This window comes from Podarcis raffonei, chromosome 1 (genome assembly GCF_027172205.1).
Source record: "Podarcis raffonei isolate rPodRaf1 chromosome 1, rPodRaf1.pri, whole genome shotgun sequence".
In the NCBI taxonomy this organism is placed as follows: Eukaryota; Metazoa; Chordata; class Lepidosauria; order Squamata; family Lacertidae; genus Podarcis; species Podarcis raffonei.
In genome coordinates this window covers 82349909-82420991 of record NC_070602.1, presented here as the reverse complement: position 1 = coordinate 82420991, position 71083 = coordinate 82349909, and the positions used below count along the sequence as shown (strand labels likewise).

The window sequence follows — 71083 nt, the reverse complement described above, 5'->3', positions numbered from 1 at the left end:
GCACAGAAGATCACAAAGAGGGCAATTTCCACCTGAGGAAGGTCTGTAAGCCCTGTGAGTAGGAAGATGTTCACCGTGTTGTTTCCTGTTTGCATCACGGTGACGCTGTGGAGAAGGGAAAAACACAGAAGTCAGCATTGCTTGTTCTTTTAGAATCCCAAGAACTAAAATACTGAAAAAGGCCCATATTCCTCTCTGATGTTGTATCAAAGTGTTGGAGAAGGCGGAGAGATGGGACTATTCCTCAGAAATAGCTTTTGTTCTGATAGATGTGCCCACACGGTGAAAAACATCCTGTATGATTGTACAACATTAACACATCAATATCATTTCCTAAATATACTGGACATACATTGATGGTGAACAGTGTTTGAATGGGCTTTGGTTATAAGCAAGATAAGCTGCAATGAAATATAATAACAGATTGCTGCCTACTAGGTTTTTGTAGGAATGTTAGACATTGCAGAGTCATGTGTTATTATACAACCAAAATACAAGTACTGTATATGCAAAGTCTCAAAGAGGAAGAAACAACCAAGAAGCCAGTTGACTGCAGACTTCAACCATGTACATAGAGCCCTCATAACCAAAGTGTGCCATTTCAATGCAGATGTACATAGTTCCTCACAGACCATCAAAATGAAAAGGGGTTTTGACCAGTAAGAAGACTGAATACTATTGCTTAGAGCAGCCTTTCCAAACCTGAGGCCCTCCAGATATTCTTCAACTATCGTCATTTCCAGCCTACGTGTTCAGTGATCAGGGATGGTGGGAGTTGCAATCTAAAATTCTGATGGGCACCACCTTGAGCTAGGCAGCCCTAAATCTTTCCTGTTTTGAGAATTAATTGCTGATGCTATGCTGTATCTGCAGAGATTTCACCAGTGAATAAGTCTTTCAAGTTCCCTACCGTTCTCCTTTTTCCTTATTTGCCAAAATGAAGAGAGAGAAAACTTGTTAAGATCTGCGGTTGGAATGATGTGTGTGTGTTTGTGTCTAAAGCATATTCAGGCAATAGCAGCATAAAGCAGCAGTCAGATAGTTGCACTAATAACCACAATTCTTTTTTCACATAAACTGAGAAAATGCTCCTGAACTTACTCTCTTTCTTGAAACTTCATTGTGCCTTCAATAGCTCAAAGCATTCTGTTTCTTTCAAGGCGATTTCTCACCTGAATGCAAGTGAACCTGAATCCTTGTGAAACCAATAGCAAAATCCATCTAGTGGTTTGAAGGAAGCCAGATATACGCTTCGTGGCTCTAGGGCTTTTTTCTTTTTTTTTACCATAATGACAAACAATTATGTTAACTTGGCTTTCATTATGACTAGTAGGGAAATCTTGATGCTCCCTGAAGTACCTCAGATCCCAAGCACATGCTTACAAGAAATTATGAAACATTTGTCTAATATTTACCCAGTGAAGTCAATGGAGGCCAAATTGCAGTTGCCCCCATACCCAGAAAGAACATTTGAGAAACATAACTTTTTGTATATCAAGTTACATTTAATGAAGCATCAGGATCTTTATTCAATGCACTTAACTTTCATAGTGCAGGCAGGCAGAGTCTGAGTAAGGAAGGTATGGCTGTTTCCTTCCTTTTGCCCAGAACAGGATCACTCTAGTGGTGGCATGTAGGTATGTGTGGATAATTGTTCAAAAAGTACATATCTTAAGGGTGTGCATGTGTATTACTTGGAGGAAAATGTGTGAGGACTATAAAGATGGAAATATATCCTCTCTCTCACTCACACACAAGCATTTCAGTTGCCACTCACTGAAATCGCCCACCCTCTGCCATCCAAAATATTTACACTCTCTCTAGACCCCATCTCTGGGGTTGCCTTCACAGTTTAATGTTAAAGTACCACTTGCTATACTTATGACTAAAGCTCCATTTCTGGCAAAGTGCTGTTCTCATTTCCGTTGCTCTCTGTGTACCTTACGAGGACACTCCGCTAGCGAGACCAAATGAACAGATGTTAGTATTGCTGTGTCCCTGAGTATTGTGAACAGCATGCTAGTTTGGGGCTAGCTCTCCCAGGCAGACAGCAGTCTGTCCTCTGGAAGGATAGAGCAAGGGTCACCATGGGAAACCCTGACCTTGGCATAATTAAAGTTCTCATAGTCGTTCATGTTCTGGATGAGCTTATTCCTGGAACATGGAGAAGTAATCTACAAGTGTGTATTGAGACACTTGCCCCAAGAAAATCTTGCAGCTTTGACTGTTGCTATACCATGATGTAGCAATATTCCAAAGGCATTGTTGAAGAAGAGGAGGATTTGCTGGCATGCTGGTAGAGCAGCAGCTACATGTACTTAACTGTAAGTGTTGGAGTAAACGAACAGCAGAGCAGTTTTATATGCATGTTATGAGACAAAATGTTGTGGACCATCCTTTTACGTGTAGTGCTTTCTCCTGTGATCTGGAGAAGGTCTAACTTGTATGGAAGGTATCATCCTAGACTGAGAAGCAGCTTTTCTTCCCAGGATTTTTCGGAAGGCACTCCTGACTTCCTGATTCCTCAGGCTGTAGATCAAGGGGTTCAGCATGGGAGTCACCACTACATAGAAGACAGAAGCCATTTTGTCAAGGTGGTGATTTTGCCTAGAACTGGGACGTGCATACATGAAGCTAGCACTGCCAAAAAAGATGGTGATGACCATGAGGTGAGATGTGCAGGTGGAAAAGGCTTTCCGTTGGCTCTTAGTGGACTTTATCTTTAAAATAGTGACCAGGATGTAGGTGTAAGAGGTGAGAACAATTGTAATGGTTATTGTTATATTGAACCCAACAAAGATAAAGAGCAAGATTTCATTGAGACTGATGTCTGAGCAGGCCAGCTCCAGTAGGGGAGGAATTTCACAGTAAAAATTATTAATGATGTTTGGTCCACAAAATGATAGTCTTGATGCAGCAACAGTGTGCACCAAAGCATTTACTGTCCCCGCCACATAGGAAAGAGCAACTAGCTCAATGCACTTTCTTTGGGACATGGTGATTAAGTAGAGCAATGGGTTGCAGATAGCCACATAGCGATCATAGGCCATAACTGCCAGCAGGTAACACTCAGTGGTGGCAAATACACCATAAAAGAAAAGCTGAGTAAAACAATCAGCAAAATAAATTACTTTCTTCTCCTTTAAGAGATTGCTTAGGAACTTTGGGGTGACGGATGAGGAGTAACAGATGTCCAAGAAAGATAGGTTGCCAAGTAAGAAGTACATGGGGGTTTGCAGTTGTGGGCTGGACCTGATTAAGAGAATCATGCCCAGATTCCCCACCAGGGTGGTGGCATAGACAGCACAGAAGATCACAAAGAGGGCAATTTCCACCTGAGGAAGGTCTGTTAGCCCTGTGAGTAGGAAGCTGTTCACCAATGTGATGTTTACCGTTTGCATCATGATGACGCTGTGGAGGTGGGAAGAACACAGAAGTCAATATTTCTCTTTTTAACATTTCAAGATAGGTATATTGGATAAACATTAGCAACCAGTTTTACTTCTCTTTTCCAAAACTGAAATATTTTTATCCAGATAATGCTTGGGGCTCCTTCTAACTTTCTGTCAAAGGAAATTAAAGAAGCAGATTTCTTCAGATTTAGCTGAAGTGATAGCATAATGCTCTGTCTGCAGTAAGAAACTTTCAGGCTGCTTCAGCATCACTTATAACATTATGATACCTAGATAAAAATATTTTGATAAAGTATGAGAATCACATAGTTTACAGTGAATAACCCAGAGTTATGAATTGTAGACTTGACTGGGGTTCTAGACAAAGGACTAACCATGGAGTCATGCCAAGGCAATCAATTGTCTAGGACACATTGGGCATCAGATCTCAGCTCACACTGGCTCATGAATAAGCTTCTCTAATTTACTGCTTAAGAGTCATGGACAGAGGTGAAAGAACTATGATCACTACCATGTAGGTCACGAAGCCTCAGAATAGACAGGTGATTTGCTCTGAACCTGAATACACATCTAATAAGGGCAAAATTAGCTGTGTTGTGGAATTGTCTTTTCCCAGGACAGTTTCAGGACTTCTTTTTTAGCAATATCCTTTAGTCCAGAAATATTTCATGATTCATTCTTTGTCAAGGAATGTAGTACTTACATTTAAAATATGATTGCTGATCTGCTTACCCTTGCAATTCTGATGGACAGAAGCTCCAGCAGTAGTCCTGCTTAAACTCATGACCATTGTGGTTTTTAAGGCAGTTTGTGCTACAGAACATAATGTGTGCATGCCAACCAAAAGCAAGAGACAGACTTTTAACAGATGAGCAAGTGTTGTTCTTTGCTAGAATTCAAGCCCAGCTGTGCTCATCGCTAGCACTCAGCCTGTGTTAGTATATATCTTTCTGACGGTAAGAGGTGTTTTACAATGGAATGGACTATCTCAGAAAGTGGTGGATTCTGCTTCATTTGAGGTTTTTAAACAGAGGTTGAATGGGATTGTTTTAGCTGTGATTCCTGCATTGCAGAAGGTTGGAATAGATGACCATTGGGGTTCCTTCAATTCAATAATATGGAAGTCAAAATAGCCTGGGGTTTGTAAAGTTCTATATATATATAAAAAATCCTGGTCTGAACAGAATGAAGTCCCTCAATACTTCAGCCATTTAAACTCATCCTGAGTTGGACACCCCACATTTACTCTCATTTCACTAATTTTAATAATGCTGTATACCTTACTCTTTTGTATCTAATTAAAATACCTTTTCAGCAAAGAACACCCTCCCAAAAAAAAGGTTTAATTCCTAAAACTGAAATCTTGAGACCATTTTTTCTGAGGTTCCACTGACGTAAATAAGACTTACTTCCAAGTAAACATGGTTTATTTTCTACCTGGTGATCTTTTGCATTTCCATATCAGTTTGCCATCTTACCTAACACTGCCTAAGTAGATAATTTGTTTCCTTTCATCTCAATATTCTAGCTGCATCTTCGTGTAGATGAGTGGTTTTTCAGTTGTATTCCACAGAATCCTGGCATTTCTCAGTTAACAACAAGCAATGACATACAAGCTTCTTTCCAAGGCGGCTTTTCCACCATTACACACCTTCCCAGTGAGCTCCAGCCAGGTATCCTTGGGTACATTTCAAAGCTGCATTTTCAGTTAATTTGGAAAAGCAGTACAGCCCAACTCACCTGGTCCCTGAATGAATTTTGTGTGGATTCCTCTGCAATGTTTCCTTGGTACAAATGCACACGTGGGGTCAGCAACAAAGTGTTGCAGTCTGCAGTATTCCTGATCAGCATTCCATCACCCAGTTTCCTTCCCCACCTCACCCACCCGGTTTTTTGTCTCCCCCTCCTAACAGTCAGTCAGCATTCCATGTCCACCATGCATGCCTATGTCATAGAGTTGTTTGGGAGGGCTCTGTCCCCTTTAGTTAAGGATGTTTGCTAAATATTATTTGTCCTTCAGAAAACTTTGGGGTTTCCTCAAGTCTGCCAGTACCTCCCTCATGTTTCATGTGGTTCTGTTTTGGATACCAAAAGATCCACACTCTGGGAATGAGCTCTCTATAGGATGACGATTCATCATCAGACAAGCAGTGCAGGAAATTTCAAAACTACTGTGTAGGTCCTATATCTTCCCCTTAACAGCTATTTATATAAACTGGTTTTGTGAAGTATCATTCGTGCTATTTCTGCAGACTTTTGTTCAGTACTTCTCTAAATATCCAATCAGTTCATTTTAGTTCATTTTTTTTAAAAAAATGCTTCTCTCACAGCTGCTTCTGGAGGGATATTGATAACAAAAGCATATTCCAGCAAGCAAAAACACAGAGCTGCTTAAAAATTAGACTGCTAGTAACTGCACTGTCTAAGCGATGCAAGCATTTTGTCATTCTGTTTCTTTCCAGTTTAATGCTGATTGCTTGATGGGTTTCTCTGTGTGGGGCACACAGCAAAATGCTTCTGCCAAAGTAAGGAATTAAAATCCCCCCCAAAACCCCCTCAAAATAATATAGAAGCTTCCTATAATCACAGAAAAATGATGTTGTTTCTTTTGCTCTCTTTGGAACTAAAAAGGAGAAAACGATCCCATCGAGGAAAGTCTTGGCTTTGGGACCTTATCCCTAAAGGACTTCAGACCCATATGAACATTGATTCCTACCAATTACATGGTGAAGACAAATGCGAGCCAAATTACAACTATCTGAAAGATTTGTCGCTGGGGAATGTGAAGCACAACTGGGATGATTTTGTGACACTCCCCAAATCTTTATTTATTTATTTTGGGCTGTATACAACTAACCTGTCCCATCAGTGCAACGATTTCTGCTCATGCAGCTGGACTTCCCTCGCTCTTCTTCCTGTCTCTTATATGCCATTTGCCCTCCCCCAACATGCTCTAGAGGGTTGGGGGAACCCCCAAAACAATTTGGGAGGGCACGGGGGGAGAAGAGGGGGGATAAAGTTTCATTGCACAATCAGAAATCCTTGCACTAATAGAATGTTCATTTAGAATGTTGGACTCCACCCGTTACGTTGATCCTATACCTTCAACACAATCATGCTTCCCACCTGTTTGACACTGTCAGGGCAGCTAATGAAAATGTAATAAAAACAATGTATGGTAAGATAATATTGCACTCTACACAGGGCTTTTTTTTCAGCCATTAATCACTGGAACTCAGTTCTGGCACCTCTCAGGGGGGCGCCATTGCCATTATAAGAGAACAAGCTTTTTTTATATAGAAAAATAGCACTGCACGAAGCCAAGGACTCTTGACAGTTCACATTTTAAACTATGGAAGATGGGAGGGGCATGTGTTGGTCCAGCACCAGGCTGCTGCTGTTGCAGCTCGGTGGATAAAAGCGGGGTACCGTACATGAAGTGTGATTGGTGTGGAAGGGGAGGTTGTTTGCTGAAGCACAGCTTGCAGAAATGATAGCAGAGATTTATCTAAAGCCAGCAATTACCCTCATCTGTCCCAACACTTGAAAATCGTCTTTGTGTAAGCATTATCCTGGACAGTTTCCAATCTGCCCTAGGACTGAATGAGGCATGATTTTTATCATATAGTTTGGTGCTGCATCACTGTTTATTGTTCAACAAATAATGAGCAGGAGTGGGCCCAGTATCCCTGAAGGAGCATTTCCACCCCCATCGTTCAGCCCAGACACTGAGGTCCAGCTCCAAGGGCCTTCTGGCAGTTCCCTCACTGTGAGAAGTGAGGTTACAGGGAACCAGGCAGAGGGCCTTCTCAGTAGTGGCACCTGCCCTGTGGAATGCCCTCCCATCAGTCGGCGGTTTGAATCCGCGCAATGGGGTGAGCACCCATTGCTCTGTCCCAGCTCCTGCAAACCTAGCAGTTCGAAAGCATGCCAGTGCAAGTAGATAAATAGGTACCACTGCAGCAGGAAGGTAAACAGTGTTTCTGTGCACTCTGGCTTCCATCACAGTGTCCCATTGTGCCAGAAGTGGTTTAGTCATGCTGGCCATATGACCTGGAAAGCTGTCTGTGGGCAAATGCTGGCTCCCTCAGCCTGAAAGCAAGATGAGAGCCACAACCCTATAGTCGCCTTTGACTGGGCTTAACCGTCCAGGGGTCCTTTACCTTTACTTATGCTTTTTTTAAAAAAAAATGTAGAAATTAGATGGAAAACAGAAAGAGATTCATCCATCCCGAGTCTATATTTATGTGGTACATTCTCTCTTAATGGTGGAATGTTCTCAAATTCCTATGTATAAGTAGCATCACAATGCATTAGGAACACACACACTGGTTTTGCAAGTGATCACTTATCTAAATAGTTTTTAGTACCTAACAGCACATTGAGGGCAGCAGTTCAATATAATATCACCAGTACAGTAGCAGTACCTCTAAAACAGGCAGGCAAACCTGTGACCCTCCAGATAGAACAGGACTACATCTCCCATCATCCCTAATCATGGCAATGCTGGCTGGGGCTGATGAGAGTTGTGGTCCAACAACAACCGAAGGACGAAAGGTTTACTACCTCTTTTCTAAATTAGGTACTTGAATTGGCTACTTGCTGTTAAATATCCTTTATTCACTGCTTTGTATTGATTAATTTTAATTGCTATGTATCTTATAAATTGCTAGGAAATGTGTTCACTTCTTTAAAAACAGTCTTAATGAAACTTTTTATACACTTGGTTAGGTTTTTTTGTATCATTTGGTATAGTACTGCCACACAGTGGTTGCTGGTTATATTATTGTTGGCATGCTGGAATGTTTATCATATTTGTTATTAACTGATAGTTTTTTTTATGATGACTTAAAAAATAAAGTGTTCCTAGTACTTAAACTGAGCTATTTGTTAGCTTGCTGTTATGCTTTGAAATGATTTTGTATTTGCTTTGCATTGTAGTGATGTAATGATTTGCATTTTTGTTGTTCTGTTGTGAACCCCCCTGGGCAGATTTATATGAAGCAGCGGCATACAAATTTAAATAATAAATGCCCATCCAAGATAGGTTAGAACAATAAAATTTTCAAAATACCAACAAAAAAAACCATCAACCACCCCTCCCCACAAGAGAACAGCCAATAAAAATTTTCAGTCAGTCGATTAAAATACCTTGTAGAACAATAACAAGCCACAATCCAGAGCATTAAACATCAATCATAAATATGTCATGCCATGGTCTTCTGAAAGGCTTGAAGCATGGGAGCCTGTCCACTGACAGGGAGTTTGAAAGTCATGAGGCCACCACAGAAAAGGCCCTTTTCCTTGTAGATCAGCCTCACTGATCTAGATAGTGGGCACACAAGGAAGGTCTCTGTTGTAGATCTCAGCATGCATGCACGCTGATATGGGTGCAGGAAGACCATGAAATAGCTTGGGCACAAACCATTTTAAAATGTGAAGATAAAAACCAGCACTTTGAATTGGGCTTGGAATTAAAGCATCAACCAGTACAGTCATGGTGTTAACAGAATCTAAGGACCTCAGTCCCCTCAGAGGTCTGGCAGCTGCAGTCTGAACTAGCTGAAGTTTCCAAAATCAAACCTGGACATTTAATTTGTTTTGTTTTCATCTCCACATAAGCAGACTAATCATTGACTTGCACTCCGACAGTTTTGCCCCTGTGTGCTTCTAAGACCAGAAAATCCCCAGGGAACAGGTCCCCACGCTGCAAATTCTCAATATAAAGACTCCTGTCTGTGGGATGCAATGCCATATGTAGGAAGCAGCTTGCTTTGCATGCAGAGATTTCAGAAATTTATGACTGGGTAGAGGTAGAAAGGCATGGAGCGAAGGGAGAATTTCTTTCCATAGAAGAGACAAAGATGCTACGCCCAGAACCAGAACCCAAAATCAGTGCAGGAATAAGCAAAACACTCAGCCCATAAGTGAAGATCTCAGAACCAGACAAGAACACAACCTGGTAAGTTTAAATATCTCTGATACTGGCTCTAGAATAACAACATAATGTAGTTTGAAAATATTTCTTTAGCAAGACCAAAGAAAACAGCAATTTGCCCTTACACAATCGGCCAGGTGATGGAGGCAGAAATCTGAGGAAAGTTAGAGCACCAATTCTAGACAGATTAGTGAGTGACTCCGTTTTGTTATGTCTAAGTATCTTCTTAGAAAGCAAAGTTGTAGATTTTGGGTAGAACATTGCACTAACTTGATTTTCTGATCAGTGCAAGCCCTTCTGCTTGTCCAAAGGAATCTTCTCCCCCTTTCCCCCCATACACTGTTCTGAGTGTTCTCTCAACCCTGCAAGGCAAATTAGAGGACACCCATGTGGGAAGGATAAGGGGACTAGTTTCTATTAGTACATCAGCCTATTACAGTGGTACCTCGGGTTACAGACGCTTCAGGTTACAGACTCCGCTAACCCAGAAGCAGTACCTTGGGTTAAGAACTTTACTTCAGGATGAGAACAGAAATCGTGTGACGGCAGCACGGAGGCAGCAGAAGGCCTCATTAGCTAAAGTGGTACCTCAGGTTAAGAACAGTTTCAGGTTAAGAACGGACCTCCAGAACGAATTAAGTTCTTAACCCGAGGTACCACTGTATCTCATTCAGCAGTTAAAATGGACTCCAGGGTTGAATTTCCTCACTGGCACACTGCAAAGTCATATGCATGGATTTGTTTCATTTGCTCAGACTGGAAACTGTATGGTATAACAGGGAGAATTGAGTTCCCAGATGTAGAGGAGGATTTGTTCCCTTAAGAGCAGAAGTTTGTTTCCTAGGTTCTGAGTAACAGATTCTTACAAAGGGAATGTAAGAACTGAAGGGGAGGAAAGAAGTTGTAAAACAGGGTTGAGGAACTGGATCTGGCCAACAAATTTTGGTGTCAGTGTTTTTATTATATATAGATATCATTGCAAACTGCTTTGAATTAAATAATATAGCAGCATATAATTTTTGTTTAATAAATAAATAAAACAAGCCAGAACTGAATCTCCCCCACCCGCATGAGCCACATTCGACCCACATGCTTTGAAAGTAAGCCTTGCTGGTGCAAACATGCCCTGTGCAGTACTTTGAAGCCCCCATGATCAGATGATAACCAGGACTCCAAAGCTCAGCACAGAGCCCTGTGTGGTGCTTTGAAGCCCCGACGACCAGGTGGTTGTTGGGGTTTCAAAGCACCGCACTCAGCTCTAGGCAAGGGCTGAGCTTTGTGCAGATGCCTGCAAACCCCATTTTTTGTCCAGCCACTTCTTTGCTAGCTCCACGCTCAGTTTCACATATGACATCAGATAAAGAGCAGGTGAGCATGGGTTGGCAAAAATTACCTTGCAAACCAAATGGTGTAAACATGTTAAATTTGCATACTGATACTGAATATTATTGCCTTAGCAATGTTTTAAAAGATTAAAGGTAGCATCCAACTTTAATCAGAGAGCAGATGACCTATGGAAATCTATGGCTTAGCTGGATAAAATCCTGCAGATTTAAATGCCTGATCAAGCTAGAATTGAGTCCTTTGGTCTTTTACACTTAGGAAGTGTATCTTTATGATCCTGATACTTCTTAGTGCTTTATGATTGTGTGTGTTAAGGTATATTTTGCTCTTGCTAGTTCTAGTTAGTTGTGTTATTTTTTGTACTGTAGTTTTATTCTGTTTTCTTTTAGAGTTTCTTGTTGGTCATTGTTAACTTTTATTGTTAACCATCCAGAGGACATTGCTAAGTGGCTGGTATGCAAATGATGTAAAATAAATAAATGAATGCACACACAAGCTTAGCATTTTGTTTCCTGCCTAGGGAAATGACAGGCACCTGCCAACATTTATGCATCACTTATCCAATGTTCATCTAAACTGATGTAAAATGCTCAAGAAATACATTATATACACATTACTTTTTATTTTTCAATAAAAAATATATACATTTTTTAAATCCCTAAATTTGCATATCCATTTCCCACATTTTCCATCATACGGGATGATTAGGAGGATGACAGGTATGGTCTGTTGCAGCAATAGTTAAGTTAGTGTTAGTTTTCAACCAAGTTTAAGACATCACCATTGTTTCTCTCCACTGTTTTACAGCTTTTGTGTTCTGTTATGATGGCCCAATGGAATCAAACCACCGTTTCAGAATTCATTCTTGCGGGATTCACAAACAACCCAGTGCTCCGCATTTCCCTCTTTGCAGTGTTTCTGACCATCTACGCGATCACTCTTCTGGGAAATCTTGGGATGATAGCACTGATTCACCTTGACCGCCACCTTCAAACACCCATGTACTTCTTCCTCAGCAACCTGTCCTTCTCAGATCTCTGTTACTCCACTGTCATTGTCCCCAAAACGCTGGCAGATTTCTTGGCTGAGAAGAAAGCCATTTCGTTCACTGGCTGTGCTGCCCAGTTTTATTTCTATGCTGTCTTTGCCACTGTAGAGTGTCTCTTGCTAGCAGCCATGGCCTATGACCGTTATGTAGCAATCTGCAACCCATTGCTTTACCCAGTTGTCATGTCTAGGAAGGTCTGCATTTGGCTTGTATTGGCTTCATACCTGGCGGGGTGTGCCAACGGCATGATACACACAAACACCACCTTCCGTCTTCCCTTCTGCGGCTCTAATGTCATTAACCACTTCTTTTGTGATGTACCCTTAATACTGAAGCTTGCTTGCTCCAACACAATGCTCAACCACATCCTGCTATTCGTGATCTCTTCCCTGATAGGTCTCTGTTCATTCCTCACCATCCTCATCTCTTACATCTACATCCTCATCACCATCCGTCGGATCAGCTCATCTGAGGGACGCAAGAAAACCTTATCTACCTGTGGCTCCCATATGATGGCTGTCACCTTGTTCTATACCACCATCCTTTTCATCTACCTGAAGCCCACCTCAAGTGACGCTGATGCCCAAGACCAAGTTGCTGCTGTCTTTTATACAGTGGTGATACCCATGGTGAACCCTTTGATCTACAGCCTGAGGAATAAGGAGGTGAAGGCAGCTCTGAAAAGGATCGTGAGGAAGAAAGGTATTTCCGCTGAGGCATAAATTATGCACTTTGGGTGCTTCCAGGTGGGTGATAATTGTGAGATCGGTGCTCCTCTTACATGCAAGTCTTTGGCAGGGCTAGCATGACATCATTGTCATCTAAACAGCACGTGCTAAGATCCTCCAGTTGAGAACTTCTGTTGGTTCCCCATATCCCTGAGGTCTGGTTGGTCACCACTAGGGATAGAGATTTTAGTGTGGCAGGCCCTGACCCATGGTATTACTTGCCTGCAGAGATTCAACGGAGATCCTCCCTCCCTTCATTCAGATGTCTCTTGAAGTCTTCCTTGTTGGGCCTGCCCTTTGCAACATTAATTTCCTTTATAATCTGATCAGTATTTATTGATGTTTTAAATAATGCTTTTAAATGGATATCTTTGTTAACCTTGCTTTTACATGTTGTATTCCACCTTGTTATGTTGTTTTATGAATGTGTGGCCTATAAATTCATGAATTAAATAAATAAACTCACTGCCTCACCTCTTCATAGATGATGAAGTGCCTACTTCTCTTGAGCTCTGTGATGTTCTTGAGGGATCTGCAGAAGGGCCTATGGGGTGTTATAGGGATGCTAGGCTAGGTTAGCTTCCTCTTGTGGGAAGAAAAGTGCAGGATACAGTAGTTAGCACCCTGTGGCATCAGATTATGAAGAGATTCTTACCCAATCCTGCCACTTGTAGCTTTCCAGTATGAGATGTACTTGCCTAGACTTTTCACCTGGTTCATCTGTGTGGGATCATTTCCTGCTTGCATGGTTTCCAGTCAGCCCTTGTAATACTACCCCGACCATCAGCACAGTTTCCACCTGTCACATGCAGCACCCTGGTTTGCAAGAAGAATCAGCTCAAAAACAGCCAGCAAGGTCAGGTTATCAGTTCCCTTAGGGAGTCACCATGGCTTCAAACAAATAAATGACACTTGCTTCTCTTGGGTGGATGTGCAACCCCAAACCAAGGGAGAGGACTTGTGCTTTCAGAAAGTCATCCAACAATATATCACAATATCCTCTTTGTCCCACAATATATCACAACAGCATGGTAGCACATTGTAAGGAATAAGCACACTTCAGGGGAATTTGTAAAGTCATGCTTGTGAGCAAGCAAGTTCCCTCCTAGAACCCCTTCTGTTCACATAGTGAGACCTCAAAATATACTCAAGCATTTTCAATGGGAAGTTAGCAACATAACATCTTACTGCATCTTTACACAACATAAAACTCTAACCAGTTTTCTCAGTTGGCATCTCCATGCAGCACAGACCAGGAGAAGGTGAGACACCTCTATTGTCAAACCAAAATGCAAGGGTATAGATAGAAGAAGGAGAGGGCTTAATCCACATAACAAGGCACAGAAGCATAATCCTGACTTTGTGTCTTGATTGTCTTCTGGAAAGGTATAAATCTTTGCCCCGTCTCTATTTCCTGTTGATCTTCAACACTTTCCTTTTGCATACCTTTAGGATTTCTTTATTCTTTGGATTAGAGTGTGTGAATGTATTGATGACTGTAATTCAGTGTTTAAAAGCTATGTACTGTCTGTCTTTTTCTTGCATTAAATCGATCTTTTGAGAGTTTCTTATTGTGGAAAATTATTTATTGGGAATAAAGGTGAAGGGTATACACACATTTAAACAAATGCACCTCTGTCTGTGTGCTGAAGGTTTTGTTCCTCTCATAGAAGTGTATGCTGGAGGTCACATGAGCAGTAACATGCATGTGGATTCAGACATAAACATGCAAAACCACTGTAGTCATTGATCCCAAAGAATTACAGCTTTCCTCCTTTGCGCTTGCTTAGGTGGACTGGAATTATGAGCCATAATCAGTTTAAGGTCAAATTCAAGGTTGTGAGCCAGGATGGGGTCAACTAAAGAAAGCAAACAGCAGGAGCGATCACCTAGTTCTAACTATAAGGCTTTGAAGAAGGCAGTTAAATTAGCTATGTTTTGTTTTAGATCTAGTAAGTTAATAAAGATGTGAACCTTATTTCCATTTTTAAGTCAGGTGGGGGGGGACCCATAGATTCAGTTATGTAGAAGAAAGAATGAATCAGAGGTAGTGTTGTGACCTCTTATTGTTGCTGGTTTGCAGCTCCCATTACCCCTGACCATTGGCCAGGCCAGCCTGGCAGAATATGGCAAGAGGTGGAGCTAAGATAACTCAATTGATGACATGTATTTTGTTACTCTCTTCAATTAAATTTATTAGGTAAAAGGAAGAGTGGAAGGTTTTTAGGAATATAAACAAAGCCCAGGAGGTTTTGAGGTGTTAAAACACTGATTTTCAAGGTTCCTCATCTAGGGCTTGCAATTAGATAAGAGATAAACCAGAATTTATAGCAGGAAGGTAGCATGTTACATGTGGTTAATAGGTTAATCAGGATGAGGAAATGAGTCTGTTATAATGTTATGGGGCTAAAATCTGGTTTAAACATTCAAGAAGTGGTGATTTAAGATTAGAACAAGCTTTGGGGCGATTGATTTACGTGGCACTGAAAGAATTTGAAAGGCATTGAGAGCTTCATGAAAAACTGTTGGCTAGAAACCAGGATGCCTAAGGAAAAAGGCAGTTTAGGAAGCTGGCTTGTGTTCCTAAATCAGGGGTGGGGAACATTTTTCAGCTCAACAACTACATTTCCCTGTGGGCAACCTTCTGGGGTCCATCTTCCAATGGTGGGCAGGGCTTAAAGGAAAAGTCGACAGGATGACCTTTATATAGTGAGCTGTATTATCCAGCCATGCAAAAGTCAGAGATTTCTACACCACCGTGCATATCTCTCTATACATTATCCAGGCAAGCAAGAGGCATTATCATACTTCAAGGATGCATTGCACCAAGACAAAAGCATTTGAGAAGAGCACATGTAGAACAGGGTAAAGCCCAGGGGAGAAAAGGTGCATCCTGGAAAGAGTCTCAGGAGCCAGACTGAAAGAATTAGAGGTCTACCTTTGGTCTCTGGGCTAAAGGCTCCAGTCTGCTGCCCCAAACCATAGCAGAGTAGTTTAACAATCTATCCTTCTTCCCATGGAACTTTGATCATAGCTCTGAGAGAGGAATAGGGGGTCTCCTAAGAACTCTAAGCATCCTTAACAAACTGCAGTTCCCAGGATTTTTTGAGGAAGCCATGACTTGTTAAAGTGGTATGGTACTGCTTTAAATGTATAGCACAATGAGGTCTAGGAGGAAACTTCACTAATGTTTAGAGCAGATTGGCAGTTACAGTGACCTCCTTTGAACATTAACAGATGCCAGTCACCTGACAACGCAGCCATCTGGGTCCACAGGGTAAAGGGGATGAGGGATCCAACCTGCTGACTCGATCTAGTTCCCCATCCATGGTTTATATGAAACCCCCAATTCTGCTAAAGTTTGTCACAACTTGGTCCCATCGCAATGGGTTTTGAGATCCTTGTGACTAACTTGGTCTAGTAGTTTCAAGGAACTGCTTGTGAACAACTTTAAATTTCATGTTCCTGTTCTTTCATACCACCTCATCAGTAGAACTCAAGATTGCATCCATATTCTACACAACGGGAATGTAGGCAGCTGACCAGAATATTTCTCCAAATGGTCCAAGACTATCTGTTTTAGCAGGCAGGGTCTCTCCAGGGTATCACGCAGGTGAGAGATGGGGAGAGTCAATGTAATTGTGAGAGGGGTTAACAAACCAATTGCCCGAGAAATTTCCATGATTGGGCTGATTTTGTTGAGGGCACTTTTGAATATGAACATTTTAATGTTTGCTGAGTTTGGGGATTGATTGCTTTATCTACACATTGCTGTTGAAATGCACTATGTTTTGAAAGTAATTGCTATTGAAATTGCTGGTATTTTTTTTAAAAAAAATATTTTAAATTAATTTTCCATTTAAACATATGTAATCACATCATTGTAATCCATTTTCCTTCTTTGGCTCTTTAGAGCCTGTCGACTTCCTTCCCTCCCACCTCTTGGCTTTCAAAAGTAACCTTTATATCACAGCACTTTATATATTTTCCAATTCTAACATAACTCATTACAAAATACCTCAAAGTTTAAATAAATGCAGAAAGGGGGGGGGCTCACTACAAGTCTTCAGGCAACCCTACTAGTGTTGTTAATTGCTTACAATGGTCTTTCAAATATTCTATAAATTTACTCCAGTCTTTTTGGAATACTTGATCATGCTGGTTTCGGATTTTTCCCATCAGCTTCATCAGTTCCGCAAAGTCCATCATTTTCATCTGCCACTCTTCTTTCGTTGGTACTTGTTGTTTACATTTGGGGGCTAAAAGGATTCTTGCTGCTGTTGTTGCATACATGAACAGTCTTTAATCTTTTTCTGGTATCTCTTTGCCTACTATACCCAGTAAAAAGACTTCTGGTTTTTTAACAAAAGTGTTTTTAAACATTTTTCTTTAACTCATTATATATGGGAAATGAAATTGCTGATATGTTGTGATGAACATATTGATGTTTACATTATGTGTAACATATTGTGGTTTCTGTTTTGTGCCTTTATTGTGGAAAAGTTGGCATATACATTAAATTTTAATCTAACTTAAGTTTCTTCCCATATTTTCTTTGATAATCAAATACAGATGCAGAGGATTCAGAGGGCAGTGGAAGACAACTTTGGGGGGTGGGACTTGCCTAACCCTTTCACCTCTGACAGTTTTTGTGGTTCGAGGACCCGACCCCCGCAACGTGAAATGAATACGCAAGGACACGTGATATAAGGTTAATGGGCAAGAAAAGGCCACAACTTTATTGATTACAGCAGTGAAAAGGTATTGGCTTAGGCATTGGATGTCTAAAACAAGGGGGTTTATTCACCAGTAGGTGGAGCCTGTTGATGCTAATCCAACTATTTTTTTTTATTTATTTTTTATAAATTTTTATTAAGATTTTACAAAACAAAGAATTCATCATTTCAAAATGTATCCTTTCCATACATAAAGTTCACATGAAAAACAAGTACAACAGAAAAACAAAATTATATAGCAAAAAAAGAAAAAAAGAAAAAAGAAAAATAGAGAAAAAACCCTTATTCTTGAAATTATGAAGTTCCATACCCCTCTGTCTTGACCTCCTCACATCCCCCTTTTTTGTGTTCCTCTTTATTCTAATCCAATTCAGCAAATTCAAACCTTATTAGACCATACTTAATTTTACATTCTTCTAATTATTATGTCCCGATTTTCCATTTATTTTAATCCATATCTCATCTTATATACTATGACATAATAATGTTCTGTTCATAACCCCTTATCCTTTTTAACATTCTTCTTTTAATTTACCTTTAACCAAATCACACAAACCCTGTCACCTTCACTTCCCACAACGTATTAACACTCCAAGATTTTACAATATTTCTGCAAATAGTCCTTAAACTTTTTCCAGTCCTGTTCAATCAAATCTTCTCCCTGATCACGGATTCTGCCAGTCATTTCAGCCATCTCCATGTAGTCGATCACTTGCGTCTGCCATTCCTCCACGGTGGGTAAATCTTGTGTCTTCCAGTACTTGGCGAGAAGTATTCTTGCTGCTGTTGTTGCATACATAAAAAATGTTCTATCTTTCTTTGGCACCCATTGGCCAACTATGCCCAAGAGAAAGGCCTCTGGTTTCTTAGGAATGGTACTTTTAAATACCTTCTTGAGTTCATTATATATCATTTCCCAGTAAGCCTTAACCCTTGGGCATGTCCACCAAAGGTGAAAGAATGTTCCCTCAGCTTCTTTGCATTTCCAACACTTGTTGTCAGGATGCTAATCCAACTATAGGCTCTCCCCTGATGTCACCGAGGGTCATGCCATGGCCTCCCGCCAAGCAGGCATCGGACAGAGTACACGACCGCCAGATTCCTTTAACGGAATACCCAAAAATTGAAGGCATAGGCGATGGCCACACCTAGCCCTTCGACACACCACAACACATTATTCCAATGCCTAACCGCCACCCGAGCCGAAAAGGCTCGCCGCCAATACCCTCATGGCTGTAACCAATCCCAAATGCTATTGATGACACTATCTAACCAAATGTTGTTCCCCAGATCTGATAGATGCACCCCGTCATTCCGGTATAAGGCTTGGTCGCCGATCCAGATATGGTCATGATAAATGACTTGGCCATTCATGAAGCGCACCCAATGGGCCACTGCCCGATTTACGAGTTTCCTGGTTTTTTCAATGGCCATAAAGCTCTGCACACCGCGCCAAAAAATTCTCTTCAGGAAGGAGGACCAGAACACCGTCGTTCTGGGACATAAGGCAGCAAATGCATCCAAGTCTCTTTTTATGTTCCACAACAAGTCCACACTCCTTCTGTTAGCAAGGTCATTCTCCCCTAATTGAATGACAAGGATGTCGGGAGGGCCGAACGTGGCTACTTTCTCCCACAGCAATGGCATAAGCTCTTCCCAACGCATGCCTCTTCTCGAAAACCAGGAAACTCGAACTCCAGGTGGTAAACCAAGATTAGGCGCGAGGCCGCAGCTGACCACCCGTACGCGGGCCCAATGGACTATACTGTGGCCGCAAATCCACACACTTCTCCTGAGCACAGCTGAGAATGAAAGGACAGAAAAAAACAGGTAAGTAGGGGTAATATGTCTTGCTTGTGGGCTTTCCATAGCCCTCTGGTTGGCCACTGTGAGAACAGGATGCTGGACTGAGTAGACCTTTGGTCTGATCCAGCACAGACGTCTTACATTCTTATTATATCAGTGGGCTTAAGTGTACTATGCTCTCTACTGGACTGTAGTCTAGATCTGCTTTTTACACTATTTGTGCTGGCACTGTGTGCTTAGAATGTATTGTTTTTGCTTTGTAAGGACATTTGCAGTGGAATTGACTTCTCCTACAGAGAGCCATTAAGATAATTGCAATTCCCACCTGATATCTGATCCTTCCGGAGGACAAAATCCCCAGTTTCAAACTCTCAGAATAGGAAGTCCCTTCTGAACAGCAGTTTCAGAAATACTAAGTTGCACACAAGAAGCAGTCCTGCGATACATAAGAATTTGTAGGCATCATAATGATATTCAGCCATCTTTTCATCTCATCACTGAAAGCTGCTCCTGTGGTAGTGAGTGGAGTAAATAGTGGAGCTTCAACTTGATGCACAGGACAAACCAGAGGCAAGAATTGCAAGAGGAAAAAGTGTTTGAAGGTCATAAGAGGATGGGTAGGTTAAAAAGTATTTCTAGATTTTAGTTTTCAAATTAGGCTTTGGCCAGATTGCACTTCCTAAACTACAGGCTTGCAATGTGTCCACATACATCCATTGCCTGTTCCAGAGATCCTTTCATTCTTCGCCCTGACCTGCCAAGTCAGATGAGAAGAAAAGGGAAAGATCTTTTCACCCTTCTGGCCTCTCCTTCCTCTCTGCTCTTCCCATTCGGCTAAGATGCCCCAGTCAACCAGATTATAAACACAGGAGGGTAATTCTCTATGAGGATACAAATGCAAACTTCTTTCTCTGTCAAGATTCCCTCTCTAGGAACCCAGCAACTATCTATCAGACCATTTTTACACTCTCCCCAAAGAGTCATTGAAACAAAGCATTTTTAAAATATTTTTTTAGTAGCAGCCACTGATACTGAAAGCATGATTCGTGATGCTGAACCCTTGTCTACAACTAACTCAAACAAAAAGAAGTCCAGGGCTAATTTTGAATTAACCAAGCAAATGGTTTATGTGTGAAAATGTTTTCTTCATAAACAGGCATAAGAAAGAGATCATTTGAAGAAGGGCAATGGAATTTTCTCCAACATATTAGTCATCCTCCAGCAGGGCTAATAGCAACTTCATTGGGAGGGGTGGGAAGCTTGTCAAAGACTACAATGTGGGAAGAAAGGGGTAACTCCACACACTGTGGTCTTCACCTTCCTCTCCTCCTCCCTTAGCTCTGCAACTGCAATTTTGCCTTTAAAAATAATGCCTGAAACATAGTGATACCTTTAGTATCACATCTAGTTGGGCCCTTAAACAAAAGACTGTGCTGTTGTTCAAATATCAGGGAGGACATCACACTGCATATACCTATTAAGCAGTTCAAAATGCACATAGATGTCCTAGAATGGAAAGCAGAATGATTCTGTTGCATGTACTAGAAAGGTACTTTGAGGTGAAACTAACCCCTCATTTTAACATTTCAACATTTCCCCCAAAACTGCTGCCGGTGCCACTTTCTTTCTTTTTACACAACCACAAATACTTCTCTTAAAACCACCCTCCAAATGCAGCTCTAAAATCATGCAGCTTGCATTGTTTGCAACAGGGATGCGCACAACTTGTGGCCCTCCAAATCTCCAGTCACCATAATCACCTCACCACTCGGCACACTGGCTGGGGCTGATAGTCCAAGGAGCAATAGGTTTTCCTCCTCCAGTTTATAATAATAATAATAATAATAATAATAATAATAATAATAATAATAATAGAAAAGGGGAGTCCTGATAATACAATGGGAAGAGGGGAGAGATCCACATAATACAATGTTGTTGTTTTCCACCACAGTGCAGGAGGAAGTGGCTGTGGAAAATCATACCACAATACATGAATTCATTTTTTCGGGATTCACAGACTCTTCAAAACTTCAGTTCCCTCTTTTCACTTTTTTCCTAGCAGTATACCTTATCACCCTGCTTGGCAACCTTGGGATGATCATTTTAATCAGGATTAGCTTGCAACTCCACACCCCCATGTACTTCTTCCTTAGCAACTTATCCTTTGTAGACCTCTGCTACTCGACTGTCGTCACTCCCAAGATGCTGATGGATTTGGTCATGAAAAGAAAAGCTATCTCATTGACTGGCTGTGCTCTACAGATGTGGTTTTTTGGACTCTTTTTAGCCACCGAGTGTTTCCTCTTGGCAGCAATGGCATACGACCGATATATGGCCATTTCCAATCCACTTCTTTATACAGTAATCATGTCACGCAGAGTTTGCACCCAGCTGATCATCGCCCCCTACCTTTTAGGAGTACTGAATGCCACAACACACACAACCTTAACTTTTCAACTCACCTTCTGTCACACCAATACGATCAACCATTTCTTCTGTGACATCCCTGCAGTCATATCCCTCTCCTGTTCAGATACCAGACTCAACAAGGGGGTGCTTTTCGGTCTATCGTGTACCTTTGGCATTGTGAGTACGTCAATTATCATTGTCTCCTATATCTATATCCTCACGGCCATCCTGAGAATTCGCTCCAACAAGGGCAGGCGCAAAGCTTTCTCCACCTGCTCAACCCATCTCACGGTAGTGTCTATCTTTTATGGGACACTCTTCTTTATATATGTGCGTCCCAGCTCTATGTCTTCAGCTGATGAGGACAAGATGGTCTATATGTTCTACACAGTTATGATCCCCATGCTGAACCCTCTGATCTACAGCTTCAGAAACAAAGAAGTGAAAGATGCAGTGAGGCGACTGGCCAGAGGGAAAAATCTTCCTATGCAATAAAAAGGCATGCATTGAGTTGGCTTTTTTTCCTTGATGGATAATAAATCTCAAGTAACTAAAAGAATGGGTCCTTTCTGGATTTCACAGAGAATATTGTTTCCACACAGCACAATGTTTTAAGATTTTATCTTAAATAGACTCATTGCAGCACTATGTTTTGTTATCTCGGCGATCTTTTAGAAGAGAAGATGCTAAAGTCTAGCATCTTCAGGAATACAGTGGTACCTTGGGTTAAGTACTTAATTTGTTCCGGAGGTCCGTTCTTAACCTGAAACTGTTCTTAACCTAAAACACCACTTTAGCTAATGGGGCCTCCTGCTGCTGCCGCGCCGCCAGAGCACAATTTCTGTTCTTATCCTGAAGCAACGTTCTTAACCTGAAGCACTATTTGTGGGTTAGCGGAGTCTGTAACCTGAAGCGTATGTAACCTGAAGCATATGTAACCCTAGGTACCACTGTACTTGCTTTTTGTTCCTTAATTTATTTGGATAAAGATTATGATCACAGCTCAGTGTAAGAGCATGGTCCCATCTCAATCCCTGGCATTTCTAGGTAAGCCTGGGGATGTCCGTTCTGGAAACCCAGAGAGCTACTGTGAGCAAGACAGAGTGATAATCTGAGGTGATATAAGGCAGCTGCCTTTGTTCCTATGATTCTATATCTAATGTGCTTAAGTTACAGAATATTTGGATGAACTTTACTCCCTGGCACTGATGTATCTTTCAATTTTGCATTGCTAAATTTCACATCATCACAGATTTCAGTAAAGTATACATGCAAGAGTAGGACTGCAACCTTAATTAACAAGATGTGTTTTTGTGTGTGCATTTTATTGATATGTTTTAAGGTTGAATATTGGTATGGATAGTAAGAATAGAAATGCATCAAGTACAAGGAATAATTTTTTAAAATCTAAATTTATTTATTTATATATTTTATTTATGATTTTCAGTTTTGTACATTTCAATAATTTTACAGTCATTTTAACATTTCAGAATTTGACTTCCTTCCCCCTCTTTCTGCAGTTTGTCAAATTTATTTTTAATATTTTCTGGATATCCAAATTAACTTCATTTGCTCATTTGCTACTTTAAATATATACTCTTATAAAACTGCAGGTTATTACAATAATCCTGCCAGTGTTCTTATCTGTTTACAGTTTGTTTGTAAATATTCAAAAACCATTTCCTTTTTTTTAATAAAAAGTTTGTTATCTTGATTTCTTCTTTTCCCGGCAAGTTTTGCCATTTCTGCATATTCCATAAATTTTTGTATCCATTCTTCTTTTGCTGGGACTTCTTCTTCTTTCCATTTCTATTTCCATAGGAAAGATGGTAAAAAAATCTTAATTTAAGATTCTTTTAAAAACATATGTATAGCTGTAGTCTCTAACTGCTGCTTAAAATGCAATTCATTTTCCCCACTGCGTTGCTATTAGCCCAAGGAACACCCCAATGGCTCCCACAGGGACATTCTTCTGGGGCATATAAGGGATTTTTGTTAGACACACAATGGGAAGGAAATGGTTAAAACTCCCTACATGCTATAGTCAGAGGCCCCAGTTCCTGCTGTTAATTATGATGGACTTCCTAAAAGCATAACACATCTGGTTTAGAGCTTAGTACATTCTGCTCCAATAACTGCAGGAAGCCAACTTGACTGGCAGGAACTGAGGCAGAATACATGACTGGGGGAAACGGCTGTCTCAATTATGGATCTTTGCAGGCCCAGCATCAATATGCAGTATCCTCAGGCAGGGACCCAGCAGAGCCCTGAACACCAGGTAGCCAGGTCTGAGCCAACATTTAAATTTCCCACAGTACCACTGAACTACCATTGCTCCAGGGCATTGTGGGAAATTTAAATGGTGAGTCAGATCCACTTTCCTGATCCTCATCATCGCATTGGTACCAGACACTAGTCCATTGTGGCCAACAGGTTAGCCTTCTAGGAGACACCAGCAGAGGAAGAAGACAACCAGAGGGCATTCTGCCAAGGAAGGATCCAAACCTTGAGCCAGCCTTGTGCCTCTGTCATGAAAGCCAAGGATCTGGCTGGTGGGTGTTTGCCCATCTTTGCCTTCCAGCAATGCTCCCTATAGATTTATCCACAACTTTTGATCTTAGATCACCAGGTAATTGTCTGTGAAACAGGTGAAGTGAGTGAAGAGTTCCTGAAAAAGAGTAGAATCATTTCTCAGCTCACTTCACCCCATAATTAATTAGTATCAGAGCCTGAACCAAGTTGGGGCCTCATTAAGGAATGGTCTTCAAAAACCTTTCCACTGAGAGGTAAACTATACATTGTACAGCAGAGCTTTCCAAACTGTGTGTTGTGACACATTAGCATGTCGGCCGCAGTTTGTGGGTGTGTCACACGAATGCTCCCCGCTCTCCTCCTGGGGCTGGAAAGGGGTTAGTTGAACCTCCAGCTTGCTAGTAAAACTGAATTACTGTGCCCAGAAATGATGCATGTCTAATGGTGTCACCAACATGAAAAGTTTAGAGAGCTCTATTGCACACTCAATGCATTTGGCAACTAGCTGCAATAGTCATTTTTTGTAAACAAAAGCTGTTTGGGCAGGGGGGACATTTTTTTAGCAGAGAAGCTGTGGCTGAAGACACTTGAAAGCACTGAGCAGGACACTTTCAAGCAGTGGCGAAGCTTCATGCTCTGGGACCGGGGGGCGGAGAGCGGGGGGGCAGTGCAGGGCGTGGTGCCCAGTGTGGGCGGGGAGGTAGCCGCAATGGCACCCCACCGGGATCACGCTGCCAGGGATGGTGCGCTCCCCCCGCACTCCTCTTCCTCCGCCTGTGCTTTCAAGCAGCAGTGCCCAGCCAAAGTGGTAGACTGTGGGGTCTCAAATTTCAGCAGTGCCTGCAATGCCCAGAATATCTGAGGCAGATATATTCATGCCAGACTGATGCCTCATCTGAGGCAAATCAGTAACCCTAGTGGAAGCATACATTATTTCACTTGATTGTTATGTACCTTACTTTTGCTGAATTATATATGCATGAATGCTGAATTATACATATCTACTATATTTGTTCTTGCCATTTGTTTTATTATTACTATTTCTACCTGGGGCCACTGTGGTGACTGATTCCAGGCAGAAATGCAAGAACAGCTAATTGCAATTGCCAGTTTTCAAATCCTTCAGATACCATATTACAAATTCCCAGAACGAGGCATCCCTTTTGGGCAAATCATTGGTTATATTCTCCTGTAGATACTGCTTCAGTGATACAAGCAGGAGCAAGGTGCAAGATTTCAGCTGAAGAAGTAAAAGATGGATGAGGGATTAAAACTGCTGCAAAGCCATCAGCACGTGGGTAGGCACTCTTAGTAATTTCTGGTTTATACTGTACAGTGGTACCTTGGGTTAAGTACTTAATTCGTTCTGGAGGTCCATTCTTAACCTGAAACTGTTCTTAACCTGAAGCACTACTTTAGCTAATGGGGCCTCCGGCTGCTGCCGCGCCGCCGGAGAACAATTTTTGTTCTCATCCTGAAGCAAAGATCTTAACCTGAGGTACTAATTCTGGGTTAGCGGAGTCTGTAACCTGAAGCGTATGTAACCTGAAGTGTATGTAACCTGAGGTACCACTGTACATTGCATTATGTCAGAAGGAGGGAATCCATATATCACTGAGGGTCATCATCAGGTGGAGGTCAGAAGTTATTTTACGTATTTCTTGCATGCAACTAAGCAGCTGGCAATAATAAGAAAATATTATTTCTTGACTTCATAAAAGATAAAGGATTATAAAAATGCAAGCTTTGCCTAGTCATTGAGACTGAGTGCTGAATCAGAATCCAGAAGATGCCCTCAAAGGTAAAATTTCACCAATAACAATAGAAGGCATGAGAGCCAGTGGTACTCAAAGATTCAGAGTTTTCTGTGATATATAGTTCAATGTATGCTCTGTCATTTCAGAAATCGCTTGTCTTTTCTTCTCTACATTCTCTACAGAACTAAAAGGCATGTCAAGGGAAAATCACAGCACCATATATGAGTTTATATTTTTGGGCTTCACTGACTCACCAGAGCTGAAAATCTTGCTTTTCCTATTCTTCCTTGTAGTCTACCTCATCACCATTGTGGGGAATCTTGGGATGATCCTATTAATCAGGATCGATTCTCGACTTCACACCCCCATGTACTTCTTCCTCAGCCAACTGTCCTTCGTGGACCTCTGCTATTCTTCTGTTGTCACCCCTAAGATGTTGGTGGATTTTGTCGTGAAAAGCAAAAGCATTTCCTTGCCTGGATGTGCAGCACAGATGGCTATGTTTTGTCTCTTTGTGGCCACTGAAGCTTTCATCTTGGCAGCCATGGCTTACGATCGGTACATAGCTATTTCCAAGCCTCTTCTTTATACAGTCATCATGTCCAAGAAAATTTGTGCCCAGCTGATGGTTGGACCCTATCTTGCAGGACTACTAAATGCTACAACACACACCAGCTTAACTTTCCAGTTAACTTTCTGCAAGTCCACAATCAACCATTTCTTCTGTGACATCCCTGCAGTCATATCGCTCTCCTGCTCTGACACAAGTTTCAACATGATGGTGCTTTTGGGTCTCTCCTTCACCCTTGGAACTCTCAGTGGCTTTATTGTCATCATCTCTTACATCTACATCCTTGCAGCCACCTTGAGGATCCGCTCCAGTGATGGGAGGCACAAGGCTTTCTCTACCTGCTTTTCCCACCTCACCGCTGTCTCTCTTTTCTTTGGGAGCCTCTTCTTCATCTATGTCCGGCCCAGCTCTGGCTCCTCAGAAGATGAAGACAAAGCAGTCTCCATGTTCTACACTGTGCTGATCCCCATGTTAAACCCCTTGATCTACAGCCTAAGAAACAAAGATGTGAAAGACGCAGTCAAGAGGGTGATTAGAATGAAACATTTCTCCTGATATGCAATTTTATTATTTTATTATTTTGAAGAAAAGTTGATGTTTCCATCCATTCGCGTTTGGGGAATTCATGAAAGGAAGTGCTTTGGAGAGAACTGAAAAATGCCTTTGCAGAGCATATAACTATCGCAGCCCAGGGTGTGGAATAGTGATTTTCTCTCCCATTTATATAAGTGGGAGGGATAGAAACAATGGGACAAAAAATAAGATGACTACATCTCCCATGCACCTCTGCTCTGGAATGAGCAAGGTGAAGATTCTTCTACTATAAGGTATCTTACCACCACCAGCAGCTGAGAACTACTCAACCAGGTGGTAATTCTGTGCACACTCTCCTGGGCTCAGGAAGTCTTACTTCAGAGTAGACATGTACAGGACTGCCGTGTTAAATGTTTAAAAAGCTAATATCTAAATAGCTAACAGTTCTAAAAATGAATTTTGCAGCAGATAAATAAATATTGCAATATAAGATGGGGGACATAGATTAATGGATCCTGGTCTAAGTAGCAGAGAAATATGCTAAATTCAATGTGATTTGGTCAATCTTCCTTGAATGGAAATTTTTGCTCTGCACTAGCATTAAGGGGGCAGGGACTACACACTAAATATAGCAAAAGCCTGGTGGCCACCTTCCTTGGTAAAAACAGCACTGGGACTAAATTTGAGGCAAAGAAGTAGCAAGGCTTCCTAGCTGCTCCTCCATGCCAAACCCTCCTTAAGGACCAAACATGACATGAATTTTGTCACATGATTATTTCCCTGGTGTGGTTGGTTTTTCTTTAACAAAAAGCTAGGGTGGGGGAGAGAACAAAGAGCATTCGTGGTGCAGAGGGGAGATTCTCATGGGGACCATGATGGGGTAAAGGCTTAAAGCTCCCTACCAATCCTCTACTGTGATTCTGATCTTGCTTGCCCTCTGTCCAGTGATAGCTATTTGTTAAAAGAATATCAACCACACTGGAGCAAATGTCTAGATCAGGGTTTCCAGTTGTTTTTGGACTACAGTTCCCATCATCCCTGGCCACTGGTCCTGATAGCTAGGGGTGATGGGATTTGTAGTCCAAAAACATCTGGCGGTCCAAGGTTGGGAAACCCTGGTCTGAATTCACCCTGAACCTCTTTTCTTCAAACATTTCAAATGCATGCTTGGCTTCCAAATATACATTTAACCCTGCTATAGGAAAGGAGTCACGGGGGCAGGTTAAAGCATGCAAGTTGTCAGTGGGGAAAGAGTTAAGCTGATAGAGGCACATCAGCACCAGCGGCTCGCTGCTCTTCAGCTGATGAGTAATCCTGTTGTGCTGATTTTGCAGTCAGTTTGCGCTCTCCTTTTCAGATACCAGAGGGTGCTTCTTGGTCTGTCTTGTACTGTACCTTCAACACTGTCATTGTCACCTATAATTCTATCCTCATGGCTGTCCTGAGAATATGCTGCAACAAGAACAAGCACAAAGCTTTCTCTCTCAGCTCAATCCATCTCAGAGTTGTATCTTTCTTTTACGGGACTCTCTTCTTTATATGTGTGTGTCCCAGCGGCAGGTCTTCAGTTGATGAGGACAAGATGGTCTCCATGTTCTACACAGTTATGATTCCCAAGTTAAACACTTTGATCTGCAGCTTCAGAAACAAAGAATTGACAGGTGCAGTGAGGCGACTGAGCAGGTTGGGGGTGAATTTTATTATAGAATAAAAAGGCATATATTGTGCTAGATTCTTTTCTCTGGTAAGTCACTAATCTCAAGTAACTAAAAGAATGGCTCTTTTGGGATTTTGTAGAAAATATTGATCTGATCCATGGAAAACCCGATTCCAGTTTGTTCTGATTCAGCAATAAACTGTGGGTCTTCCCAGGGAAAGCAGTGAGACAAGGAAAAAAATACCCACTCATACATGGACTAGTGCCTGGAAAGAGTGGTGAGATAGATGATAGATAGATAGATGATAGATAGATAGATGATAGATAGATAGATAGATAGATAGATAGATAGATAGGTGATAGATAGATAGATGATAGATAGATGATAGATAGATAGATGATAGATAGATAGATAGATAGATAGATAGATAGATAGATAGATAGATAGATGATAGATAGATAGATGATAGATAGATAGATAGATAGATGATAGATAGATAGATGATAGATAGATGATAGATAGATAGAGATAGATAGATGATAGATAGATGATAGATAGATAGATAGATAGAGTGCTTTTTTCTTTAAAATGTTTAGGGGTACTCTCATTTTGACTCAAGAAAATCACCATTTTATAGTTCGAATCGGGGGAAATAAATACAGGAAATGGACAAAAGTACAAAGATTCACAAAATGTTTAGGGGTATGCGTCCCCCTGCATCCCCCCAGAAAAAAAGCACTGGGTAGACTAGATAGATAGATAGATAGGTGATAGATAGATAGCTAGATAGATAGATGATAGATAGATAGATAGATAGATAGATAGATAGATAGATAGATAGATGATAGATAGATAGATGATACATGATAGATAGATAGATGATAGATAGATAGATAGATAGATAGATAGATGATAGATAGATAGATAGATAGATAGATAGATAGATAGATAGATAGATGATAGATAGATAGATGATACATGATAGATGATAGATAGATAGATAGATAGATAGATAGATGATAGATAGATAGATGATAGATTAGATAGATAGATAGATAGATAGATAGATAGATAGATAGATGATAGATAGATAGATAGATAGATAGATGATAAATGATAAATGATAGAGAGATAGAGAGATGAGAGAGATAGAGAGATGAGAGAGAGAGAGAGAGAGAGAGAGAGAGAGAGAGAGATGATAGATAGATGGTAGACAGATAGATGATAGTCTGCATGCTCAGTTCAGAGGAAAAATATGGCAGGTAGAGATGATGGTGCTGAGCCAAAGTACTGCCCATGACAACTAACTTTCTTTCTTTTTTCTTTTTTCTTTTTTTCTTTCTTCGTTCTTTCTTTCTTTCATATGCCACCCTTATCTTCCAAGGATCTCAAGGTGGTATACAGTAGTTCTCCTCCTTAGATGCAGACACAATTTCATCACAATAAAATCTTCAAGCAGTGATGTCCAGCCAGTCACTCTCCACATATTCTTTCCAAGGGAAAGGCCATAGGGGAGTGACCAGAGAGGAGGGGGCTGGCACTGGGGACCATCATTTTTGGCTTGGCAGTCAACAAGCAAAGAGCAGAGACATCACCGACAGCACCAGACTATGCATGCCTACCTATAAGTAGGGTAAGTCCCATCCCCCCGCCCCGAGTTTAATGGGACTTACTTCCAGTTATGTTAATACGATTGCTGCTTGAAGCGTTCTTTCTACTTCTTCCCCAAAGCACTGTGGTTGGAAGTAAAAAAGAGAGCTCTGATAATGTCATTTCCTGATTGGAATCTGCAGCTGTTAGTCACAAAATTGTACCTTGCACTGCTCCACTTGGGGAAGGTTAAGAAATGTGTCAATAATACTAATATTAAAAACCACCAAGAAATCCTCCAACTCTCTGAAAATAATAATAATAACAACAACAACAACAACAACAACAACAACAACAACAACAACAACAACAACAACAACAACAACAACAACGGCATTTATATCCCACCTTTTCTCCAAGGAGTTCTCCCCTCATTTAATCCCCACAATAACTTTGTGTGACCAGGCCGTGACAGCCCCAGCCCCCAGGGATCATTAGAAAGGAATAAAGACCCTGACAACGTGTTATGGAATTAAAATTAGGCCACAACTTTATTAAACTTCCGAATGTAGGAAGACCTTGGCTTAGGCCTTGGGCGTGCATCCCTCCCAGCCCCTCAGCCGAGGTAACTGGGGCACATCAGGGTAAATGGGATGTGGGGGTGCACGCAGGGTAGTTCACGGACAACTTTTCAGTGTATGGCCAGTGACACTCATTATATAACCCCTTTTAAGAGGGGACCCTGGAATCGCCACTGCAGGGGGGTGAGTCATCACTTCACGCCTCCCTCCCCCCATTATAGGGAAGAAAAGACTAAAGGATTCCACCCAAGGCCATAAACTGCCAAAGTTGTGATGAATTGCTACAGGGGAGACAAAACCTGCCAACGTATTCCCGGTCCTTCAGCAACAACCAGTCAAAGACCATAGCAGCGCCCGCTAAACAGGAAGAAAAGGTTAACCTGCAAAGAGGAAAACATTAAACTAATGGAGGGTAGGGTGGGTGAATCTCCTGAGTCGACTGCATGGCTACTGTCGGCTCCACCCCCTATATATAGTGGGACTGGCCCCACCTCCCAGCAATGAAACTTGACTACTTAGGCTGGGCGTGAACCTCCAAATAATAACACTGAGAGGCAGGCCAGCCCCTGTTTGCCCTGGGAACTGTAGCACCGCACGCGATCCCACAAAGGGTACCCACAATGTAAAGTGTGAGTGCTCATTGTGACATAGATCAGGCTGAGTCGCCCAGTGAGCTTCGTGACTGAGTGGCAATTTGAACCCTGGTCTCCAGCTCCTAGTCTGACACTCTGACCACTACATCGCAGGCAGGCAGACAGAGATATTCATCCCAGATTCATGCCTAATCTGAGAAATCTGCAGCCCTAGTTTGAAAAACATATTATTGCATTTGATTGTTACACACATCACTTTTGTTGAATTATGTGTATATTTGTAACCTATGTGTATTTGTAACCTATTAGTTAACCTAATACATGGTTGACTATATTTCTTATTGGCAATGTTTTTTCCTCTTGACTTTCCTACCTATGGACACTGGTGTGATTGATTCCAGAGAAAATTGCTCCATTGTAGAACAGCTAATTGCAATTGCCACTAGAGCTTTCAAATTCCTCAGAGAGTCCATATCACAAATTCCCAGAATGAGGTATCCCTTTATGGCAGACCGTCGGTTATATCATCCCTGTAGATGCTACTTCTGTGATAGAAGCAGGAGCACCCTGCAGAATTTCAGCTGAAGAAGCATACGTTTGGGGAAAGGGTCTCAGAATAGATGATGGGTGAAGGAATTAAACTGCAGCAAAGCCATCAGGACAATGGTAGGCTCTCTTAATAATTTCTGATTTATACTGTACATAGCATTATGTCAGGAGGAGGCAATTTGTAGGATCATCATCAGGTGGAGGTCAGAAGTTATTTTGCATACTTCCTGCATGCCACTAAGTAGCCAACATAGCTCAGAAAATATGATTTATTGGCTTCATAACAGATAAAGGATGACAAAAATGCAAACTTTGCCTAGTCATTGATTCTGAATTATGAATCAGTATCCAGAAGATCCCCCTAAAGTTACCGTACTTTTCCATGTACAAGACGAGGTTTTTTATGATTAAATTATGTTTATAAATTTGGTTCGTCTTATACATGGCTAGTGCATTGGGTGGACGGGGGATTGGTTCCTGCCTCGAGCCGGAGCTAGTAAGTGGCGATTGGGTGGGTGATTGGTGGCTGCGATGAGGTCTGGCATCGATTGGCTGTCACTGCAACAATTGACTGGTCAATTGGCTGCTGCTGGCAGTGATGAGACAGTTGATTGTTGTTTTCGGCAATGCATAACTCAGATGGGTGAGCAATTTTCAATCTCCACCCCCCCCCCCATAAAACCCTCTACCACTTTGGGCATCCCCCCCCCCAAAAAATCTCAACAGCTGTGGTCAATCCTCTCCCAAAAAAGCTCAACATCTCTTGGCAATCTCCCCCCATTTTCTTCATTTGGAGTCCCCAAAAATAGGGGGTGTCTTATACACAAGGGCATGTTATACACGGGAAAATACAGTACAATTTTGCATATAGCCCAGAGGCTGCTCTGCAGTGAGTCTGACTGAGGTGGGCACTTCTGTGGCAGATTTGAGAAGGGAGAGAGATCGGGATCCTAGCTCACCTCCTCCCTCTCATCCTGACTAGCTACCTGACATAGGAAGCACACATTAATCAGGCAGAGCCTGGAAGGGGCACTGGCTGAGGGAAGGAAAGTGCTGAAGGTTGGTGGTATGAGGAGTCAGCAGTGGAAAGAAGAGAGTGACTTCATTTTTATTTTAAATATTATCATTCCCACTGATGTTTGTTTCAAGACTGAAGGCTACGCTTGGGGGTTGGGTCATGGGTTTTTGAACCCCCACAAACAAATGAGTCCTTTGAACACTTTCCCATGAGTAAGTTCCACTGAACATATAGTAACTTCACCTGAGTAAAAATCCACACTATTACACTAGTACCATTAAATTGCAATAATTGGGGGCTCTTGCTCAGATTAGAATCATATCACTTTCTTTTGTAAAGTAATATTTTTATTAGTTTTCAATTACAGTCCAGTAATGGCCTAATTATAACAATGCCAATTTATAATACAATTATTAATACCAATAATTCAAATACTGAATTGTATAATTTAGATACAGTGCCCCCACGTGTGCTAGATTTGATTATTTGATTATTTTCTTTATTTCTGCGTTCCAAAATATTATTAATTTCAATTACATTCTGGTCATAATAATAATCTCTCATACAACAACTGCAATATTAATAGCTTCTATTTCTTGTTGTTGTTGTTTAGACGTTTAGTCGTGTCCGACTCTTTGTGACCCCATGGACCAGAGCACGCCAGGCACTCCTGTCTTCCACTGCCTCCCGCAGTTTGGTCCAGTTTGGTCAAACTCATGCTGGTAGCTTCGAGAACACTGTACAACCATCTCGTCCTCTGTCGTCCCCTTCTCCTTGTGCCCTCCATCTTTCCCAACATCAGGGTCTTTTCCAGGGAGTCTTCTCATCTCATGATGTGGCCAAAGTATTGGAGCCTCAGCTTCACGATCTGTCCTTCCATTCCACTCAGGGCTGATTTCCTTCAGAATAGATAGGTTTGATCTTCTTGCAGTCCATGGGACTCTCAAGAGTCTCCTCCAGCACCATAATTCAAAGGCATCAATTCTTCAGCGATCAGCCTTCTTTATGGTCCAGCTCTCACTTCCATACATCACTACTGGGAAAACCATAGCTTTTACTATACAGACCTTTGCTGGCAAGGTGATGTCTCTGCTTTTTAAGATGCTGTCTAGGTTTGTCAATACTTTTCTCCCAAGAAGCAGGCGTCTTTTAATTTCGTGACTGCTGTCACCATCTGCAGTGATCATAGAGCCCAAGAAAGTAAAATCTCTCACTGCCTCCATTTCTTCCCCTTCTATTTGCCAGGAGGTGATGGGCCCAGTGGCCATGATCTTCGTTTTTTTGATGTTGAACTTCAGACCATATTTTGTACTCTCCTCTTTCACCCTCATTAAAAGGTTCTTTAGTTCCTCCTCACTTTCTGCCATCAAGGTTGTGTCAACTGCATACCTGAGGATGTTGATATTTCTTCCAGCAATCTTATTCCAGTTTGGGATTCATCCAGCCCAGCCTTTCACATGATGAATTCCGCATATAAGTTAAATAAGCAGGGAGAGAATATACAGCCTTGTTGTACTCCTTTTCCAATTTTGAACCAATCAGTTGTTCCATATCCAGTTCTAACTGTAGCTTCTTGTCCCACATAGAGATTTCTCAGGAGACAGATGAGGTGATCAGGCACTCCCATTTCTTTAAGAAGTTGCCATAGTTTGCTGTGGTCAACACAGTCAAAGGCTTTTGCATAATCAATGAAGCAGAAGTAGATGTCTTTCTGGAATTCTCTAACTTTCTCCATGATCCCACGCATGTTTGCAATTTGGCCTCTGGTTCCTCTGCCCCTTCGAAATCCAGCTTGCACTTCTGGGAGTTCTCAGTCCACATACTGCTTAAGCCTGCCTTGTAGAATTTTAAGCATAACCTTGCTAGCATGTGAAATGAGTGCAATTGTGTGGTAGTTGGAGCATTCTTTGGCACTGTCCTTCTTTGGAATTGGGATGTAGACTGATCTTCTCCAATCCTCTGGCCACTGCTGAGTTTTCCAAATTTGCAGGCATATTGAGTGTAGCACCTTAACAGCATCATCTTTTAAAATGTTAAATAGTTCAGCTGGAATATCATCACTTCCACTGGTCTTGTTATTAGCAGTGCTTTCTAAGGCCCATTTGACTTCACTCTCCAGGATGTCTGGCTCAAGGTCAGCAACCACACTACCTGGGGTGTATGAGACATCCATATCTTTCTGGTATAATTCCTGTGTATTCTTGCCACCTCTTCTTGATGTCTTCTGCTTCTGTTAGGTCCTTACCACTTTTGTCCTTCATTATGGTAATCTTTGTATGAAATGTTCCTTTCATATCTCCAGTTTTCTTGAACAGATCTCTGGTTTTTCCCATTCTATTGTTTTCCTCTATTTCTTTGCATTGCTCGTTTAAGAAGGCCTTCTTGTCTCTCCTTGCTATTTTTTGGAAATCTGCATTTAATTATTTGTGCTGACACATTAAATGATTTATAAAACTAAAAGTGAGGAACTCAAACTATATGCTTGTTCTTCCTGTGTGTGGCAATTATTCTGTCCATGGTGTTTCTTCCTGTCTGCCATGCCTTGGGCAGAACTGATATCCTATTGCTGTTCCAGAAATTTCTCCATCCCGTGCTCTGTTGTTTTTCAACAACAGCTGCAAAAGTCACTCTGTCTGAGCAAATATTACCTGTTGTCACCATTTTTCCTCTCAGCCTGGGTAGAAGAGCAGTCTGTCGAACTGCAGATGACTCAATACAGAGCCCTATCAGTTCCTTGGCAGTTCACACTCCTTTCTTCCTTCCTTCCAGTTGAAGATATGTGAGCAATTATCCTTTCAATTAAATAAAATTCCAAGTCTTCTAAGTGTTATTCAGTTCACTTTGTAAATAATAAAGGATGGGGAAGCGTCAACTCTCAGTTTCCATAGTAAACCTTTTGCAAAATAGAGATTCCCTCCCTTTTTCCTTTTTTTACACACACAGTTCTGTTTGATGTTATATTCCATATTTAAATTCCAATTTCTTCCATCCTTGCTTCTACAAATATAATTTGAACTAACATTCAAAAGAACTAAACAAATGCATTTTTTAAAATGCTTAAGAGGGTGTGTCTAAGAGGGTGGTAGTTATCATCTGCTTAGTGTTCAGTGTCCTAGTCCTAGTTCAATGACTGGCAGAGCATTTTCTAGTTTGCCTCAGGCAACAAAATGTCTTGGGTCAGCACAGGCATACCATAGGAGGCATGATAGCCAGCAGGATACAAGGATTCAGTTTTCTGTGATCCAAACAAGTTTTACAGAAATCGCTTGTGTTTTCTTCTCTACATTCTCTACAGAACTAAAAGGCATGTCAAGGGAAAATCACAGCACCATATATGAGTTCATACTTTTGGGCTTCACTGACTCACCAGAGCTGAAAATCTTGCTTTTCCTATTCTTCCTTGTAGTCTACCTCATCACCATTGTGGGGAATCTTGGGATGATCCTATTAATCAGGATCGATTCTCGACTTCACACCCCCATGTACTTCTTCCTCAGCCAACTGTCCTTCGTGGACCTCTGCTATTCTTCTGTTGTCACCCCTAAGATGTTGATGGATTTTGTCGTGAAAAGCAAAAGCATTTCCTTGCCTGGATGTGCAGCACAGATGGCTATGTTTTGTCTCTTTGTGGCCACTGAGTGTTTCATCTTGGCAGCCATGGCTTACGATCGGTACGTAGCTATTTCCAAGCCTCTTCTCTATACAGTCATTATGTCCAAGAAAATTTGTGCCCAGCTGATGGTTGGACCCTATCTTGCAGGGCTACTAAATGCTACAACACACACCAGCTTAACTTTCCAGTTAACTTTCTGCAAGTCCACAATCAACCATTTCTTCTGTGACATCCCTGCAGTCATATCGCTCTCCTGCTCTGACACAAGCTTCAACTTGATGGTGCTTTTTGGTCTCTCCTTCATGTTTGGAACAGTCAGTGGCTTTATTGTCATCATCTCTTACATCTACATCCTTGCAGCCACCTTGAGGATCCGCTCCAGTGAAGGGAGGCACAAGGCTTTCTCTACCTGCTTTTCCCACTTCACCGCTGTCTCTCTTTTCTTTGGGAGCCTCTTCTTCATCTATGTCCGGCCCAGCTCTGGCTCCTCAGAAGATGAAGACAAGACAGTCTCCATGTTCTACACTGTGCTGATCCCCATGTTAAACCCCTTGATCTACAGCCTAAGAAACAAAGATGTGAAAGACGCAGTCAAGAGGGTGCTTAGATTGAAACATTTCTCCTGATATGCAGTTATTCATTTTTTTGCATAAAAAGTTGCTATTTCTATTCATTTTTGTTTGGGGAATTCATGAAAGGAAATGTGTTGGTGAAGACTGTTGAAAAAGCCCCCAAACAGCAAGGAACTCTCCGAGTCCTGGAGGCAGAATAGTGGTTTTCTTTCCTATTTATGTTTGTGGGAAGGATTTAAAAATATATATATCATAGGGAAAGAAAAGGACAGGAAAACAGCTCCCATACACCTTCTGCCCTGGAAGGAGCGAAGTGAAGATTCTTCTACCATCTTATCACCACCACCTGAGGACTGCTCAACCAGGTGGTAATTCTGTGCACTCTCATCTGGGCTCGAGAAGTATTACTTCAGAGTAGACATGTACATAACTGCACTGTTAAATGTTGAAACAACTAATATTTAAATGGCTAACAGTTCAAGAAAGGAATTTCACAGCAAATAAATAAATATTACTATATAAGGAGAGGGGCGTAGATTAATGGATGCTGGTCTAAGAAGCAGAGAAATATATTCAGATCAATGTCATCTGGTTCATTGAATTAAATTCAATGATCTTCATTGAATTAAATTTCAAACTCTGCACTAGCATTAAGCAGGGGACTGCACACTAAATATATGTATGTGTAGCAAAAAAAATCTATGGATGCTTTTCCCTTGGGCAAAAATTTGGACCAGCAGCGACCAGGGCTCCTCTGCTCCAAATTCTCCTTAAGCACCAAGCTTGACATGACATTTGTCCCATGATTTCCCTGATAACACAAGGTTGGAGCAGGGGAAAGAAGAAATAGCAAGTGTGGGTAGATTCTCATTGGGACTATGATGGGGCAGAGACTTAAAGCCCCCTACAAACCTCTCACCTTGATTTTGATCCTGCTTGCCTTCCACCCACTGATGACTATTTGTTAAGGAAAATCAACCATCGAGTTTTGCACTGACCCTCTTTTCTTCTCAAACATTTCAAATGTATGTTTGGCTTCCAAATATACATTTGGAACACTGCAAGAGCAAAAGGGTCTTAGGGGTCAGGCTAACGCCTATAAACTTTGGAAAGGGAAACGTTAAGCATAAGCAGCAGCAGCTTTTGTTTCCAGCCTATGCATGTGTGAGATGTGTAGTTAAGCCTTAAGACCTTAAAGGGGAAACCTGGTATGTAATAAATACGTGTTTGCATTGTAGAAGGTATTTCGGGGTGGGGGGTGGATGCTTGTTGTTTTGCACTTTGGCATTTGTAAAGAAAAGAAGATTTTTTAAAAAAAGTTTATTAAATATATATATATATAACTGTGTAATGTCTGTGTTTTTATTTCTTGTCTGTAAATTGATTTTATGTATATCTATATCTATCTATCTATATGGATAAAAGGGCAGAGTTTGCAATGAACGGCTAAGAAAAGGAAAAAATTAAATGTAATTAATTTACATGGTTAATGTAAAAATTAAAGTTACTTAAGGAACAGTTGGCAGAAGGTCATCATGGCTAGCTAGACATATGGGATAGGTGAGGTTTCTAGCATGAAAATCTCAGAGGCTGAAGATGTGAATACATGCTGGGAAAGAATATCTAAAATGGCTTTGAGAATACTTGAAGAAATGCTGGAAGTTGGCTTGGAGCAAGATTATGAGCCTATGTTGCTCTCTGTCCTTCTGCTTTCCATTCACCCTTCCCAAAAATATGAATAAACAAATGCTCGCAAAGTCACCATAATACTCATGGCCCGGTAAAGGCTGTTCTGGATTATCTATCAAATGCTGAAAAGGAAGTCAATGTTTTGTATCAATGATGTATGAACTTTATCGCTCCAAACACCTTGTTATCCACTTCCAGAAAACATTACCATTTGTGCTACTACAGCAAAACAATTCATTGCAGCATTACACCCCGCACGAATGTCTTGCTTGCTATTCCCTCCACCTCAGGGGCTGGTGCCCATTGGATCTGGTAGGGCAGAAGGCAAGAAGGTTAAGAGTAGGTGCAGCCAGAGCCAATGACAGGTGAAACCAATTAATTCTACTTTTGTCCCCATGTTCCTCCCTGCTTAGTTTTACAAGGGCAAAATTAAGGGCTCTGTTTGCCTCTCTGTTTGCCTCACCACTTTCCCCCAGGGAAAACCCATGGTTTAGCACTGAAATGGAACAAATGACAATTGAGTTCTCCACAGATTGTTGTTGGTTCCGATTTAGTGCTGAAGAGCAGGCTTTCCAGAGGAAAGCACTGGGACGAAGGCAAAGCCACTCAGACTCATGGGACAAGCAGAAAACTACTTCGACCTGTGCTTTCTGAATTCAGGATACTGATGCCACCTTGAGCATCTTGGAGAAAAAGTGGGATATAAATGGAATAAATAATGTCAAATGCAAGTGTTAAACAGCTTCAGATTCTATGAGGCTACATTTATTCTGAATTCAGAATGCTAATGGCATTCTAAGCAATATTCTTGTTTTTCAAGGTTAGCAGATGGAAAAAGACAGGCTTTACTGTGGCCAAAGCATCTTTCATTTTTCAGTGCAATTAATGTTCATACCCAATGGAACAAAAAATAATTGCAGCTTTACCACCTGACAGTAGAAATGGGTCCTCAAAGCCCCAGACTGAAGAACACAGAAGGATATAAAGATCTTTGCCTTTGTAAACAACCCTGGAGAGACCAAGAAAACATCATCTGGAAGATGTGCATTGAGATCCTATACAAGACTTCCCAAAGTAAGTCCCATTACGTTCAAATGGGACTTTCTCTCCAGTGAGCACAGGTTCTCAGACCAAAGCAACTCAGCAATTGCTACAAGTTAAATTACTACCATCATTTCAATGTTACCACTGATGTAAGATTGAATCAGCAAAAGAAGTTGCCAAAAAATTTCAGTGCCACATTCCTAAGGAGGCCAGGACAATTATGGGAAGTGTATGGGAAGTGTTTTAAGTAAAAGAGATAAGAAAGTTAATGACTCATAGGGAAGGCTTGTGGGGATAGTTGGTTTTTGCTTCAGATTGCACAATGTGGGTTGTCTGGACACATTTTTCTCCCTCCCCACACCTCAAATAGGATTTTTTTTAAAAATCCTTCTCGTTCCATCAGTGCCCCTGCTTTTCATTACTTGCAACATTTTCCTAGCCATTGGCTTCTTTAAAAGGTAGAAAGTGCATTAGGCAGAACAAGAATCTTGTAAAAAGGAAAGCAGAGAACATTATAGGTATCATTATAGGTATCGTGCATATTTTCAGAAATCATCTTTTTTTCTTAAAATAGCTTCCTAAATATGCAACAGCTGAAATAGAAAACTAGTATTTCTTTATTTTGTCTGTTCTGACCAGCAGCAGCTCTCTGTGTTCCACCAGCACAGAGACACCTTCCATGTCATTTGCAGCCTGATTCTCTTTTTCACTGAGACTCCAGGAACTGAATCAGGGACTTTCTTTATGCAGAGCATGAGCTGTGGCAAATCCCCTCCTCACAACCTATTGCATTCACAGCCTGTATTTCATCTACATTCCCTGCACTATAGTGGAACTTAGCTTCTACTTTTCTACGCAGACATTGTGAATGGCCAGTGTAAACCACACCATGGTGCATGAATTTATCTTTCTGGGCTTTGCTGGCTCTCCAGAGCTGCATATCCTCCTCTTCATATTCTTCCTAGTGGTCTACCTCATCACCCTCGTGGGAAATCTTGGGATGATCCTCTTAATCAGGACTGACTCCCGGCTTCACACCCCCATGTACTTCTTTCTCAGCAACTTGTCCTTTGTGGACCTCTGCTATTCTTCAGTTGTCACCCCTAAGATGTTGATGGATTTTGTTGCAGGGAGCAAAATGATTTCCTTGCCCGGGTGTGCAGCACAGATGTGGTTCTTTGGCTTCTTTTTGGGTGTCGAATGTTACCTTTTGGCTTCAATGGCCTATGATCGGTATGTGGCCATTTCTAACCCACTGTTGTATAAGGTCATCATGTCTAGGAAAGTTTGTCTCCAGCTGCTGGCTGGCCCCTATTGTGTGGGGCTACTAAATGGCATTACACACACAGCCTTAACTTTCCAGTTAACCTTCTGTCAGTTCAAGATCAATCACTTCTTCTGTGACATCCCTGCAGTGATATCGCTCTCCTGCTCAGACACACATATCAACAAGTTAGTGCTCTTTGCCATGTCCTGCACACTGGGCACTCTCAGCAGTTCTCTTGTCGTCATCTCCTACATCTACATCCTCGCTGCCATCCTGAGGATCCGCTCTGCAGAGGGCCGGCGTAAGACTTTCTCTACCTGCTTCTCCCACCTCACCACCGTTTCCATCTTTTTCGGGACCCTCTTCTTTATCTATGTGGTACAGCCCAGCAACAGCTTCTCAGAAGATCAGGACAAGATGGTCTCCATGTTCTACACAGTTGTGATTCCAATGTTGAATCCCTTGATCTACAGTGTAAAGAACAAAGAAGTGAAAGATGCTGTAAAGAGAGTAATCAGGAGAAAGGGGTTCCTATGAAAATAGTGGGCCTGTCCTAGGACTCCTTCTTAAGCCTGAGGTGGTTAGACTTCAGGTTTGTGTGATGTAATTGGGATTGTTGTTGGCATGGAAGGGAAGATCTCCCAGGGTGGGAGGTTGGGAGAAGGAAGGGAAGTTCCCACGTGAGAGCTGGGAGGGTTCACCTTTCTCTGTGTTGGTCAAGTTAGGATTTACCTGTGAAAGAGGAGTTTTGTGTGCTTTTCTTTCTTTCTTTTCTTTTTTCTGTTTTTGTTTTCATTTAGATTAGTTTTTTATTGTAATGTATTAATAAAATCTTATAAACTTTTTTTAAAGAAGGAAGGAAAGAAAGAAAGAAAGAAAGAAAGGGCCTTTTCTGTGGTGACTCCCCGTTTGTGCAATGCTCTCCACAGGGAGGCTCGCCTAGTGCCTTCATTACATATCTTTAGGCTCCAGGCAAAAACCATTCTCTTTATTCTGGCCTTGGGATGATTAACATTCTATGTCCTTTAAGGTTGCCATGTGTCTTCTTTTTCCAGGACATGTCCTCTTTTTCAGGGGTAAATTTTCTGTCCAGGTGGATTTTTAAAATTTGCCCAAATTTCTCTGGCTATACTTTCTAGATGAGACATAGACATAGCTGATGGTTGAAGACTTGCTTTCCTCTTCTCCTCTCCTGCCCCCCTCAGCAATATGCACAGCTTCTATAGCCTACATATAGTGGGGGTATTTAAAATGAGAGTCGTCATAGCGTCCTCTTTTTCGCTTTTTAAAATATGGCAACTCTAAGATTGAACTTTGGATGAAGGGCAGTATACAAATTTAATAAATAAATAAAAATAAGTGGCACACACAAACATCAACTCGAGTTGGCAAACATACTCGGGTTTTCAACATTTCCTCTGATTCAGCTTTAAAGAGCGGGTTTTTGTGGGGGAAACTCCAGAGCAAAAAGGGGGGGCACTTGCACCATCCCTGGAAAGAGTGGAGGAAAGGTACTGTAAGTTTGGATAAGCCTATAGTGGAACAAACATGTCAGGGACATGCCCAGCAGAGAGGAATCTCCAGAATTGGCTGCACCTGAGTCTCCACCTCCAGGGGAGGAGGAATTGGCTGCACCTGAATCACCAAGAAGTAGGAGCAAGCAATTAGAGCAAAGGTGGGCCAGCAGGAGGCCGGGGAGGACGTGGCGTATATCTGGCCTTGGTTGGGGTCAGAAGCCAGTCGAGTCAACTGACTCTGATGGCGAAGGATGAGTTTTAGAAGCCTGGACTGCTGTAAGCCTGTTATTGAGAAATAAACCTCAGCTACTTAAACTGCCAGCGTTCCGTGTCTTGTGTGGGAGACACGCTAAACCTGACAAGACACAGAACTCCTCCAGGCAACCTATTTACTGAGTATTCATCCTAATTTGTTTGCACAAAGTTCATGTGGAAGTACCGGTAATATTGTATGGGATCTCTCTAAGCATTCATTCTGATTTGTTTGTGGAAAGGTTATATAACAATGAATTTTCATCCTGACTTGTTTGCAGGGTGTTCATATGTTTTACAATTAATCATTCAATTCAAACTTTTCAATGCAGTTCCCTGTCCTCTTTCGAACCAGAAAAGGTCTTTCTTTCTTTCTAACTTCTTTTAAAAAATTTGACGTGCTAGGAAACGGAGCACTTTAAACCACTTTAGTTGTGTAAACTTTAATTTCCTGGTATGCATTTTAATCCCTCCCTCAAAAATACTGATGATCTGGAGGCACCCATACACTTAGAATTAAAGAAGGCAAAAGGATACCTCTGAGTATATGTTCAGCCCAGGAATTTAATAGGATTGAGCTCCTAGCTTTCTCACATTAAAAATTGCTCCTAGTTTCTCACCAAGTTTTCTTCAGCAATCAGAGAGTTGCAGTTATTGTTCAACAGTTAGAAGTCAGAAACGCATGCCAATCTGCAGCAAGAGAGCCTAATCAATTTTATGCTCAGCCTGTCTTAAGCAACCCGTTTTATGCAAGTAAAGGTATGCTTGTATAATATAATTAACATTGTTTCTGTAGGGTGGACAATATGACTGATTTACTAGCATAACTGCTATTTTGTGCCTTTTTTCATTGCAAGAAAGAAGGGGGGGTTTAGGTATGTCAGTAAATATTTCCACAAAGCAGACCATGTGGTCAGTTTTATGATATGACACCCGAAATGTTTTGCAGAAGAGGAGTTTTGCATGGTTCTTCCTAATTAATTATGATGTTCTGGGTTTTCCTGTTTTTTAAAAAATGCTTTCCTATATTGTATTCGTCTGTGCTGTTGTATTCAGAATTACCTGGACTGGTAGGAGAAACACTTAAAGATATGGCCTCATTAATCTTTTTGAAGATATGCACATAAAACAAGAAAGCTTTCCCAATCCTACACTTATAGCTAGGAAAAGACTGGAGTGTGCAAAGAAATATATTTGATGTGATATTATATATATATATATATAATATGGTCCTGTGCCCCCCCCCAAAAAAAAGTTACAGAACCTGGATGTGAATCAGGAATATTTTCCCATGAAAAAGCATGCATTCCACAACTGAGCTATCATTCTTCCAATGGATTGTATTAGGAAGGGGTCTCTCTCTCTCTCTCTCTCTCTCTCTCTCTCTCTCTCTCTCTCTGTGTGTGTGTGTGTGTGTGTGTTTCCTGAGTTTTAGAGGGCTGAACAGCTGCTGGTGGATCTATTTATTTTTCATTCAGTTCTTGTGGTTTCCAATTAAACAAATGAAGGCGAGGAAGAAAAGTGAGAAAGGAGGAGTATTTTTAGTACACTTGCCAACAAAAATATCTGCCCTGGCAATTTTTAAATCACCTTATTTGGGATAGAACAGAACAAATGGAATGTGAATGAAGTCAACATTTAGCGTGAAGCAGATCAGCACCACTTGCTTGCAGTTTTCAGTTTCTTTCCCAGATTGTGAACAGCCCCATGACCTTGAAGGGCCAAATGATAAGGATATGGATAAGCTGCTACTTTTGCACATGAATTGTTCCTGAATGTATTCCAAAGAGTTTATCAAGTCTGCCCTTAAGGCCTCCCATAAGGTGGGCTCACATACTACATTCAATGAGTGCATAGTGCGCCACTCTGCATAAATAGCTGGACTTATAAAGTTATTCACATGTAACACTCAACAAGTGCACGGACAGTGTACACAATATTAATCCATGCAGATCAAAAAGTGTACAGCCCTTCAGTGAGCACACTTCATCAGAAAAGGGCTTTTAGAATTATTATGCTAATAATTCATGGAGGAGAGAGCTATCCATGGTTACTAGCCACAATGGCTATGATCCGCCTCCGGAGTGGGAGGCAGAAATGCTACTGAATGCCAGTTGCTGAAAACCACAAAAGCGAGGAGTGGTTTCCCATAGGCATCTGAGTGGACACTGTGAGAACAGGATGCTGGACTAGGTGGGTCATTGGCCTGAACCAGGAAACCGCCTCTTATGTTCTTAATGTTAGAAAGAGCCCAATTATTTGTCTCAATAAGAAGCCATTGTTTCTTCTCTAGGTGACTGGGTTTTTCAAGATCCAAAAGGAGAAACAGAGCATTCCAGCGCTTTGGGAGTATATTTTAGGCAAATGTCTTACAAAGAATGGGTGGGAAATCGGCACTGTCTCTCCATATCTGCATCCTCAAGAGCAAGATTTTGTGCCAGCATCCAGAGAACAGCGGTGACAACTTCAGACACCAGCAGCACTCAAAATGCACATGACAGAGACAACAGGCCCTGTTGTGACTGATAGACATAATGAACCCCTGCCTCTGGTTCAATAAATACACTACGGGATTTAAGCTTGTCTGCCCTAAATCTGTCGAATTTCTGTTTGCAGAGAAGTCCAGCAGGTGGCAATAGTGCACCACCACATTTTCTGCTCACAGAAACCCATTGGCAGGCAGTACTTTCAGCCTTGTAACTCATGTGACCCCAAGACTGCTGTCAGCCCTGTTAACTTATTTATCGGAGGGCAGCTGATATGAGCTGCTCTAGGCCTGGAGGCTGACAAATGGGTGTGTGCAAGTTCATGCACATCTCTGGGTGAATTCAAGATTAAACTAAACAACTTGGCACAAAGGTTTTCCAGGGAGCCCTTTGAAGAATCTGACCAATATGCTGTCATTCTTTTATCTCCCCCCATGTTTATATCCATCCTGACATCTGTTCTTCAGCCAGGACCAATCAGTGCTGCCCACCAGCTTTTATGGCAACATTTCACTCATCACCATCCATTAAGAAGTGGGCTATCGTGGGTGAAGGCGGTCAGGCAACTGGAAGAGAAGATGCTGAAGCTTTCTTTGACTGTGACACACAGCAAAGCTTCCTCCAGCTGCCACGCTGCCCCAAAATATCACACAGGGAACAGAGCTTGGTGAGATCTGCTTTTATTATTAACACCACCACCATTTAGGGGGTGCAAGCAATACTTTGATCCACACCTATACAATGTTTGCTTCCAGAATTTTTCATGGGGGTTCACATTTTCATTTTTTCAAAATCTGCAAGGAAACTAAACTTTTTGATTCAATTCTTTCCCAGAGAGTGCTTCTTGTTTTTAATCCAGCCATTTTAGTGGTTGAACACTAGAATTGTTTATATTGTTCAGAATTATCAATTATGTTCCCATCTTTTAAATAATGTGAACATCTCTTGAGTCTTCTTGTCATGGAAGTGATTCAGGCCACCCTCTTCAGGCTCATTTGGTGGGTCATTTTATTGAATAATTCATTTCATTTGCTTCATGTGTCAGCCTGTCCATGACACCAACTAAAGAAATGCTGATACAAATGCTGTCTCCCTGAGCCTGTGATATTTGTTGATGTTAACCCCTAGCTAAAAATGTCACCCAAAGAGCTCCAGAATAAAGAACACATTTGTGATATTATCTATGGCTAATTACACACTATACCTTTAGAGCACATTCAGAGCACATTTTCCCCCTGAAATAATTCTGGGTACTGTCGTTTACCCCTCACAGAGTTATAATTCCCAGCAACCCTTAACCAATGACAGTGCCAAGAATTATTTGAGGTGGAAATGTGTTTCAAACATGATTTATAGTGTATACACAGCCATAAGAAAATGCCTGTTTTGTGTGGCAGAACATTAACAGTTCTTAATTAAAATATGTCATCTTTGTATTAGATTTAAGTTGCTTCATGCAACTTACATCTCACGAATAAATAAGGAGCAGGTAGTAGGCCTACCTCGGGCTCTTTAGAGAATGACATTTAGTTTTTTTTGTTTTTTTAAAAACATATAAACATGTATAATTTCATAAATTTTTTCATGTACCCAATTTCAGCGACTTCCCCATGCCCCCCTTTCCTGCATCCCTGTTTTGAACTTTTTTTTCAGCAACCCCTGGTCCAGATTACTTATTAATTCCTTTCTTTAACCTCTTTCTTTCCTCTTATCCAATCATTTATCGCTGCAAATCTATTATGCTTTACCCATGACATTTTAACACTCAATAATTTTACAAGAATTTTTAAGATAAAGTTTAAATTTCTTCCAATCTTCTTCCGCCGTCTCTTTCCCTTGGTCACGGATTCTGCTCGTCATCTCTGCTAGTCCCATATACTCGATCACCTTCGTCTGCCACTCTTCCAGTGTGGGTAGTTCTTGTGTCTTCCAATACTTTGCTAGTAGAACCCTTGCTGCTGTTGTAGCATACATAAAAAACATCCTATCTTTCTTTGACACCAATTGGCCTACCATGCCCAGAGAATGACATTTAGGCAATGACTTGAGTGCAGCAGCTTCCTGCACACATCCTCAATCCACGTCAGATAGTCAGCACTGTCAGTAGCAGCTGGCAGTGGGCTCGTCCACACCTATTTGTGTCATGCCTCAAAAGTACAGGTCTGAGCCATTTTCTGCTTGACCCACGCTTTTTAGCCAAGGGTCCAAGTGGTTTTTTCCCCTTGCCCTGCTCTTTTCTAAGGGAAAACCCACTCTTTAGCAAAAGATCAGAACAAAACGGCAATTTGGGGAAACCCTGAATTGCTGTTTGCTCTGACTGAGCTCTAAAGAGCAGTTTTCCCTGGGGGGAAGCAGTAGGACAAGAGAAAGTATGGATAAGACAAGTGTCATTGCTGTAGCTTACTTAAATGGTGCTGCTCCACAGTTTAAAGCTCCATGTCAGAATGCTCTCCCCCTGCCCTGCCGCTGTCCCCAGGAAAACCCACTCTTTAGAGCAATCAAAAGAAACAGCAATTTGAGTTCTCTGCAGAACTGAAGAGTGGGTTTTCACTGGGGAAGCGCCAGTCAGGGGGAAGAGGGTTCTGACACTGAGCTTTAAACTGTGGGCCTGTGCCTGGAAATAGGGCACAAAAGGAAGCCTTGATGAGCTCTCCTCCAGCCCCAACGTAGCCACCACCCAGCCACATCCCAGTGCTGCCCAGGTGAGCTGCAGAGAAACTAACGTCAGCCAGGGGAGTGGCTCTGCCCCACCACACCTGCCACTACTGTTTTTGTGGTGCCACCATTGCTCCCTCAGCCAGACCATTTATTGCCCTCAAGTGTTTGACACAAAGTGAAATGCATAAGTTCTCCTCATTACCTTCATCTCCTTAAAAAGATAAGAAGAGCCCTGCTGGATGAGAAGCAAAAGCCCCCGATTGTGATTTCCAGCAACTGGGATTTACAGGCATGTTGCCTGTTCACCCACATGCCTTCTCCTGGCTCTCTCCAGAGCCCTCCCCTGCAAAGATCTCAGTTGCCATGTGTGGGTCCCACACATACACCCTCAGCACCTTGTTCTCTCAAAAGCAGCAGCCGTAGCAGTCAGTGAGTCAGACTAGGAGGGGACTGTTTGCTTGACCAATTACTTTGTATGCCTGCACTCCCTTGTCTGCTGTAAAGTACAGTAATCATGACACATCACAAATATATCCTGTGACAAGCTGTTCACCCAACATCAATACAAAGCCCGATACATGACAAGCAAAGAAATGGATAGTAACCAGAGCCATTTGCAGTCTAAATTTCCAACAAAAGTAAAAAGGTATATTTGTTTACACTGTTCCAGAACAGCAGTCGTGTTATTCTGTTGTGGCAAAAACAGAGTCTTGTGGCACCTATAAAGCTAGCACATTTATCATGACAGAAAGTTTCAGGGACCTCAGTCCATTTCATCAGACACACAAGATAATAATAATAATAATAATAATAATAATAATAATAATAATAATAATAATTTATCATTTATTTAAAAAACACATCTGGCTGGGTTTCCAGTTAACAAAGGGAGCTCATCCCATGGATATAAACTGACTTTTTCTTACTTGGGCTCAACTAATATTTGTTTTTAAAGCGGGTCACCCTTCCTCACTGACATATTTGGGTACTTTGTTATTGGGAATCCATTTTCAAGTACAAAATGTCTGCTAGGGAGCAGCCCTCTGGTACCCATGCAATCTGCCAGCATATATTTCCGCCCAGAGTCAACACAGCGATGGAAATCCTCCCGGAGGCATAGCGTCAATATCCAAACTGATAGGCTCAACAAACTAACATAAATCCACATACATAAAAGGCAGCCTTTCTGCCAAAAATACAGAAATAACTATCATATACAGATCCAGCCAAGATCCATCTGTCAAACCAACTCAGAGATGACAGTCAGCCCAGCACAAACACACCAACAGATGCAACTGACGACTACACAATGAAGATGCATAAATGACAGCACTATTACCATGCAAACACACAGAGAAGTGTATGCCTATGTAACAACTCAGCCCTCTAGCACTAGCCATCACCCCTTATAATCACAACACAGCAGTCTTTTTCAGCTACTTTAAACTGTATAGAATCAACTAGGGAACCTGAAAACACACACCCTGCCCTTGCCCTTGCCTCCTGCATACCAGTTGTTCCTTGTGCACAAAGGATTGTTGGTTCAAGTTGGGGAAGAGATCTGATACCATCATGCTGACTGAGGGCCACATTCTCTTCTAGGCAACCCTGCAGGGGCCACATCCCTGCAGTGGGCTGGGTCAGAGGCACTGGCACCAGGTATAGGGAGTGCTGGGGGCTCCAGCCCCCTCAATATTTTGAATCAGGGGGGCCAGGCCCCCCAATATTGAGGGGCATCATCCCCCACCACCACTGGGTGTCCTACCAGAGCCCCAACCCAAGAGCCAGGAGGGGCTGGGACATCTTCATAGAATGGGAGAGTTGGCAGGGACCCAGTAATACAGGAATCTCATCAAAAGCATTCATGACATATTGCCATCCAATCTCTGCTTAAAACATCCAAGGAAGGAGAGTCCTTTAACCTCTAGCCTTTGTCATCTAAAGTATGTGTGAGTTTTAAGAGCCACTCTGTTGCTGCGACTGTGATTTGTTTTAATCGTTTTTTAATACGGTGGGAGACTTTGTGAATATGTGGTGTGCATCTTGCTTAAAAGCCTTCAAATGCGGTGTTAACTTGATGTGTGAGACTTCAGCCGTCTTCCAACTCCACAATCCTATGATTCTATGAAACTCTGGACAGATTCACAAAGTCCCCCATCGTACTGGGGGGATTAATGTTCTCACTCTGCATTTCTCCAACTAGAAATGTATTCACACATGTGCGATGTGGTGTGGATTTTGCTTAAAAGCTGCATGAATTCCATGTTAAATTGATATGTAAGATTTCAGATATCTCTGATGTTATATCTAAGTAACTTAGTTGAGAGTTCTCAGGTACCACGCATGTGAGAGAACTTTCTATGGGAATCCTAAGACGTCCTGGCTTGTTTGGCTATTTTTGTTTGTCATCATCTGTCTTGGAGCAAGATGTAAAAAGGATGCTAGAAAAATCTGATTTCTTCATACACTTAACATAGGAGTAAGTGCCATCTAATACAGAAGGACTTAACATCCATAGGATTATGTTGCACGGTTGCTCTCTTGCTGCAGAACATTGCTCAGTTCTGCTATTGCAGTTTACATAGGCATCTGGCCAGGAACAGAATGCCAGGCTGTCCCAGCAGGGCTCTATGTACATGATTATGATTAATAGAAAACAATGTATTGATTGATTATATCCCACCTTTTATCCAAGAAGATCAAGGGGACACGTTTTCTTCATAGCAATTTTGCTGAGAGGCAGTGCCTGGACCAAGGTCACACAGTGCGCCACTTCTTGGCCAAGTGTACATGGGATAGAATTGCTTCCACAATGCTCTTACAGAGAAGATAATCTAAATGAAGTGACATTTGTTTAGAGGCACGCCATAATAGCCACGATAACAACAAATTGCTCACATTGTGATGTTCCTTTATTATATCACAGGTTTGCTAGAGCAGCCCTGCTTACGTGTCCACTGCTCTTTGCCAGGGAGGAGGATGGGGAGAAAACCAGAGCAAGTTGGCCTTGCTCACGCAACGTCTGGGACTGCCAAGCAACCCCTCCAAGTCCAGAGTCCACCAACTACTACTGGTCCCACCACACTGGCCAATATTATCCTTTGCAAAGTTGCAGAGGTGTCTTGCAGGGGAGAAGCAGGGCGGGCTTAAGACGCACCCTGCCTACCACTCTTCCTCCTGAAAGCCCTCTTCCTCCTGGTTGCGTATCTTCTGTGCCAGGTGGAGGAAAGCAGCTGGGAAAGCAGTAAATACAGAAGGGGTAGAGCATCACCATAAACACACTGCTTCTCCCCTGAGCAACAAAAGATCCCTCACATTGCCATTTTCAGTTGAGAAATAGCAACCAGGGTTCAGAGGCCGGTGCTTGCTATCTATCACAGACATTTACCCTATGGGGTAAATAATATGGCCTGATTCTATCAGGTTTCTCTCCTCCTCTGTTGTGTGAAAGCTGGATCCAAGGTTGCCTTACCTCATTCTACCTCAGTCTCCGCTGTCTCCTCTTCCCCCAATTGTGTCATTCTTGATCTTTCCAATTCATTTCCTGTTCGCCCCAGAAGTTTCTGCTTAAATAGACCCTAGGGCTTCCTCGGCTTTTCGCTGATGCCAGCAGTCTCATTTTCTCCAGGCTGTCACAAAACTGCTGGTCCATGAAGGATAATGACAGGTACATCTTAGAGAAAGAAAAGCGGGGGGTGGGGGGTGAACAAATATAGAGAAGACGGGAAGCTATAATGGTAGGGCAGAGGAAACAATGCTAACATCGTATTTTAAAAGTGTGATAATACAGTTGCAATTCTAGCAAATGAAAGGACAGTATATTATTAGTTATTTAATTTTTTCTTGTATTTTTACTGCCAGGTAAGGCCCAGGACAGAAGCACTTGCAAGTTTTTCGACCTCAGGCGTCAAAATAACTTGGCTGGCCTTGGATTCTGTGTATCTTTTTTTTAAAAAAAAAGTATGATATATCATGTTATGAGTTTGGGGGGAGGGGATGTAGGAATTCAGGGGTTAGAAGGAGACCCTTCTAACCCCTGAATTCTTCTAATCCCTGGATACAGGAAGTGATAAAATATAAGCCAGGCTAGCTTCCTGGTGAGGCGATCACCTGGGTGATGGGCCATTAAGAGGAACAAAGGAAAGGGGATCTGCGTGAGATGGCAAATAGGTGGAGAGGCCCCCCAACTCGTGAATCGTTAGAAGGAAAAAGCTAGAGTTTAGAGTTTGGAGTGAGCAGCAAACTGGGAACCAAGAGAGATTGCTCTGATTTCTGTTCGAGTCCAGGGCCCTGTTTGGGTGTTAATGCTGTGAACCCATCCATCATAGGCTCAGGATACACAGTAGATATGTGTGAACAAACCATATATCCTAAAGACACCACAGTCTTCACTATGCCTCATTCCAAGGGAAACACGAACCCTGAGTATCTCATACCACTCAGAGATTGGGGTGACATGCAGCAATATTTTTATTCTTTTCAACAAAACAAAACAGATCATTGTTGTCACAAAACAATGGTACAGAGGTACACGTTCATTATCTTAGTCCTGATCTATTGCCGAAGTTGGCATAGCAGGTCACACACTATTTGAAAAGAGCTCTCTCTTTTAAGTTGTGTGTATTTCTCTCTCTCTCTCTCTCTCTCTCTCTCTCTCTCTCTCTCTCTCTCTCTCTCACACACACACACACACACACACACACACACACACATACACATACACACACACGTGGCTATCAGAGCTGGAACTTGCATAGGTTCCATTTGCTGTTGTGTCTCATTTGCTGTTGTGCAGAAAAATATATTGAAGAGGCCTTGCAGGAGGATGTAGGCCATCTAGTCTCTAGACTCAGGGCTGAGAGCCTATTTTTGGAGATTTGTGCAGTGCTAAGTTAAACCCTGGCTGTAGCTTTACAGGCTACAAATCTCACTGGTGGCCAAACAACTGGCAAATACCATCAAGAACACTCTATTATATCCTTCCCTCGACCTGGTGCCCTACAGATATTTTAGACTTCAACAGGAGTGGAGGAATCTGGTTGTGGACTACAACTCCCATCATCCCTGACCGTTGGCTAGGCCTGACAGGAACAGGAGCCCCACAGCATCTGAAGGGCTACAGGTTCCCCATCAATGGACTGCAAATTCCATCAACTCCAGGCAGCAAAGCCAATGTTTAGGGAATGAAATATACTCAGAGTTGCAAAGTGATTTCATGCTCTTTATTCAGCTCATAGTGGTGAGGAGGAATGAATGAATGTCCCCTCAAAGTATCTGCTTTATATACATTATTTACACAATGGGCTGCACATGATTGGCTAATTCTGGAATTCTACTGTAAGCCAATCAGGTTGTGGATTCACTTCTATCTGGAGCATGATTGGGTGGTTCCTGCCAACCAATCATACTGCTGCATTGTTCTAGGACCAATCAGACTGCTGCATTCTGAATCCTATTGTTCTAGGACCAATCAGACTGCTGCCTTTTGGATCCTATTGTTCTAGGACCAATCAGACTGCTGCGGTTTGGATCCTATTCAACTCAGTACATAACAGGGAAGATGGGAATTGTAGTCTAATGACATCTGGAGGGCACCAGGTTGGGAAAGACTGCTCTCTGACATTTGGCAGGCTTTGTTCTCCTGAGTCATACCTGGTGAGGTTTCTAAAGTAGCACAGGCAGAAATGCTGTGCTTCTGAGGAAGGAAATGAGGCAATATTTACCCACCGCTGTGCCTTTGTGAAGTTTAGCTGGCAAAGGATAGATCTGCATTTGTGAAGTCCGTTTCAGGTGGGAGGTCCCTTTGGAGCCTATTGGGATCTTGAAATAAAACCAATTAATATCTACCCAAGGGAGAGCTCCATGCAGAAAAGGAAAAGAGCAACCTCTCTCCTGGGGTTTTTACACCATCTGTCTTCCCACCAGATGCCAGCAAGAGGCAATGGGGAAAACAGACATGAAACGTCCCCCTAATAGGTGCCAAACCCCCACAGGGAAAGGAGGGAAAATAACTCCACACACACATGTGGAGAGTGTTAAATAACTAATGAAAAGCTCTGTGAAGTGGCCACAGGCCACAAAGGGAAAGCCAATATGGCTTCTGGGCAGGATGCCTGGTGCCTCAAGGTTATTGGCAAAGAGAAGAGTTGGTCTCCAACTTAAAAGCCATCATCTGTAGGAAGAGGCAAGGAATTGCCTTCTGACCTTAGATTTATGCCCCCCTTTCTGTAGACACTCAGCTCAGTCCCCCACCCACTCCAAAGAATTATGGGAACTGTAGTTTCCTATGGGTGCTTGGAATTATAGCTCTGTGAGAGTTCCCAAGATCCTTTGAGGGGGGAATGTTCTTTAAATGTACAGTGTGTTCACAGTCTAAGAATCCGAGTCAGCAATGAGAAGCTGCTTCCCTGGCATATCTTGTTTATTCCCAGTCTTTTCCCCCGCTCTCAATTTCCGTGTCTCTGTGTGTCCCTGTTTGCCTCCTCGTTTTCTGCCCCTGTCTGTCTCCTAGATCTCCAGCCGCCCCCGTCTGCCTGATTCTGCTTTCCCACTCCCTCCAGGATACGTGCCCCCCCCCCATCTCTGGGATTTCGTGGGTGCGCTTTTTATTCCATCCTCTGTTGTTTCATCCTTCTTCTTCTTCTTCTCTCCCCCCACCCCCATCAGCTCAGTGGGGTCTGCAGCCAGCTCTCCTGTTGCTCAGAGATGAGGAGGCAGTTGCTAAGAGACAGTGAAACGTCAGTACCTGGCCCTCAAGGGGGAAAAAGAGGGGGGTGTCGGGAGACGGAGAAGGAGGGAAGAGGAGGTGGGGAAAGACCTGGCTGAAATCAGAGAGAGAGAGAGAGGGAGCGCAACAGTAGCTGCAATTCAATGAGAAGACTGTCAGAATCTCTGTCTTTTAGAGGTGCAGATGAAAGGAAGGATGAAAGGAAGCAAGAAGCACAGTTGAATGGGAAGGAACCAGCACAGGAGTCCGTAGCTGAGCTGAGCTCCAAGCAAAAAACAGCCACCCTCTGCTCAGAGTAAGTGTCTTCTTTGAACAAAATAAAATTGATGATGTGACGGGGGAGAAATGAAGAGGGGGTGCCTGTGTGCTGTGCGTCTGTGGGAAAACTAAGGCTTGGGTACTCCCTGCCTTGTGTGAGCAGGGTGTGTCCAGCGGGTGAGGATGAAGGGTGCATTTGACAATGGGGTGTCATGGAGAAGAGGCGATGGGTGGAAAGAGGACATGGCAAGGGGCAAGGGGAGAGGGCAAATAGGATGTGAGCTCTGCAGGGCATCCAGGTCGTTCTTGCTGGAGGAGGAGGAGACAACAGAAAACAGAGACGGAGAGAGGGGAGAATGGCAGTGGAGAAGGAAGAAAGCTTTGGAAGGAGAGGGATGTGGGAAGAGAGAGGCAAGAATGGAAGTGTGGTCCAAGTTAGGGAAGAGCCTCTAGGAAGTCATGTGCAGAGACTCAGGGATGAAGGAGAGGGATGGTGAGGGATGCAGGGAAATCTGAAATGCAGGCCTAGTTCTCCCAACAGAATAAAATTCAAGTGGTGTGTTTGTGTGGAGGCCCAAAGCTCCTCCGCAGCTAATGGTGGAGGAAGGAGCTATGAGTTGCCTCTCAGTAGACCTCTGTGGATGAAAGGGTGGTGCCCCGCAGCTGAGCCTGGACTAGGAAAAAAGAATGTGGGTCATCTTGACCGAGGGACAATGACCAGTTTGTGTGAAACCCAGGGGAGAGCAAAAGTAGGAGTTAGTTGCAGAGATGAGATTTGTAAGGACTTCCCCAAAGTTGAATCTAGCATTTTAATCTGATCGCTTTGGCATATATTTTTTTTTTACATGAAGGTACTCCTTTGCCAAATGAGCCATGCCAAAGCTCTCCCCCACCGCTTTTCTTCTCTGCACAAAAGTCTATGACTGCAACATCAGAAACACACAGAGGAGGAAGCTGTGTGGAGTCCCCAGAAATATGTCAGATCAGAAATGAGGGGCTGCTGTTGCGACTTGTGAAAAATGCATGGTGGCTGATACTGTAAAGCGAGGTGAAGGAAGAGATGAACTGTAGTGAAGGCAACCACAAGAAGTATATGAAAGGGCTGGGGAACTGTGGTTCTAGCAGCATCAGGGGGAAGCATGCAAGCTGATCAATACCATGGTTGCTGTGCCTTTGATCCTCATTGCGTTTTCATTGGCAGGTTGCACAGTCAGAGTCTTGTTGACACCTGCTGAGAAAGAAGACCAGGCTTAAAGGACAGCATCACAACCTCTTGCCCTTGGCCTTTGGGATCCTGTAGCCATTGTCACACATGGCTTCCACATCAGCACTTCAAAGTCAGAGACACCATGAATCCGTGCAGCTATGGGATTCTGTGGCTCTTTGGTAGTTCCAAACTGAGCGATGACGGCCAACCTTCTTTCCAGAGAAGAGAAACCACAGACTCCTAAGTGGCTTGTATCCAGCCATTGTTCCTCCTCACCTTTCCTAGAGGGCCCCGCCTACACCAGGACAGCAGCACATGGGAAATTAAGCAAGGGGAGCCATTGAACCCTGCAAAAGTCACATTTTGTTTATAAATGCTCCTGTTAAAAGACACCTCAGTGACTCCAGAAGAAGACCATTTCAATGCTCGACAAGTGGAGTCACTGGAAACAACATTTATGGGCCTGATTATATATTTTTTCTGGAGTGACAGAAAACTTCTCTGAGAGGCCTATGTCTCCAGCAAACTCAAGGTAAAAAAAAAAGGAACACATCGTCTCTTAATTCAAGCTCAAGATATGTAATGCTCAACAAACATGGGTAAAAACCACCAGCTTTATTTACACAGATTATCTCCATAGACCAAGGTAGTCACATGTGCATGTATGCAGGTAAATGTATTTCTTTCCTCTTCTTCATCCTCTTACAGTAAAAAGTTTTTTTGGCAGCTAAATAAAACTACCAGAAATCATCTGCTTCTGGCCCATTTACAGCCCTTTTTTGGCACATTGTTCTCCCATAGGTGCCTCAAGAGCAGGACAAATAGGGGTCCAATGTCCTCCCTTCCTCCCAGTCAGAATGTAGCAGGCTTTCTGTATTGGTGGCTCCCATTTGCTGGGCTGCATCCCTGCCCACTGCTCTCCCCATCCTGATTGGCCTTCCCTCTGCCATGTAGCCTCTAGCTTGCCAAAATGAACGCCCACTGTGTCCAGCTGGGAGGAGAGCAGCTTGCACCCCACTGCTGCCCTGCCATGATACTGAGCCCTTTCCTTGTGGCAGTGGTGGTGGTCTTTGCCAGTGCCGTCACCGGCTGCCCGGTCCTGTGCACATGCCGCAGCCAGGTTGTGGATTGCAGTGGGCTTCGGCTCTTTTCGGTGCCGCCAGACCTTCCGTTGGACACCAGGAACCTGAGCCTGGCTCACAACCGCATCGCTACCATTCCTCCCGGATACCTGACCTGCTATTCTGAGCTGAGGGTGTTGGACTTGCGGAACAACTCCCTGGTTGAGTTGCCCGCTGGACTCTTTTTGGCATCCAAGCGCCTCTCCCACTTGGACTTGAGCTACAACAACTTGACTCACGTGGTGGCTGACATGTTCCAAGAGGCCTACAACCTGGCGCATATTGACTTGAGCCACAATCCCTGGCTGAGGAAGGTGCACCCCCAGGCTTTCCGAGGCTTGGTCCAACTGCGTGACCTTGATCTCAGCTATGGGGGCCTGTCTTTCCTCAGCCTTGAAGTCCTGGAGGGTCTCACGGGCCTGGTGACTCTTCAGATTGGAGGCAATCCCTGGGTGTGTGGTTGCACCATGGAGCCACTGCTGAAGTGGTTGAGAAATAGGATCCAGCGGTGCATGTCAGGTAGGTGAAATTACACGGCAGTCCAGTTGTTAGCTTCACCTTGGGGATTTCTGTCATTCTGTTCCCTATTACACAACACATAGTGAACTTCTGGGTAAAATGTTGGGTCTCTGTCTCGGCTGAAATAAAAGCAGCAGTTCTCTCAGAGCAGCTAAGAAGGGCATTTTTGGATCATGGGATTTGAATCCTGTGCCTTGAGTAAGGCATTCTGCATTTCCCTACCTGATTTAGACCTGCTATGCTAGGAAACAGTCTGTTTTACACAGTTTCCTAGGAATTATAAACCACACAATGCAAAAAAAAAAGTTTAGAGACAGTTGTAAGTTTCCCCAACCATGCAGCATTTGTGTGTGTGAATTCATTAGATTTTGGTACTTTGCTGCATCTGTAGTTGCAGTTCACAAAAACTGCTATACAGAAATTCAAATAAAGGACAGATTTAAAAAAAAATTAAAAATTTTTATTGTTAAAATAATTCAACATTAATACACATACAAACATACATTGCATACAACATACCTACATAGCTACAACATACCTACACTCAATCCCACAGATAATTCCCATCACCATCCACCACCCCTCACCCTTTGTGTTAGACTTCCAATCTACTCAATTGCAATTTCTTTCCACTTCTATTACTTTCTTTCACACACCTTTAACCTAATTTCATACTTCTTTTTCTATTACACATTGTTATCCATCTTATTTAGTATTCCAATATTTGAAACGAAACTTGTTTATTCTAATAGGAGTTCTGATTTTTCAATATAGTTTTGCAAGTATCTTTTAAACACCTTCCAGTCCCTGTCTGCCTTCTCTTTTGAGATCCTTCCAATTTCTCCCATTGTTTTGGATATATTGTGGTTATCCAATAATTTGGCAAGCCACTCTATCTTTGTTGGTACAGTACCACTTTTCCAATTTTTTGCAATCAATAGCCTTGTGGCTACTGTTGCGTATAAATATAAGGTCTTGTCTTCTTCCTTTAGGCTTCCTGGTACTATTCCCAATAAAAAAACCTTTTGGTGTTTTCCTAAATGAATATCTGAACATTTTTTTCATTTCGTTATATACTATTTCCCAAAATTGTTTGATGTTTAAACAATTCCACCATATATGTATCATAGTACCTTTTCCAGTGTCGCATCGCCAGCAGACATCGCTACAATTTTTATTCCAGATTGTACTTGGTTAACTAAACAGGTCACTATTCTCTACCAAATGGCCTGTTAAAGTTACTAATCAGAATTGCTCTACTAGAACTATTAGGCAGAGGAGGGAGGTGCTCTCCTTCTCCTCGAATATGAGTCAGGGTAAGAACATCTGGCCACTTCAGAGCTGAGCAGAAATTGCCTCTGAAACAAACAAGGCTTGTTCACACTTCGGCTCGTCCCATGCCTAGAAAGCTTGAGTCCAAGTGATTTTCCACTAGAACCACCCTTTCTAGGCATAGGTCTGGGCAGTTTCCCCCTTGCCCCTCTCCTTTCCCAGGGAAAACCTGCTCTTTGGCTTTAAATCAGAACAAGCAACAGTCCATGGAAAACCCCTTTGCTCCAACTGAGCATTAAAGAGCACCATGGGAAGAGCAAGAGGAAGTGTGGATAAGCCTTGACTGAAGGAAGCAGGGTTTTTCTTTCTCCTACTCTTTTCTGACTGTCTGGGTGATAGCTTTCTAACAAGTGGCATCAAAGTACTGTCACAGGGTCAGGACAGTGTAAGTGTGGATTATAAACATAGTCACTGGTCAGCACTCTGAGGGGACAAGGGATTCCCTAGTTTTGCCGCTCAGGACTTTGGGACATGGAAGCTGGAAAAGAGCCCCCCTGGACCTTGCATACATGCAGAGTCCTGGGGTTTGGGGTAGTTACTCAGGGGAGTCTCCCACGACACCTAATGGCATCGCCAGATGGAGTAGAGGCAGGCAGAAAATGCCGGGAAGCTCTGCCTCAGCCAGTTCCCATTGCCATCTCCTTCTGTTAATGTTAATAGTTTGGGGCCTAGTTTATCCACACACATCTGCCTCACTTTTTTATTATTTATGGGACAAAGGTGGGGCAAAGAAGCAGGTGCAGCATGGCGGCTGCTAAAAAGTCCTGTGGCAGCTCTAACTGCACACACAAAAAGGCCTGAACCTCATCACACACAACCCGACTCTTCACATCCACTGATTTCCAAGAGCACAGTGAGGATCACCTCCCCATGTGGCTAGAGGCAACAGCCGACTGGCCCTCTGTGAGGTTAGATCCAGGGTGGATAAAAATCAGAAATTTTTTAAAAATCAGGTTTTTCTAAATTTAAATCGGATTTTTTTTTTAATTTAAATTGGATTTATTTCTTTTTTTAAAATTTGATTTTTAAAATAAAATGCTTTTGGGAGGAAAAATCTTTCTGAAGATAGTTTTCTACTCAGTCTAAGCCTTTAAAAAACAACGTTTAATCACATCACTTAACAAACATGGATGCACATGCTATAATGTTATTGTTTTAGCTAAATAAATTGTTTAAGTTGTTATTAAGGAAATGATTATTATTCTCCTTCTGATAAAGTACAGCAGAAAAGTTGTCCAAATATAAACAGTTAACTTATTAAACCTCACAATAATTTCATAATTATTGGTCTGTGTATTTCTAAGAGTATAACCAAATCAGGAATTTTTGATATAACTGTAAAAACTACTCTGAAAAATCATTATTCCAAAAATGAAACCTTCATCTGGTTGTAAATATTAAGATTATACCAGCAAGAATGAGTCTTTCTGTAAAAAAAAATGATTTAAATCAAGTCTTACTGACTCGTGATTTAAATCATGATTTAAATCGTGATTTAAATTGATTTGATTTAAATCAAATCCACCCTGGTTAGATCCATTGCACAGAGAGTTTTTAAGGAGCAAGGAGACAGATGAATGAGCCCTTTGGTACCTGGAGGCTGGCAGTGGCAATGCTCACTTCACCATATAATTGAAGGCCACTGAAAACCAGATTTCCACACAATGATGCCACCATGTGTGGAGCTGCCTAGTGACTGCCACCATGCTGCAAATGGCCTTTCAGAAGCACACCGAGGCTTTCTGCTCATTAAAGCCGAGATTTTGTCAGAGCTAGATGGGAATGAGATGTGCTGTACAAGCTGCCCTTGTGACGTGTCGTCACACTGCTCTGCTCTCCCTGCGTCCTTGTAGTGACAGATCCCCAGCTCGCATTGGGAATCATAAATCAGCATCCTCTCCCACTCTCTATTGATTTTTTTCTCCCCTCCCTGACATTAGTCCTTTCCTGACCTTCTTGCTTATCTCACGAGCTGCAAGCGAGGGGACCTGGAGACAGGAAATCCTGCCCTTGCGGAGCCAGAAGAAGGCAGTCCTGCTTTAGCAATCATTCTCATCTCCTTGGAGCATCAATTCTATTTACATTTCCCAGCCATCTCTGTGATTGATGTATAGCAGACAATGACGGAGAAGGATGCCATCCATCTCCAGCTTTGGCAGTGATGCACGGGGTGGCTGTTGGTTTTCTGATTTGGTGCCCTCATCCAATTTATTTGTAGTGATGTCTTCTTAGCAAACATAAGCAGGGAGGAAGATTATCTGTCTTGTGCACCTTCTTATAGTTTCTTAAGATGGCAAGTCTAAACTTCCCAGTGAGTTTTCATTAGTGCTTAACATTCAGGTAGTGGTTACCCTCTGCAAAACTCGGTTCCGCTAGTCCAAACTGACTCTTTACTGCTGAATCAGAGCAAACGTCAGTTGGCTTTTTCAAGGATTGACAAATTGCCTGCAGACAGCAAAGGCGCAGGCAGACAGATGGAGCCTGAGAAAGTTCTGACAAAGTACCTTCTTGAGCTGCACCTATCTGCACCTTTGAGGAAGCCCCACACCACTTCAGCTAGTGTGAGCCGGAGTGGTATTGGGGGGTGGGAGACTTCCTGTCCCCCAGCTGAGCAGTTCAGTGAAGCCTCTCTGCCCCTCTGACTCTCCTGAGCCAGAGTGGTATGGAGGCTTGCTCAGTAGAGCTGGGCAATATATCTCGGTTTCCCTAAGGTGGGGAGGAAGAAGCAGCTGGGAAACATTCCAGACATTATGATATATCATTATATTTCAGTACAGTCATACCTTGGATCTCAAACGCCTTGGCTCCCTAACAAATTGGGACCCCGGACGATGGAAACTCAGAAGTGAGTGTTCCAGTTTTTGAATGTTCTTTAGGAAGCCGAATGTCCGACAGGGCTTCCATGGCTTCTGATTGGCTGCAGGAGCTTCCTGCAGCCAATCAGAAGCCATGCTTTGGTTTCCAAACATTTTGGAAGTCAAATGGACTTCCGGAACGGATTCTGTTTAACTTTCAAGGAACGGCTGTATTTAGCTGCTGAAAACCAGATATCGCCCAGCCCTACTCCCTACCAGATATACACATGTAGGACTAATCTACGCTGGTGAGTTATAATGTTATAAATGTGTTATAAAATGTGACACCAGGCGGCGCGGTACAGCAGTCAATGGAAAATTGCATTGAGAGCTATATAACATTTTTTCCTAGTGTTTTTTTAGATCAGTGTAGATCCAGTCGTAGTCTCCCTGATCAAAGAAACATTGTATATCAGGGAGAATATCAGTGTGCAGTCCTTCTCCCTAGCATTCTAGTTGTCTATGAGCAAGGAGGATTTTGGTTTGGTTTTGCTTTTTCCTGATGGGGGGCATTCAGAAATGAGACACACACACCTCTCCCGTCTGGCATGTTATAAGCCATGGAAAAAAAGCTTCACGGCGTGATTCTACTGCAGGTGTAAATTGGTTTTCTTGCAGCAGCTTTCTCCAACCTGGTGCTCTCTGAAAGTTTTGGATTATGGTTTCCTAGCATCCTCAACCAGAACAGAGGTCACTAAGATGCAGAAGGCTGTCTTATAGTCTGTGTTACAAATTAGAATGAGATGTGGGTAGAGATCATAGACTGGTGATGGGGTAGAAGAAAGAAAATTGAAGAATGGTTAAGATGAGCCCAGTTGTTGTTATTTCTTGAAAGCATCTACCTAATTTAATCTGGTGTGTGATACAATCCCTAATAGTTATGTTCTACTTCCCCTGTCAGGGGCAATGATGCTTCTGAATACCAGTTAATAATAATAATAAGCATCTGTAATAAGGGGGGGCTGGGAGTATCTTCAGGGGTAGAGAGGAAGAGGCACTTGCACACATATGGGGTGGAATAGCAAACAACACTGAAACTGGGGTATTAAAAAGAGACTAAAGTAGCTGTTTGTATATGTCAGGGGGTAATGTGAATTGAGAGGTTACTGTGCATAACAACCACTCATTGTGCACATTTACCAGACCTCATAGAAAATGTGCATTTAATCTCTCCATGAATGGATAGTTGTACACATTTCCTGGTCAATGTACATAATCTCCTGTAGGTCTTGGAGAGTGTGCATATATTGACTGAATTTTGCACAATTTCTGGCTGTTGTTGTTGTTACTCTCATTGTGCATAATCTCCCAACCGACCTTGGGGATAGCTGTGTTTTGATTTACCTATTGTTTCAGAAATTCCACACTGAATTCCTCCTGCATCCCTAATTACAGCTAGAAGTCTGGGTGTTCATAGAACATACCTTGTCACGAAAACGTTAGAGAATTTATTGCCACCTGCCTCTTGGTTCTGAAGAGCCATTGGTAGAGCATCTGCTTTGCATTCTTTGCACGTAGGACTATGATTGTCCCCTGCCTCACAAAACCCTGGAGAACTGTTGCCTGTCAGTTTTGACATCATGGAACTAGATGGGTCAAGGATCTAATTTCCTATCTTCCTGTAGGCAGCTTCCTATAATTTCTGATGAGACCAGAGAGGCATGGGTTGGGAAAGGAGGAGAAATGGCTCTCTTCTCTGGGTGTTGCTCTGTGTTTGTGGGTGCTGGCATGACCCTCTTGGTTCTTGTTGCAGATACTGAGTTGGTGGAGTGCCGGGAGCCACCCGAAGTGGAAGGAGCCCCTTTGTTTTCACTGACGGAGGAGAGCTTCAAGGCCTGCCACCTGACCTTGACACTGGATGACTATCTCTTCATTGCCTTTGTGGGCTTTGTCGTCTCCATTGCTTCTGTGGCCACCAATTTCCTGCTGGGCATCACTGCCAATTGCTGCCACCGCTGGAGCAAGGCGAGTGAGGATGAGGAGATGTAGCCACACGGCCTGCTCCTTCCTGCTGCTCCTGCGCCACCCACTGCCAGGGGGGAGCCAAGGGCTATCAAGTTCAGGGAAAGTGAAGTGACTTGTCTTTTCCCTGGTGTGCCATTTCCTTGGGCCTACCCCCCAACCACCAACCCCTGTACAAGAGCAGCAGACTGCCGCTCACCAATCTTTCTGAGGGCTCATTCAGACTTCCTCGCATGCTGTGCTTCTAGGCACAATCCACACTTGAAAGAGCAGTGTCCAAGTGCTCCCACCACTGAAAACCCGCTCTGAACCAGAGCAAATGGCAATCTGCGGAAAATCTGTATTGCCAATTCAGGCAACCAACCAACCGAGTTCTCCAGCCTTTGCTTGAAGAGCAGATTTTGGGGGGGGGGGAGTGCTTGGACATGGCACTCTAAAGTGCAGACCTATGCCTAGAAAGTACAGGGTGAAAGGTAAGTGTGACTGAGCCCTTACTAGGTACAGGGGATGGGGCCAGCCAGGGTAGGGAGATTGAAGTGTGCCTTGTACAATCCTCTTCGCACTGGAAACAGCCAGCAAGCCATGTCCTGGAAAATGACCGAAAGACATTGATAGACACTCAAACCATTCACCATCCTTTGCTTTCCTCATCTCTCACGCCTTGTTGCACCTTTCTCAGTCAATGCCTTGAATGCACGGCTGTAGCATAAACACACTTTTGCACATGCACATCACACTGACTGGCCTGGAAAAATCAAAGGTTTCCTCTTTGGAGGTCTGAAGCGCTCTGTCTCTCAAACCATCCCATCCCATCATTGCATACATTCTTTCCCAAGCATGAAAGAACTGTGTTTTTAAAACCATTCTTAACAAGTCCCAGTGGCCCAGTCTCTCAATCTATTCTTATTTGCAGCAGTGCCATCAAGCTCCCCAAGCAGATTTTGGAGACCCCCAAAAATATGAGGGCCAGAGAACCCACCTCAGATAAAACTACTTTCCAGTCCAACTGCTAATTATTTAGCATAGATGGTGCTACGATTTATACAAGTGTCTCATGCTTTTGTGGCTGGCTCCTTGCTAGCTGTATATGGCTTTTGGTTTAGGTGGCCTTTCGTGGAGTCCTTCCCCTGAGAAGAATCTCCCTCTATAGGTGACCCACAGAGAATCACTATATCACAGGAGGGGAAACCTTAAAACAAGTTCCCTTGCCAGTAGTGTTTAGCTCAGAAGGGAGGAGACAGTGCACAGTCTAGCCAAGTTGGTCTGAAGTGTACATGGCTGAGGTTAGACCGAGGCTATAGACCGGAGCCAATGATATTGGCAGACTCCCTTTGAAATTAACCATGAATGGAAAAAATATAGGCTACAAAGGGGAAACCCAAAGCTGCCAATGCTAAAACTTTTCTGGAGAAAGATGTTTTTAATGGGGATAACGTGGTAAGATCTTGCCCAAGGAGTGAAGGGCTGCCTGGTTTTTTGAAACATGTAGGGATATGATATATTATGGTTTGCAAATCCTCCCTAGTATCTGCAGCTTTGTTTTTCTTCAGAACTGTTTTAGACTAATTTGGCGAGGGTGCCAAACATTCCTGGTTGCAGATTCCTATTACCCCAGATGGAATGAGCACTTTAAGGGTGCTTCCAGACTTGTTTCTTGAACATTTGTCCTTCCTAATTTGTCTGCAGGGAGATTAGATGCCGCTGGCAATTTATTCGTTCTGATTTGTTCGCAGGGAGGTTAGACAACGTTGTAACATTGTAACAAAGCAAATGTTACATGCACCAGTGCACTTTCCTGTCACTTATGGGGGAGGGGGGGAATCCAGTCGACTAGAATTGTGCAACCTGAATTTGCCAGTATGTGATTGAATCCCACCCTAAAATAGCAGCCTGTTTGTCCCTGGTTTGAGAGTTGTTGTTTTGTTGTTGCACTCAAAGCTCGGGCAGCAGGTGGTGCTACAAGTCAGGGCTGAAAGCAGCAAGGCACAGTCCAAGTGAGGGGGAGCTTGGAAGGACTTGTGAAGCTTAGTTCTGCTGGAGACTGCTTGTTTCTCTTGATCACAACCAACTATTCTGGAGGGAAGAAAGTTTGCATTGGAAGGGAAGGTGACTCTGGCCAAAGCCATCTGATTCTCACGGCCCTTTGCTGTCTCCATGCATTCAGCATCCCCCAGAACATTTTCATCTGCCATTATCCTTGCAAAGCCACCAAGGTGCGAGCAAAGGGGCAAATTCATATGGGAGTATAAAAAGAGGCAATGCATTTCCCAGGTCACATAGGAAGCCTATGTCAGGGGCGGGATTCAAATTGAATTCATCTCAACTTCAACCATTACATACACAGTCTTCAGTCTGCAAATCCGCCTCCTATAAATTGGTCTGAAGACCAGACGAATGCAGCCAAGGACCTTCATCGATGACTGCGCATCATTGTTCCCATCCAGACTCACCGTGCCAAGGCTCATAGCAACAAAGCCGGACATGCGGATTCAGATGCCTAGCTGGCATGTTAAACTATAAGACCACAGCCAATGTTCCCTGCTGGGGAACCACCTTATAAAGCCTATAACTATCTCTTAGAGATTTCTGTGTGCGCTGAGCATAGCTAACGTATTTTGAAACTTGTACTTTTTTTAGGTTTTGCATAGAAATAGGACCAAACAAGACACTGAAAGCTGCAGGGATGGGGGGATTGGAGAGAGGAGGGTGGGAGGACAGAGCACTTCCACTGTTCTCACCCAGTCTCACCCAAATCAGGAAGACAGCAGGTAAAAATGTTCTTAATCTTTTCAGAGTGCACTCACATAACCATCATTTCTTCATGTGCCATGCTAGGATCTTTCCCCCTCAAACACTCCATGGTGAGATCAGCTTGGAGTTGAGTATTTTCACCAACCGCAGCCAACCTTTTCATTCTTTAGGGTGAGGCAACCTGCATCAGGCAGAGGATGTCAGGCAGCAAGTTGTCAATCATTTATATGGATGGTGATGATCAATTCGACCACGAGGGAAGCACTTCAGTGTTCAGCTTCAGACATCAGAACGTGTTGGACTATCTCTGACACTGTTATAGATTCGGGAAACCTAAGAAATCGTCACATGCCCTTCACAAAAATCACATTTTCACACTGATCTCACTACCAAGTGATGGGGAGCACTGTGATGGGGGGGGTGATATCAAATGACCCTAAATGTTTGCCTTTATGTGATTTTCAGGATCTGGAAACTGGTTTATTCAGGGCTAAATTCTGATAGGCCTTCATTTGCAAGCTAGAATTGCATTATTGTTCCCATACGCTGTAGTGAATTGCCTGTATTTAGCTGTCATGAACTGCAGAGGACTGTTTCAAGGTGCGCTTAAGGATCTCAGCCCCACTGCAGTTTTTTATGGGTATTGGCTTGGTTGTCCCTCTGATGGCCACACTGAGAAAATGGGCTTTCAATCTAGAGTTGCAGAAAATAGAACAACATCCACAGACAGCCATGGCTAAGGGCAGCTCTCAGTTTCATACTGAAAGTTCATGCCACCCTAGTGAAAAATTTATTTGGAGATCTTTCCAACAGAAAAAAGCAACATAGGTCTGCTCTAGTTAAAAACAACAACTACTACTACATAGAATGGCATCTGGTACTTCTTTTTTCTATTATGTATATTGAGAATAATGTCTGCTGGCCTGTGATAAGTAGGTTCCTCTCTTTCTTGTAGTTTTGCACAGCAATGCAAAACAGTAGATCTCATTCATCCCAGCAAGACTGACTTGATTTTTGTCCAATCTTTCCAAAACTCATTAAAATAACAAGCATCATTTATACATCAGGATGCCTTTCAGGCTGCGTCTTGGTTTTTGATTGCATTGACATAGTTGGTTCCTGTTTAAAGAGGATCAATGTGGTATACCGGGGAGAGAGAGAGAGAGAGAGAGAGAGAGAGAGAGAGAGAGAGAGAGAGAGAGATCATAATCCAGCACTTGTTTGGGGGAAGTCAGGGGCTGGCAATGACCAAAAGGGCATTTTGATAACCTGAGCAGTAGTTCAGCTAGTGAGTTCAGCTAGTGAGAAGGAGGTCATATGATTGTCCATAACATGCTCACGTCACGCCTCCTCCCACATTTACTGTCCCATTGCATAGTCACTCAAAGTGGGTCAGGTGCGGAGCAATAAATGTTGGTCTCAGCACAGATCCTCATGTCCATCTGCATCAAGCAAAATGTCCCAGATATAGAGCAGGAACCAACATCAATTCACAACCTTTTGCAATTCAGCTCACACGGGGCAGTTATGTAATCAGTGTGGAGCTGACCAGCAGCATTTTGCTGGTGTAGGCATAGCTGTGTGAGAATATATTTTCTGGAAAGAAACCTAGTTTGATACCCTGATCCTAGAGGCTGGGAATCTACTTCCCAGGTCTGCTTCTAAATTAAAGTTATGAGTACTCTTTTGTGTCAAGTCTGGATCTGATAAAAGGGGGGTGGAATCTATTAGTGCAGAAATAAGCTTTGCCATGCCTTCTGAGCTAGTTTCATGTATTATCCTTCTCTCTTTGCATTCAGCATATTTCTTCAGACACAGGGATCACTCCAAGATGATTTTGTGTTTTTTAGATATCCAGCAAAAAGCAGCAACTGAGCATTTACGTATCCTAATTGAGTGGGACATAAATGCTTCTGCTTGTAAGCTGAGCACATTTTGCTGGTGCATCTCTTAAGGCTGGCTTCCCTCAAATTGGTGCTAAAGAGTGGGTTTTCTAGGGGAAACCAGTAGGGTAAAAGCAAAACTGCCTAGAAAGGATCCAAGCATCGAAAGCACAGGACAACTGCTTGCTCGGGTGCTTTCTAGGCCCAGGAGAAACAGGAGTGTGGACAAGCCCTGTGTCTTACTAACACATGCTGTCTTCTCTCTTTTCTCCAAAAAGCTGTCAAATAAAAAAAAATCCAAAAGCAAAACAGCCCACTTCAGAATTGCAGCATCTCATCCATAAATATAGTGCTCCCTGATGCTAGATCTGTCAGGCTCTATGCAACTTTGTAATATGTTTTAAGGAATTTCAGAGCTAAGTCTTTGGAGCTTTGTGAACCAACAGCATCTGTTCTCCAGAGATAAGCAGAACTGAGCTGTCTGTTGAACGAAGATATGTGGAGAACTTACAGGGCTTCACTGAATATTTAAAACTAAGATCAAATTTGCATATCATTATATATATTCAAATTTTGCTATGCAACTCTGAGGGCATAGTCCAGTCATCAATAATCTTATTTGAATGATGGCCAAGCCAGGATTCCATAGCCCAGGATCTAACTATCACCAGTGTTTTTGTGGTTTTTTTAGAAAAAGAGGTGCTGGAGCTCACCATTAACTTCTCCCTTGTTCTGCTAGAATGGCAATGGCGCCCACCTGAGAGGTGCCAAAGCTGAGCTCTGGTGAGCTCCGGCTGAAAGAAAGCTTTGACTATCACAATTACATTTTGAATTTGGTGCAATTCCAAAAATTTACATTCACAGGACAGTTTTGGAACTGAAAGTATGGTCAAAATTGGTCTGGGCACTTCTTTCCCCTCCATCAAACTCTATGAACCTGGTATTGCCTCTTTTTGTTGGAGATTCAGAGAGCACTGTTAACCGAGAGATAGGATCAAACATCCCTTTACATTCAAAGCATCTGGCAAGGGCACAACCTGTGGCAGGAAGAGGTTCAAGATCACCAAGATCTGAAAGTGGAAAAGGAACAGAAGCCATGCATGAGAACTTGGAAAGTTTGGAAGCAAAAGTCATAGGTGTGTGTGTGTGTGTGTGTGTGTGTGCACGCACGCACACCAAAGTCTCAAAGTAGTAAGACCCCTATGTTAAAAATTACAGCGTGAGCTGAGCCAATTTCCTATAGGCTATGCAGGGACATTTAAAGCAAACCATAGGTCAGTAGGAGGAAGTACTAATTCGTACTTTCTCATGAAAGCCACTGATCAGTGTCATGAAAGCCAGTGTCAGAGGCAGTATACCAGTTGCTGAAGATCTGGAGAAGGAGAAGGCTATGGCTCTCATCCCCTGTTGGAGGGCTTCACATAGGCATTTGGTTGGCTGCTATGAGAAGTATGGTTGGTCACTATGAGAATGCTAGACAAGATAGGACTTTAGTCTGATCCAGCAGGGCTTTTCATATGTTCTCTCCATCTCTCCCCCCTCCTCTTTCTCCCCCTCCCTCCCTCTCTCTCTGTCATGCACACATGCACACCCATTATTCAAAAACTGCTCCTCTTTAACCAATGCAACACTGATCCACTGGAGGGTGGGACCTGCTAGGGGAAAATTGGGTGGGATGGGTATTCTACAGACTGACTAAAGGTTCATCACACACATCCTCCCACCTGTCAGTGTTGCACTTTGAATACTCCCACCCCACATTCTAGAAAATCAGTGCAGCTCATATTGGTAGCGCAAAGGTTGTACAATCTTAGCAGCCGATTTGATCCTCAGCTGATGGATTAAAAGAGGAAATTCCATTTAAAGCGCACACACAAACACACACACACATTTTCTCATGTTATCCATGAAGAAGTAGGGTTGCCTAAGATCCAGGATAAAGCACCTCCTTTCGAAAATCCCCCCCCCCCATGTCAATTCCACCTTTGAAATCCCAGTAATGTCTGGGAAAATCTGAACATATAGCAGCCCTATGAAGATGCCATAGAGTGAACGCTTACACATTTCAACCAGCAAACAAATTCCAGTCAGATTTCTGGGACATTTTCAAGTCAGGCAGCCTGATTAAAATAATGGATGGACTGATCGCCAACCACCATACAAGTTTTTGAGGGGAGGGATCAACATAATTGCTCCATATCCAGCAAATGCAAAGGGACTCAGGATTTCCACTGCTCACAAAAGATATCCTGGGCATTTCAATAGAAGGAGATGCAACTTTGCAAGCCAAGTTTGGCCCCTCTATTGCATGGGGACCTCATAAGAACATAAGAAAAGCCCTTAGAAAGGAACCCATTCCTGAAGGGGCTCCATGTGCACATCGTAGCACACAAAGAACTCTGGAGGGGAGGAATTAACTTGCACTTAAATCTTTCTTTTGTTTCACTTTGTCTTACGGTTTTTAAATAGTTAAAAGGGGGTGCATCTATAACATTTTCACGGGTATTCACAACTGTTTGGGGGCAAAATCAAAGAGCATTCAAAACACAAGCAACTAAAAGTTCA

The 71083-nt window shown here is 42.6% G+C and overlaps 7 protein-coding genes and 1 pseudogene across 7 annotated transcripts in view; 6 read left to right on the top strand and 2 right to left on the bottom strand.

Moving 5' to 3' along the window:
- The window catches only part of LOC128402692 (olfactory receptor 1052-like), a 1015-nt gene extending 920 nt beyond the window's left edge, over positions 1-95 (bottom strand). Inside the window, exon 1 of the mRNA XM_053367005.1 lies at positions 1-95. This exon is cut by the window's left edge and continues 920 nt beyond it. Coding sequence (XP_053222980.1) covers positions 1-95 — 95 coding nt within the window.
- A 1525-nt stretch (positions 96-1620) lies between these two features.
- LOC128402677 (olfactory receptor 1052-like) lies at positions 1621-3403 on the bottom strand. Its single transcript, XM_053366980.1, has one exon. It carries the CDS (start codon positions 3399-3401, stop codon positions 2400-2402), a length of 1002 nt encoding a protein of 333 aa, XP_053222955.1. The 5' UTR covers positions 3402-3403; the 3' UTR covers positions 1621-2399.
- An 8086-nt stretch (positions 3404-11489) lies between these two features.
- On the top strand, positions 11490-12563 carry LOC128418709 (olfactory receptor 1020-like). Its single transcript, XM_053398697.1, has one exon. The coding sequence runs from the start codon at positions 11518-11520 to the stop codon at positions 12463-12465; it is 948 nt and encodes a 315-aa protein (XP_053254672.1). The 5' UTR covers positions 11490-11517; the 3' UTR covers positions 12466-12563.
- Positions 12564-21003: 8440 nt separating this feature from the next.
- LOC128418719 (olfactory receptor 1009-like) lies at positions 21004-21917 on the top strand (annotated as a pseudogene).
- A 3957-nt stretch (positions 21918-25874) lies between these two features.
- Positions 25875-26837, top strand: LOC128418704 (olfactory receptor 998-like). The gene has a single exon (XM_053398686.1). The coding sequence runs from the start codon at positions 25905-25907 to the stop codon at positions 26835-26837; it is 933 nt and encodes a 310-aa protein (XP_053254661.1). The 5' UTR covers positions 25875-25904.
- A 9244-nt stretch (positions 26838-36081) lies between these two features.
- Positions 36082-37044, top strand: LOC128418697 (olfactory receptor 5G3-like). The gene has a single exon (XM_053398673.1). The coding sequence runs from the start codon at positions 36112-36114 to the stop codon at positions 37042-37044; it is 933 nt and encodes a 310-aa protein (XP_053254648.1). The 5' UTR covers positions 36082-36111.
- Positions 37045-40591: 3547 nt separating this feature from the next.
- LOC128402661 (olfactory receptor 1009-like) lies at positions 40592-41527 on the top strand. The gene has a single exon (XM_053366955.1). The coding sequence runs from the start codon at positions 40592-40594 to the stop codon at positions 41525-41527; it is 936 nt and encodes a 311-aa protein (XP_053222930.1).
- A 13000-nt stretch (positions 41528-54527) lies between these two features.
- Positions 54528-64890, top strand: LRRC55 (leucine rich repeat containing 55). The gene is made up of 3 exons (XM_053398661.1): positions 54528-54925; positions 56090-57735; positions 63676-64890. Exons 2-3 carry the CDS (start codon positions 57066-57068, stop codon positions 63909-63911), a joined length of 906 nt encoding a protein of 301 aa, XP_053254636.1. The 5' UTR covers positions 54528-54925; positions 56090-57065; the 3' UTR covers positions 63912-64890.
- Positions 64891-71083: the final 6193 nt, after the last annotated feature.

Bases quoted from the DNA above. Each gene is read 5' to 3' on its own strand.
- LRRC55 (XM_053398661.1), top strand. From the start codon at position 57,066: ATGAACGCCCACTGTGTCCAGCTGGGAGGAGAGCAGCTTGCACCCCAC. The intron at 57,736-63,675 runs GTAGGTGAAATT...TTCTTGTTGCAG, and splicing joins GATCCAGCGGTGCATGTCAG to ATACTGAGTTGGTGGAGTGC.
- LOC128402661 (XM_053366955.1), top strand. From the start codon at position 40,592: ATGGCCAGTGTAAACCACACCATGGTGCATGAATTTATCTTTCTGGGC.
- LOC128418709 (XM_053398697.1), top strand. From the start codon at position 11,518: ATGATGGCCCAATGGAATCAAACCACCGTTTCAGAATTCATTCTTGCG.
- LOC128402677 (XM_053366980.1), bottom strand. From the start codon at position 3,401: ATGCAAACGGTAAACATCACATTGGTGAACAGCTTCCTACTCACAGGG.
- LOC128418704 (XM_053398686.1), top strand. From the start codon at position 25,905: ATGTCAAGGGAAAATCACAGCACCATATATGAGTTTATATTTTTGGGC.
- LOC128418697 (XM_053398673.1), top strand. From the start codon at position 36,112: ATGTCAAGGGAAAATCACAGCACCATATATGAGTTCATACTTTTGGGC.